Raw genomic sequence first — 58,758 nt, 5'->3', positions numbered from 1 at the left:
GGAGCACTAGGACAGAGCAGCTAGGATTTGCTGGGTACATGTGAATTCAGACTTTTTTCCCCATTCCTATCCCCACAGAAATCGTCAGGCAGGTCACAATACAGGGAACTTTATGTTACGTCAGTGTTTCCTACCCCATCAAAAGAGCTTTTGAAAGTATCGGCTTCATCATCAGCTCCTGCTGTAGGGCCTGTCGTAGCAGCTGATCTCCAGCTGCAGGTACGCCATGAAGACACAGCACTGGTATTCAGCGATTTCAGCACGGTCTGTGACGTCCCCTGGCAGGCACACGGCGCCTGCGGTGTCCCAGGGCACAGCCTCCAGATGTCTTCTCACGGCAGGTATCAGGCAAACACAAATCTGGCTGATTTCGAGTCCTTACTGCCAGCGGGCTCCACCAGTAAAAGTTGTTTACAAGGAAGTTGCTCGTACAGACCAGATTTATACATGCTCTGTGTTTGTTCACGATACAGGAGAGGAAATGGGTGTGCGAGGCTGTCACGGCGTCATCTCTCTCAAACCCTGGGCGCGGCCGAGGAAACGCTGCAGAGACAGCGCGGTCTGATGATAAAATCGATCACGGCGCTTTTCACTTTAATTGTGATGCGAGCATCAGGCTCGCCCCGCCACGCCATCCTGCGGGCTCTCCTAGGCCAGCGTCGTGCCCCCGGTTGCCGCACAGCAGCAGGAGGATCTAACTGTGCGGGGTGGGAGCGTGGCAGTGCAACAGCAAACGTGTTTGGCACCAGAGTTTTCACACTGCAGAACTCTGTTGGCTGCATTCAGACAAAAAGAGAGATAAAACCTCCCTTTCAGGATGAAAGCAGAGCTGGAAACAGAAACCAGCTCCGCTGATGTCCTGAGCGGTGATGCCCCTGGCAGATCATCCCCTCTGGACAGCGTGGACCTGGAGGAAGCGCTCCCCTCCCCAGAGAACAGCTCGCCCTGGTATATCTTCAAAACCACTACAGAACTTTGTACAAACATACGAGCGTGGAAGGCGGCGGCGGGAAACACGGCAGCCTGCAGAGCTTTTGCCCAGATGCTCTTTTTGTACAGTCTGAACCTTTCAAGTTTCCTTTCTGCTGCGTGGGTTTTGCTTTCCCAAGGTAGGCTGAGACATAATGCCTTGTCCTAGCACTGGGTCTGGATTTGGGGCAAGCGCCACATTTTGTCAGCTCGCGGCAAGGCCAGACACGCGGTGTCGCTGGAAGCCGGGGACACAGCCCCAGGGAGCGCAGCGGGCTGCGGGACTGCCCGCTCCCCTCCTCGCCACGACACGTCCTCCAGCCCTCGCCGTCTGCCTTGCAACGGGCAGAGATCAACGACACCGCGGGTGCTGGGTGGCTGGAAAGTGGGGAGCTGGAGTGAGCTTCCAGGGACGCGTGGATGCTCCCTTCTGCAGCTCTGCTCTCCGCACGCGCCTCTGGAAGCAGCCCTGTCTCTCACCCAGCAGCAGCAGTGGGATTGGGCCAGTCTGGCTGCGCTGTAAGCAAACGGGAGAAGACAAAAATCTGAAGTATGTTGTTCTGTGCCATTCTCTGAGGAGGCCCAGAGAGTTTTTTTTAAAACAGCGAGTGAAACTTGTTGTCTAAAAGTGACTACTTGAAGAGCAAGACCCAACTCCATGTGAAAGGGGACTTCTCCTGTCCACCTCAGATGGCTGTTCAGGTTGCGTCGTGCCCAGAAACGCTTGGAAGTTGGATGTTTTATTTCAGACAGTGGTGATTTTGCTCTCAGCATCCAATGGTGCAGCTGAACTGGATGCCTGCAAGGGGCAGGCTGGCGTGTTCTCCAGGCTCTGCTACGGCGTACCCTTCAAAAACACGCACCGGGCCCTGAGACGTTTACACAGCACGTCTGCCCGGAGGGCTCCTGGCCAGGGCATCCCCCAGGCAGCCCCACCGCCGGCCTCAGCTCCCCTCTGCCCTGTCCCCGGGGGAAGGCACCAACCCAGGGCTGCAGAGTGGCTGTAGCTGCTCTATGAGCCACCCCACCGGGACACCGGGACGCAGAAAGTCTTGCACCGGTCGCATGGGCTAAGCCCACGAGCGGACACTCGGGCCAAAATCCACAGAGGATTTGGACCTGAAATAGCATTGCGGCTCTGGCTCCTCTTCCTCTCCATTCCCCAGAGAACAGCTATTTTCTCTCCCCAGCTCACTGCATCGCCTCTTAACTTAGGAGGCCATCTAGGGCTGTTCCTGGGCTCAGCAATGAGCTTTTCCCAGCCTCATCCCTGCCTGCGCCATGAGCACACCCCGGCCACGGCCCTGGCTGGTTTTCCACCCCTGTGCCAGGGTCGCTTTGCTTTGCTGGCCACGTTAACGCCGTCGTAGCTCGGGGATCACACCAGAGTGTGTGCTGCGTGGCTCCGGTTCACCCCGCCGGGGTGAGAAATCGCAGAGCCAGGCGCCATTCGTGCTCAGTTAGTCCGGTTCGTGTCTGAGGTGGAGCACTACGCAGCCGCCTCTCCTGCTCCCCAAAACCAGGGGGGCTCTGGAGAGCTGGCTGCTGGCACGGCCTCCCGCCCGGCGATGCCCCGTCCTGCTGCTCTTTATAAACCAGCCGTGCCGTAGCTGGTGCCAGAGGGATGAGTAAGGCATGGGAACGCTGCAGGGTGGGGTGGAGGGGATGGAACGTGGGTGATGCCGAGCCTTGCTTCCCCTCGGTGGAGAGGAGTTTCTTTTCTGGGAGGCTTTCCTGTTTTTCATTAGGCAGCCGTGTGACGGGCTCTGGGCAAGGAGTCCCTGGCCCTCACGCCGCCAAGAAAAATACTGCAAGTTCTTGGCCTCTGAATGCCCGCGTTGTGAGTAAGCTGGCAGGGATTAGATGTCCAGCGCTGCTTGTGCGTGCGCGGGCGGGAACGAAGCGGAAAGCGTGTAGTCCAACCGAGCAGATGGTTTAAGGGAAAGAATCAACCTCACTGAAAAATGCCGGGGGGCTTGAGGTCATCTTGGCACCGTTGCTTCCCCAGCGCAAATCAAAGAGTGGGGAGAAAGTGGGACGTTGGAGAGACGTGATGTTAGCAGGCTTCTCTCCTTTAAGCTTTCTTCCCCGCTGGCCCCAGCCTCTCCTTCTGCACGTGACCCCCCAGAGCAACACGCACAAAGTGACTCCTCGCTTCCACACGGACCGGCTGTAGGCAGTACCAAGGCACTCTTCAAGACGCCTTCACCAAAATCTGTACCGTCTTCCTCATAAAAACCTGCTTTCTTTTGCTCTAATTGCGTTTAATGAGAGCTTGGACTTTCTCCAGAGTAAGAACAGTTGTTGTTGCTTAAATATTTTGCAAACTCGCATTTTTCCAGCCAGAACACAGACTCTCAGAAGTCAATGGCAAGGAGTCATCACACACCAACACTTTCATTTGTGATTTTTGAGCACAAGATGTCTCTGGGTATTACCCTCACTTTGCTTCACTGGGGTCATTTTTACCTTCTCCCTGCCAGCGTCATTACAGCTTTCCCTTTCGGTCATGTAACAGGGGTAGGTTTCAGAACAGCTTTGAGATACCTAACTAAATTCAAGGGCTAAATTAACAGTTAGGCTGCTAAGACTGTTTTCTAAGTTAGACCTAGAAAAGACTATGTAGCCATTTCTTGCTTCATGTAAGCCACAGGATTTAACCCAGTTGTTCAATTTGTAGCCGGCATTTATGGCCACTTACACTTTTCTTCTGGGAAGATATTCTGTTGTTCAAAAGTTTTGGGGCAGGAGATGCTGTCGCTCCCGTCTCCAAGCCCTTGCAGCGGTGCCGGCAGCAGGAATCCCCCCCAGCCGTGGGGTGCTCAGCGGGGCTGCGGCCAACGCTTGTAACCCACCAACGGCTCCGGCAAAGTACGGTGCTAGTGGATGCCACGTTATTTCTGCCCAGGACAGAATCACAGAATAACAGAATGGTAGGGATTGGAAGGGACCTCTGTGGTGGTGGACGGTGGTGTCCCAGTGAGGATGACCCAGAAACACCCAGAAGTCGAGTGTAGCTCAGCCACGCTGCCTGCAGCAAGAACCATCTTTAGGGCTACCCACCTTACAGCCTTTACACTCCCCTAGCTGATTTGAGAGGGTGTAAATAAAATAAACCAGGGACATTTTCACAAAACAATTTCCATTAAAATTTGCCAATATGATAAAGTCCTGCGAGAAACCAGGTGGGCTTCTGCCTGGAAATGTGCTCATCGACGGGGCGCTCGTGCCTGATGCACTGCAGATGCTTTTTTAATTTGGGCTGCAGGGAAAGCGGTGGGAGCAGAGCATGTCTCGGACCTGCAGCTAGGCAGGCTGCAGAAACTTGCATTTATCATTGCTTTACAGAGTGAAGCCTCCTGCGTGAGGGGGGACGGGCAGAGCGCCCCGAAGCCTGCAAAGCCTTCCTGACTTCACCTTTCTAGGAGAATCTTACAAGAAGGAGATTCTCCTTTCTAGGAGAACCTTATTCCGGGGAACAGGTATTATATCTGCTGTTCGCAGTTTAAATACTGGCTTCAAATGTCTTTTTCACTGGGCTCCACGGGGTGCTGCTAGCTACAAGATTGCAGGTTGAGGGGATCATTGGCTTCCCAGTAGCTGCAGAAGTTTGTTAGAGCTCTACTGGCATACCTGCTGCTGTTCTCACGCTCAGAAGGACCCCAAGGACAAACACTAAATGTAGCGGCCACCTTAAAGAAACCAAGAAGTTGCCCCTGAGACGAGAGGAAAGAATTTCACTAAGGCACAGCAGTGCAAACGCTGCATTGCATGCAAATACATGTAGCAGCAAAGGAGGAAATTGCAGCAGCTTCAGTAGATTTTCTGATAAATGATATGAACAAATTGCAGGCTTCTGAATGAAACGTGTTTTCCCCCGTGCAATTTCAATGTCTGTTTTCAGGGAAACCAAGCTGGAAGGCAGCTCTCTGGAGCTGGCTGGGAAACGCTGCTAACTGCGCTTGGAAAAGCCGGGCTGTGCCGCTGCCAGACCGCGGGGACATCTGGAAAAGGAGCCGTGTTTGCACAGCACAGGGAGCTGCGTCCCAGCCGTGGCTGGTGGCACCGCGGCCCTGACCGGGCCACAGCCAAAATGGCGCGCGGGATCCGCGGAGGACAGACGAGGGGAGGCTGGGACGGCCTCCCCGCGCCTCGCAGCGCTGATGACCCGGTGGGGCTGCGGCCGAGCGGTGATGCCGCGGCATCCCGGCCGTCGCCGTTTCCCAGCAAGCAGGCTGGGGGTGGGCGAGGGGTCGGGAGGGGACGCAGCCGGGACAGCTGACCCCAGGGGTGCCCCGTACCATATGGCGTGGTGCTCCGCTGTGGAACTGGGACAGCAGCAGAAGGCGGGCGGTCTGTCTTCCAGGGCGGCTGTTGCTCGGAGATGGGCTGGGCATCGGGCTGCTTGTGGGTGCTGAGTGGCTGCCTTTGTATCGCCTGTTCTTTTCCTCTTTCCTTCCCTTATTAAACTGTCCTTATCCCAACCCACAAATTTTCTTGCTTTTACTCTCGCCTGTCGCACTGGGAGTGCGGGTGCTGTGGGCGTTCAGCTGCTGGCCGGGGTTAACCCAGCACACAGAGAAATAGAGGAGTCAAACCTAGTTTACTAATCCCTTCACATCTTCCTTTTTTTTTTTTGACCAGTATGTGAAATGGGGGCCCTGACGCCTTTCGGTGTTAGTGGTTCAGAGGTGCAGGTGAGAGACACTGCGGGTCAGCTCTGCTTTAAGGTAGATCTTGCTCCTGTAACACACTCGCGATGGCATCGGGGTGTCCTTTGGTCCAGAGGCGCAACGGAGAGGTTACAGCAAGTCTGTGCGGACAGGCCTGCCGTAGCTCACCCGGTGGGAATCACAGAACTTGCTGCTCCACCACCTGCCCACCGCAGGAGCCACAGGACCCCCTCCTCCAGCACGGTACAGGCACGCTCATCGCAGAGCTCACACATTTCTGTTTCTCCCCAAAGCGGCTTCAAGAGAAGTCCAACGAAGCGTCAGGTCTTTCAAACCTTGAGAGACCTAGGGCTTCTGCTATAATGCTCAAATCTCACATTCTTGCTTCTGTTCTCTTGTAAATCACAGGTTCTCGCGCTGCTCAGCATGACAGGCATCTTCTGACACCCACTGCAGGAAGGGAAATATTACATTTCTGTCCCCTCATCTGCTCTCCTGGAGTAGAAAACCTCCTTACCAGCATGTTTTCGCACACCCGTGTGCTGCTGTTTCTCCTTCAGAAGCAGCTGGAAGGGTGGGCCTGGCTCTTGGGCAGGGATTGCAGAAACCCTTTCCTGCTGAAACCCAGCTCACGCCACCCCGACAGCTCTGCCGAGGTGACCTCGGCTGTCACTGCTCCTGGAACCGGCTTCCCACCTAGCAGGGAGGCTCTCTCAAATTTGTTGCAAAACCCTGTCAGCACACCAAATCTCACCCGCTTCAAAGCATTAAACGAAATGACTGCAAACAAAAGATGAGGTCATTTTTCAAGGAACCTCGGTGCAGCTCCGACCAGCTGCGCGATGCTCGTTTGGCAGGGGCCGGGTTGCTTTCAGAGGACCAAAGCATTGCACGAAGCTCTCGGAGCACCACTCCCAGAAAGGCGAACGGCTTGCAGAGCTCTGCGCACACACAAAAGGAGCCACATTTTGAAGATTTAGGCCATGATAAAAGCACAGCTAAAATAATCCAGAAATAAAGACACTTGTACTTGAGTAGTTTGACTCTCCAGGGAAAACCAGGCATCAGTACTGTTTAGCATTGAAATCTCTAGAAATCACAGCAAGTGCCTTGACTGACCCATTATTAAGGTCCTTGGGCAAGGAATCCATCACATTTCACCTCAGGAGCTTGGTGCCTCTTGCCTCCCTTTGCTCAGGTGGCTGTTGGGAAGGTCATTATTGCCACGAAACCACTTCGTGACTGCAGGACCAAAAATCCCGTGTTCATCGCCCGAGGGAGTTTCTCATGGTCTCTGCAAAAGGTCAGTCAGAGCTGGAGGCTTGGCCTAGGGCTTGCTTCTCCACCTTGGAGCAGGTGCAGCTACCACACAGCCACCTCTACAGTACCTCCAAAGCTAGTGGCAAAGCTTGTCCCCCCTCCAGCAGCTCCGGTTTCCCCGTGAGAGCCTGCACCAGGCCACACCATGGAGGACAGGCTGGAGCACATACCTTAGCCCTTCACAGAGGGAATGTAAGCTGCTCAGATACCGCAACCATGGACACCTCGACAAACAAGCAGCAGCTTTCTGTTTAGTCTTTCTCAGCCATTCTGAAACCATGCATACGGGAACACACGAGAGAAACTTCCAGCCACAGCTTTTAGGCATCATGACAAAACTCGCTCTCACTTACAGGACAGGAGCCACCTACTAAGCCAGAAGGGTGATTTAATGTCAACTGCAAGGGAAAAGGGAAGTGTGTTGACCCAGTACCAGCAGGAAAGCATTCCAACCTTTTTTTAGGCGTCTTCCAAGCATAACACCTGATGCTGTGCAGTCAGACAGAAGCCACCATGACAATGGCAAGGACTTCACTGTTGCAGGAGACCACTTGCCATCAGTCCTAAGAAGCTTCACTGTGAACAAAGTGACTGTGGATAGGAGAAGCTGTACTGGCCAGGTACACAACTCCTTTCTTGAATCTGAAAACGTGGGTTCAAGTCATGCAAGTGACCAACACATATTGCAAATTTTATTTTTATTTCCTTATTACAGAAACTAAATTAGCATATGCCTACACCTTGATTAAAACAAATTCACCACCGCAGGAAAGAAGCATTCTTTTTATTCTCTAAAGCACACCTGTGGACACAGAACAAAGTCTAATGTCAGTACATAAAAGCTGCTTCTTAGTGCACCTCTTCATTGCAGTTTCTCCATTAGTTCTTAAGAAATCATTACACCTCAGGTATTTATATACGTTTGCATCAAGATTTGCATAACCTACCCATAATGCAATTCACTGCTACAAATCAGTTAAGAAGCTAAATCAGAAAGGCCCCTTAAGTTTGTTTTATTTACAGTTGCAGTGGCTAAACTTTAAATACTTTACAGTCACTCCCAGCACTGGCTCCCATTTCAAAGGATTAGTGCATTTCATGATTTCTTTATAACCATTCTCTAGAGGGGATTAAGTTGTCCATACCTACAGCTATGTAGGTACCTCAGCTATCGACACAAAGTACCTTCCAGGAAATAAACATGCTGACAAAAATATTTGTAGTAACAAATGACAAATGAGAAACTCAACCTTCAGGAAGAAGGGGCAGGTCCTTGGTTTTGTGCTGCGGTCTCTGTCGGCTGTGGGAACAGCAGCAACGTGGGAGAAAGAGCAGTTAGGGAGTGCTGTAGTCCAGAGTGGGTCTCTCTGGTTCCTTTGTAAAGAGAGCTTCACGCTCAGCTCTCATCTCCTCCTCCCTTTCACCACGCCTCCCCAGGGACTGCTTTTTTGTTAAATCATCGGGCATATTTCTGAACTGCAGTAGCGTACAAATTTACTTCAGAGGGGAAAAAAAAAAAACCCCAACGATGCACTTGCAGACAGGCAGACTTGTGTTATCTGAAGAAAGACAGATCTGCTCCTCCGAGCTCTACGGTTTATGAGTGGATGCAGGTCTTGTGGCAACTGAGAAACTGCTGTAAAGATTAACAACTGGGATGCACATGCATTTATCTGTTCTTAGATACTTTCAGAACCCAAATGGAAGGAAGAAGTATCTGTGATTCAGGTAGGTCCAGAAGATTTTTTTTTTTTTTTTTTTTTTTCTTTCTTACACGATAAGGTAGATTACTTAGCACATTCCAGGTTAAAAAAATTACAGTAAACATTCAGTAACTGGAATGCATATAATATACAAGTACCGTTACATTTACAAAGCTGTTCAGGACGACCTTTTTTCCTAGAATAAGCATAAAAAAGTTACAAGCTAATTCACAATACCTTTAGATACAATGTTATTAAAATACATTGATGTTAATCATAAAAATATTTTACTATTTACATGTACATTGTATAAACCTTAACAATAAGAATATGCCCATTTTAGGATGCCTTAAACAAGTATTTAGGCAGATTGGCCCATTTTATAGTGCAGTATCCCTGTTTTGGTCTTCACACCATGAAGCTGTACCAGATTCACAGTATCTTTGCTAGTGCTTTGCTAAAAGGCTTAAACTTTCTATTACTTAAGAATCATTCATTCATACAAAGAGCCAGTTTTGTTTCCATTTTGTTTCTTATTAAACCCTACCCCCAGCAGCTCAGGACACTCTGCCTGGCCTTGTGCGATTTGGTTGCATTTCCAGATAAGGCTATAATTCATTTCATCAGTTATCACGCTGTCTTGCTTGTAGTCTGGATGCTGCGCGATAAATTCCCTCATCCATCGAGCAACTGTCATTAGTTCTCCTGTGGGCAAGGGGAAGTCAAATTTCACAGTTTATACATCTAATTTAGCAGTACGACACCTAGAGTTCTATGCATTACATACACAATTAACGAACAGTCCGTGCTTTCATGAGAAACGCACTCCTACACATACTTGTATTTTTTTAAAATATGGCTAAACTGCAAGCATAAATAATCAAGCTGACATATGGCTGATAGTCTAAAACCCACTCGTCTGGTGCGACCTTCAAGCTTTCAAATGTTGTAACGAGACAGTGCAGAGAGAAGTTCTCCCTCTGGCAGCTCCCCTAGCAAAAAATAGGCAGATTCCCGAAAATACCTCACTCCTGGTTTGTACCCACTGCCTCTGCTTCGCTACGCAGCCTGCGGGGCAGCCGGGAGGTGCCTAAGGGTCCCCGACACTTCTGTACAGGGTTCAGCAAACGGCACCCACCACTCACCGGAGACCCGCGTCCCTGTGCAGCAGCAGCTGGGGGCCAGCCAGACACCAGTGTTCAGGCTGCTGAATCTTGCTCCTGAATGCAGCATATGCAAGCAAACCTTAACTCGTGTAAGTCTGAGGTAACTCTGACAGTAAGACATTAAGGTAGGCTGATGGGATGCTCAAAGAGCCTAGCAAAACTTTCAGTGCTAGCCACCGGAACCTCAGCTTCCTCCCTTCCTTAGAGTGGAAAGAGTCCAGGGCTTCCATGACAGAAATCTTTGGGTTAAGAATATTATAAAAAACAAGAGGAATCAAGTTAGGGAAAGCAGCGAGGAACACACAAATAAAAAGTAAAAAGCACCCGAGACTGTTTAAAGATATCCTGTCAGTGGTTTTGAACAGAGGTACACATACATGAATCGGAAAAACTGTGGAAAGTATAGGAAAGAAAAGCAGAATAAAAAAGGTTATTAGAAATAAAAGTGTCCCTCAAAAAACAGAAGTTATATTTTAAAGAAATGAGGCCAGAGTTTACACTTCTATATAAAAAGAGGGCAGGAAAAAAATACCCAAGAAGCATTATCTGTTGAAGGCACTAAAAACTCACATGAAAACTTCCTCAAACCAAGGCGAAGCAGGGGGCCTGCAAGAAAACCGGTGGGGCCAGGAGATGAGCGGAGCATAACCAGAGCCAGAGTTTTGGGCTAAAAGCCACTGCAGGCCGCCAGTGCGGGCAGAGACGGGAGAGCAGCCCAGCTTGCACCAACACAGACATCTAGTGGTCAGGCAGCCCAGCCACTCCCCATCCTTCACACCGGTGTACACCCAGCACCTTCACCGCGAGCACGGCGTGCAGCTCCCGGAGAACACACAGGTATCGGGAAAAGGAAAGGCACCACAGACTGACAAGAGGTGCAAGATGACTTCCGAGCGAGGAGAGACAAGACAAAGGGAACTGCAAGTTCGGAAGCAACAACAATGCTTGAGAAGTTTGCGAAGTCCTGAATGTTGATTAGAAGTGAGTAGAGAAACATTATCCTACAATGCAGGGTCTGGAAGGCCTAACATGAAATAACTGGGAAGAGCATTTAAACAGGCAGGAATTGCATTTTTCAAAGAGCATGTAATAAAGTTGTGACATTTCTTATTGTACAACTTTATGGGGAGCGAAAGCGTAATGGCCTCTAGAAGGGTAAGGCAGCAACCATGGAAACCACATTCATGAACGGTCATTAAGCACCGTGATTACTGGATCACCTTCGGCCACGGAAGCTCCTACACGTGAGAACGCGCACCAGGACAAGGACCACTGGGTACTGCTACCTTAACGCTGCTTTCATCAATACCTGGTGGAGGTCAGCAGCTGCTGCCTGCCTAGCAAACCTGTGGCAGTCACACACCAGCTAGCCGGAGAGCAGGAGGGCAACACCTCGCTGTGCTACAAGAACAGACGCAGCCGAAACACAGCGGAACTATGTCAGGGCAAGGCTAAAGCCACAGCAGCTAAGGTGCCAGTGTTTAACTTGCACGAGTGCCCTGTGTTCACCATTCGAGGAGAGAAATTTGAAGCAGGGCCGCTCTTTGTGGACATGGCTCATGCTAGACAGGCTGCAGTTCAGGAAGATTTGGTTTAAGATTGAGAGTAAACTGGAATAATCCAAAACTCACAACTGAGAAACACCATGGCACAGTAACACAACACCTAATGCTTTTTACTCTGTGAATGCTGGTTTTTAAGAAGCATCATTTAAAAATCATTTCAGTTCGTCAGAGTTAAGATATAAACCCTAGACTATCTCCCTCACTCTCACACCTTTTAGGTCTGTGTAAACACACGAGCTTCCTTTGCAATGCCTGCAACTTCACACCAGGTAGCAAAGTTGTTCTTTGGGACACCTGCCACAGAGGGTCCAGCCTAGGTCATTAGATCTTGAGGAAGAAACCTCTATAAGAATTATTATGCCTTCCTTGTTTCTTCAACAGCATTTTTCTGAAGGCAAAAAAACCCCGAAACAAACAAAGGAATATTTTGAAAGCATTGCTATTTTGAGGGCTGAAGTGCCTCAGATATTTTCTTCCTGCCAGTTTCTCTTCCCTCCCTCAGTTAATCCAAGCAGCAAATCCCTGTCTATATTAACTGAGAGACAGACGCCTCCTACAAACCAGCAGCCTTTGGAAAGAACATCTACAGTGAAAACTGTAATTAATTAAAACCTATTAGCATTTCAAAATACTGCTGAGGTACTGAATTACCAGGCAAAAGTCCCAATTTCCACCTCAGCTTTAAAAAGGTGTTTACCTAGAAGCTTCTACAGCAATTCTCAAGAATTAAAAAGGAATGCAAACTTTTGTTCAAAATTGGGGAGAAAAAAAACCCCAAAGATGCCTTGACTTACGAGACTAAAATTAAGTGCCTACCTAAATTTACAGCAAGGCAGGCATACAAGGGATTTGCACATAGAAAGGTATACAGCTGCTGCAGACTGTGCTACATACCCAGCTCTGAATTAAAATTTAGCCTGCATCTTTTGCTCATTATACTGCTGCATTTGAAAAAGGAGCACAAAAAGTCATCGTAACACCTGTCTTCAAAAACTCTCCAACATGGGGAAGACAGGGGAAAAGCCTGGTTTGCTCTGCCTTGATGGAGTTTTGCTACTTACAGAAGGGCTTTCTTATCAGGGAGCTAAAGACTAGGTCCCATGCTCTAGCACAACACAATTTAGACTCATGGATGCTTTGCAGCAACAGGCTTTGGAGTCCTACCACAAATCCAGGCTATCAGGCTGAGCCTCACATATTTTTACAACACTTCAGTGGCAGGCAAAAGCAATTAGTGCAAACTACTACAAAGTGGACAACACACTGGCAAAAGCAGCAGTAAGTGGTGCTGAAAAGAGAAATCTTGTATTGGAGATACAATACCCTCTAAGCTGTAATTGTAACTGTATCAATTACTCCTAATTCAAGTTTTAAAATAGATCATGAAACTTTTATAATCAGAATTAGATAGGACCAGATTTAAGCCAGAGAACACAGCCCAGCCCTTTGCTCCTATGATTCAACACTAACCAGACAGCTACAGCTGCCACTGGTTTTCCCCGGCTGAAAAGCAGAGAACAGCCCAATCACTGTCTAAGTAGAACACTGGCAGGAAAATCAATGTCCAAAAGTGTCAAACGTACCAGATGCTCTCTTTTTTATTAGCTTCAGGTAGTTCAGGATGGTGCACCTTGTGTCCACATCCACTTCCATGTTTTCAAGATAGGAATTCAAAACTGGGATCAAACCAGGAAAGACTCCTTCCTGTGTAAGAGAAAAGAGTCAGCATAAAGCACGCTCGATCTGGATTCTGGGAGGGCGGAACGGAGGGGAAAGCTGTGTGTTCCAGGCAGTAGAGGCTATGACCTTCCCATTGATAATTGTGTCAATGCTCATCAAGGTGTACTCTTCTGCGTCGGTGCCTGTCCCATTCTGTGCAGAGCCGCATCCATCCACAACAGCATTCCCACCTTCACGGGTGACAAAGGGAAAGGAAGAAACGGTTAGGAGGCAAGAGATGCACTAAACGTCCACAACAGTGTTAACCAGATTGCTTGTTGCGATACCTTTGCAAATATCTTTTCTGAAGTAAAACATTCCCTGCCGGACAGCATCTCTTCTCTGGGCCATCTTCATGTTTTCATCCACCTGGCAAAAGCAGTATTTGAGAGATTTGTGAGATTTCAGAAAAACAGAATTCTCCCAAACCCACACATTTCGGTCTCTTTAGTAGAAAGATCTACTATGTTTCTTACTATTTTGACACACAAGGCCAAGCTGTGGAGACAAAATTTATTTCATTCTTCAGTGGTCCTGGGCAAAACCACAAAGAGATGATGGTCTATGAAATGAGGTCTCCAGAAGAAAAGGTAATGGTATTATGTTAGAACATGCTAGGGTAATCTTTTTAAGTTTGGATGAAAACACAGGAACAGCTGTGATTAACAGGTTGCATCCCATCTGGCAGACTTCTTTGCCTATTTAGATGCAATTTAAATGAGCACAGAAGAAAATTGCCATTTCCCTAGCCACAGTTTGCTGCTTTTCTTAACAAAATCACTGAAGTCTTTAGAAGAGTTATCACTGTATTAAACAAACTTTCATAAACAGAATTCCAGTAGCTTTGTACAGGGATCTGTTAGATAAACTTCGAGTGCTAGTAAAGAAGTTCTAAATTGCAGGCTTCTCAAAAAGCCTACAAACCACACAGCACTGCTCATACGCTCTGCAAACGACATAGGCATTGCTCTGTCTTTCTGGACGGAAGATTTTGCCCAAGTCCTTTGCTCGGTATGTTCTCAGGGAATTAACATCGCACAGCTTTCAGGCATTGGCTCCACTGCACTGCCTTCAGAAGAAGGGACGAGATTTGCCAAATTCTTTGTCTGACCTTTAATTAAGGGCAATGCAAAAATCTTCACTCACTTCTTACCTTTCCAAGCTTTGTTTTCAAAAGTCTGTTTTTTTTCTCATTTTCTATTATGAAACCTATTTACACAACAGGCTGTTTTGAAAGTTTGAAAGCACTCCAGTCCTAGCTGACAGGAGTACAACCGCACTCGGACAAAGATTACTGAGAGATTAGCCCCATAAACCCGTATTATTTTACTTGAAAGAGGCAGGCTTACCAATGGTTGAGCAATTCTGTGTTGCGTTACCTGCCAAATTGCTTGGCAAGCTCAAGCAGTTTTATGCCCCTCCAGCCCCCCGACTCTGTCCAGGTTTTTTCAGCATCCGATCTCTTTTTCGGTCTGAACTGGTATTCATTAGTTGAAAATTTTGCGCTTTTGAGACATTCCAAATAACGATGCAATTACACGCTGGAAGTGCTCAATTGCTGCATTGTTTATGAAGTCTGAACTCCCTGACACCAGCAAGAAAATTTCTCCTTTTAGAAATCATACCAACTGCATGGTATGATTACTGTTAATTTACGACTTCAGTATTTTTCTCCATTTTAATTAAAACCACTGAGAAAAGCCGCAGGATACTACTGCTGTGCTGTAGCCAGCGCTGCCAGTATTTTCTTGCATACAGCCTGTCAAAAGCCTTCTGTGCTGCAAGTCCTTTTTTAAAGTTACCTATAACACTGCAGGACTATCCATTTACAAAGACTTTTTCCGGTCAGGTGCCTCAGAAAGAAGGTGTGCCAGGACAGTTTCACCCAAAACAGTTCAATGACTGTGAGGACAAGATTAAGGAAAAAGCACATTCTACATTGCTGGGCTGTCCAAACACAAATCACAGCTGCGACCAGGATCAGCAGTATTTGTTTTCACTGAAATACTCTGCAACACTAAGCATGCTGAACAACTCCTTTTCCTCTCCACCAGATACAAACAAAACAGAGAAGAACAGGAGACACAGGCAACACACATGTTAAAATAAGTATCTCAAGTTTTTATTTTGACCTCCACCGGGTATTTTCCCCACATGTAAAATGGTGGAAATGCGCCCTTTCCCAGTCCCAAAACAGTCTTGTGACGATGGTACTTCTCAACATTTCTGCAGTAGTCAGACACTGTTAGGCACCACAAATTCCCACAGTATTTGTCTATCAGCTTAATTCCATGAGGCAGCAGTAAAACATTTGTTTAATACTGCAGTGTTGAAATGGATTCAAAGTACTGGTACAGATGAAAGCTGACCGAAGATAAAAATGACCATTCTCTATGTGCACAAATGTTAGTTCCTAGCTTGCAGAGGATAAAAATCAGACTCGACGCAAAAACGCTGCATTTAGCTCTAACAGATCTGATCATTCACACCTACCTTGGACAAAGGAATGAGAAAATCCAGTTTATATGACAGAATCACTCTGGTTAGCAGTACCACGAACACAACATATGCAGAGTTTTCAAAGTCTGTTAACTGGACCTAGACACGAAAGGATTAGAGATTAACTTACTTTAGTGGCAACACACTCATGGAAGTAGATAAATATCTAGGAGAGTTTAAAACAGTTTGACTCAAACATTCATGTTGGTACTTGTATTTACACGTGCTCTACTAGCAGAGATGGGTGATGCTCGAGCTGGAATCATCAGCAGTGACTTCAAATGCACAATGCATGCACACACTTCAGACTCAGCCCTTTAATCCAACGCCAAAACACACCTGTGTTTCAAAAGACTAATAACCTGCACCTTCAGGCTCTCGTGTAATTACAATGTATAATAGCTTTTAAACTTCCACTTAAAAGGGCTTAAATTCAGAGAGCTCAGAAACAGACAGCTATAAAATAAAAGTACTTGTGAAAAACAAAAGAATGACAGTGGGATTGTTCAGTACCAGGAAACATCCTGGAGAAACACAGTTCCTAGAAGCTAAATGGGGCTTTGTTTACTGTTGCTTTAATACGAGCCTAATTCCTTTCCCCATCACCCCAAATCCATTAGCCTGCTTTACTGTGCTGCAGTGGATTCTCCTGTCAGTTACATTCCCACAGCCCTTGTCTGATTAAACGCTGCTGTCCACTTCACTTGCGTCTAGCGATTCAGAGGGGAGAAAACAGCACGAGTACGCAGGGTTTGATACAGGATGGCAGAATGCCTGGTACTTTTCCACTTAAAAGGAAATGTGCTTTTGTGCACGCTGGTGCCTTCCTTACCTCCATAGGTCTGAATTCCACCCTCCATCCAATATCCGAATTTGGCGGAGGTGGCTTAAACCTCATCGTCTGCCAGTTTGTAGACTGAATATTCTGCAGAGCACATGGAATAATCCGTCACAGTCCAGATATGCCTCATTCTATAATATAACTGAAATAACCAGATAACTAGAGTCCTAATGTTTCCTCTAGAATAGCCCATCAGGTTAGAGAAATGCTTCCAAACTAAGTGGCACGATTTCCTAAAAAACATAGTACAATTACCCATCCTAAGAGCAAATATATCACACTTTCTCATGCTATTTTGATTGAGGATTACATATAAGATACTGGTCGGCTGAGATTTAACTGACTGAATTTTTTTATGAGGGGCTAATGCATCACAAACTAAAATTACCTAATATTACCACAGCTATTATTTCATAAAGCTGTATAGGAGAGACATTTATACGTAAATGTCATGCAACACAGTTTTTAGAAAGCCATAAAAATATACAGTCCCCCACAACATTTAAATAGAAAGCTACAGTTTGGGCTTTTTATATTTTATTGGGTTTCAAGCACCCACCACTTTCTAAATAAATGATAAAACAGAGAAATAAATGTGCTTACAACTGCCAAGTCATATGCTAAAGAACTTGTCAACATGAAAAAAAATCAGGAAAAGAAGATTCTTAGCCAATATAGCCATCCTCCAGTTAAGAAGTACTATAAAGAATCAGCAATTTTATGTATATACTTATGAATTTCCTCTAAATCAGACACAACCTCAAAATGGTCGGATTCATTGGCATCATCTAGATGTATTTTCTCCTCAAACAAAGTCAATGGGTCTCGAATGAACAAGTGTGCAATATGCTGTGCCAAAAGGTGGTCAATACCTACAAAATGAGAATTCAAACAAACAATTCACACATAGCAAAGCAGGCTCTAGGAAACGATTTGTTTTACAAGACTGAAAACATCCAACTCTGCAATGCTACCTCAACCCACCACATCCTGTTAGAGCTTAAACGATGACTTCGGGAAGGAAGGAAATGATTAAAGACAGAAAAAAAGAAAAAAAGAACAGGTTCTTGTTTGGAAATGGCAGCTGAATATTGGCGTGGCTGCCATTCTTCCTGTTTTCTCATACACCTCTGTGACATGTTTCCTACAGCAGTTCTGCCCTCTCCACAAAGAAAAAAAAACATTAATGTGTCAAACACTGAGCTTCTCAAGCTGGAATTAGGGACAGTTTCCATTACAAATGAATACTTCTTAAGAACTCTCCAGATCACGCTACAGAGATACTTCCTGAGTAGGACTCACTCTGAGGGGTGCACCGTGATTGAAACAAACAAGAACGAAAATGTAAAATATCCCCACACACTGCAAGCATAATTCTTAACCTGCTCATAATGAAGCAAACACTTACCTTCCTTTATTAGGTGCTCGTAGATATCTTTGTCTATTGTCAAATCAATGTCATTGTATTTCTCACCACATTCAGATAGATAACTGTCTATGGAATCATATCTGGATTTACTGATTCTATAATGGTTGTTCTTCAGTGGCTATATAATTTAAGAATACAATATTTTAACAGCTTGTTAACAATGTTACCTAAGTTTTGCTTACTAATGATACTTATGTGAGAATTATCATCCTGTTTAAAAAACCCTACAGCCTCAATTAAAGTTATTCAAAGTATGAATCTTAAATAGGCTTAATAGAAAGCGATCCTGGAATTATGACTATTTCATCTGTAGATGTATGTATCTGAGCGAAAAAACAGTTATCACACATTGACTAGAATTCTCTAAAGGTGGAAACGTTTTCCTGATGTAATATACCATTACCCCAAGTACCTGGAAAGCATTATTATACCTATCGCAACACATACCAACACAGTCTCACTCTGCACACATTGTTAAGAGATGCTTTTAAAATGGGTAGTTCAAGAAATATTTCAGGAACTTTTTTTTTAAATTATTTTTTTACTTTCTGTAATTTTGTAAGTGCCTTGAATGCCAATTCTTGCTTAAAGAAACTCCTTAAGTTCAAGCAACTGGCCCTTTTCACATAGTTCTAGTTTATACTACTGGATTACTCAGCAGCACCTACTATTTAATCCAAAGCAACTTTTGCTGTTTGGGCTCAAGCACCGGCTGGGAAGTTTCATCACAGTGGGACCTTTTCAGCAAGCTGTGGAGGAGTGACTGGAGTTCTACCAGGATTCCATACTTTACTAAAAATATATATATGGACTGTACAACCAAGGCAAATGTTTACACCACCTCTCCTATATTTACCACAAAGACTGCCACGTTCTCTTGTTAAGAATTCTGATGAGCACGAGCAGAATTTGATACTAAAGGAGATTTAACTTTTTTGCCTGGAAAAAATCAGACACCTACTACCTAACATTACTTACCTCTAGCCCCCTCTCTTCTCGCGTTCGATCATCTACAGATGCAGAGATTACTCCCCAGCGACAGTCAATATCCGACACGTAGCCTCTGTAGAATGGAGACGCAGCACTCAACGCCATCTAAAATAAAACAGCCTGAAATGAAAACAAAGGACAAGGCAAGGGACCAAAAGCAGAAATACAACCCCACTGGACAGGGAAACTTGCTGGTCCAGAAGTAACTGAAGCATACACTTCAGTCTGACATACAGCCAAAGCCCATACAGCCACAAATCTCTCAGCTGCTGTCTCCAGAAAATGCCTAGATGAACGGTTAGCCTTACTCAAGTGGCATCTGCCACTCTCCAAATTTATTATTATTCTGCAGATCGACATTTAAGGAACACAAAGATGATACAGGCAGAAGCACTTCCGTAAAAGATCAGTTAGTATGCTGCCTGCTGTCGTGGTTCAACCCCGCAGCTGACAACAAAGCACCAGACAGCCGCTCGCTCACCACTCCTCTTACCCCCGCATCGGGGGTGTATCTTTGAGATAAAGACAGCTTAATAAGACAACACAGGAAATAATAATTACTAATAACAGTAATGAATATGCAAGCCAAGTGATACACAATACAATTTTTTCTTACCGCCCAACAATCAACTGCACAGTCAGTCCCCAAGCAACGATTGCAGAACTTGCAGATTTTGTGGAGTTCACCAAACTTGCGGAAAAATTTTTCCTACCCCTCCGGCCAACCCCCATTTATAAACTGAGCATGATATCTGTGGTGTGGAATATTTCCACTGGCCAGCCTGGGCTGGCTGCCTGGCTGTGCTCCCTCCCAGCTCCTGCACACCTGCTCTTTAGCCAAACATGGGAAACTGAAAAAAGGTCCTTGATTTCTTAGCCACAGCTAAAGCCATCAGTGTATTACCAACATTCTTCTCATACTAAACCCAAAACACATCAGCCACTGGGAAGAAAATTAACTCTATCCCAGCCGAAATGAGGACACAAACACACTTCCAAACTCCAAAAGGTCACCAGGCAATCGTTTTATTTTGTTTATTTTAATTTGGCCAAGCACCATAGCAACACAGCTGGAACACACCTCACTCGGAGCAGAATCTGCTCACCACCTAGACTAGACCAGACCAATAACTTTTTTGTAACACCTGTTACAAACACCTGCTTACGACCACATGCTTACAAAAGGGACAGATATAAACAACTGAAGCTGAAATCCTCTCAACACCAGATCAGAGTCAAAAAATTAAAAATCGTTTTAAGGAATGAGCTTGTCTTGTTTTCACTAAAAACTGCCCCAAATGTCTTTCTAGAACTGTTCAACATGAGTCTTGTGCAAGTGGGAAGGAGGGCAGAGGAGTAGAAACCAATATCATCTGTTTTGTGGTGTCATTTGGACATTAAATAAGTCATACTGCTCATCTGACAACCTAGCAAGAGACCAACATTTCTCCCAGAGTATCAGATCTGTGAGTAGCTTTCAAGCTTTTTTTAATTTAGATTTTAATTTTTTTTTTTTTTTTTTTTTTTTTACACATAGTGGCTTTCGCACAACAAAGAGCTGATGTGATAGAAGTCCATTACTTACCACAATGGGACAGATTGTGGCTAGCTGATCATAGAGATACCTGGCTTCAGAAATGCTGCAAGCCTGGAATGTTACCTGTTGGAAGAAGTATAATTGCTATCACAATTTCTATAATCATAGTGCAAACATAGTCTTCCTAGATTTAGAATCAATGATGTAATAAAACAATGTAAATACTAAGAATTTTATGGGGTTTTTTGTTTGGTTGGTTTTGGGTGTGGTTTTTTGTGTAGTTTCCCCCCCTACCCCTTGGACAAACTTTTGCCCTATCTGTCAGCAGCATTTATATCAAAAGCTTCTTTCCACACCATTTCCATGTTGATTAAGAGATTTCAAGACCACAACGCTTCGGGCTGTGAGGCTAAATATACAAATGCTTGCCAAAACCAAAGCAAACTGAGTTAACACCTACAGTACACATGGGCTGGCAATGCACTTTCAGGAACTAAGCCAGGAACCTACCTACTTAGAACAACAGTCAGAAACTACTGTAGATGTAACATTTGTTTTATGTGACAGCTAATCCTGTTTTAAGGAACATTTCAAGATGCCTGTGTTTGATCCTGCGAAACTGTGAAAAATAAATATCTTCCTGTCTACTGTAACTTTTATTAAAAAAAAAAAAAAAAGAGTCCAGTTTTGCCGGTATTGGAGGCAAGGACACAGCAAAAGATGCAGAAGAAACGTTCTTTGCCAAAGCCATTAATGATGTGGAAGCCCTACCACGCACACGCCACTGGAAAATACAACTTCTTTGCAACTTTTAGTGAAATTTGCTCAGAACAGCATCAAAAACAAGATGCATTTCTGATAGCAGACTTCACACTCCAAACTTCCCAAAATGACACTTAATGTATTTTAAAAATGCAGAAGGGGATCGAGCACCTCAAAACTGTTAAAAGACACTAAACGGACTAAAAGCTTCTCTCTCCTTCTTTGCACTTTAGGTATTTGTAGATCAGAGGATGACTTAGATGGGAGTGTACCCCCGTACCACTATCACAACATTGTACAACAGGCTTCAGCTCTAAACCACCATCGCTGTTTGCTGTCCTGAAGAATGCCAGCCAAACACAGATCTTCCTCTTCCACAGATTACAATTAGAGACTCCCACAAAACACACAGGTTCTTCTCAGTCTGCCACTGGAGCCCAATCTAACCCCAAATAAGCCTTAAAAAAAACTCAACCAACCAACACCTCCAAAACTCCTGAGTTCACTGGTGGGCTCAGTGGTGGCTTTTTTTTTGGGGGGGGGTGGGGGGGTGGGGGGACAGGGATAGGAGGAATATAGCATTTGTTTGTGTTTGTCTTTTTAAATCTCCAGCCAACATTCATTAAAACATCCCAAGTTACAAAAAGGGTGTGTGGTAGAGAAAAATCTTTCTTCTGTGCCTATCCGTCAAGTGGCTACCAGAAAACAAAACGCACTTTGAAAAGACAAGACTATTTAACTCTCTTGCAAAGAAGCAGCTAAGTATGATTTCTCATCACTAATTCTGGACTTCCAGCGCTAGGGAGCCTGCCTTGGGGTGAGGGAGACAACAGACCACTCTTTCCCCTGACACAGTGATATCCGTCTCCCCTTCCCTTTCATGTTTATTCCAAATCATGTTATATCTGGGGTTTGACCTGGTTTCTAGTCAAACACCCCACTGCAGAGGAAAAGGGCACGGCGGCCTTCTCCAGAGGAGGGCTGCAGGCGCTGCAAGCACTGTGGAGAGCAGCAGCCATGAGCGCAAGGCTCAGCAGAAACAGGGATGCGAAGCCTCAGAAGGGGCAGGAGCACAACAGTTTGCCTTGCTGTGTCGCTGCGGGCTGTCTCACTCATCAGAACACGGTTTGATACCTTTCCAAGGTTAAAAATAAAGTTGTAGCTCCATACATAGTGAGGAAAAAAACAACGAAAGGCAGTAGGCATACTGCAAACTACCTTACAGAAAACGGCTGGAAAATACATGTTTCCTTCTCGTCGGTTATGAGGAATTATCAGTTGATACACAAGCAGCTACTTATAGCACCTGCCAGCCTTGTTTTCATTCTCCCTTTGATGGTAACAAGTCTACAAGAATGGGGAACAGTAAAATGGTATTCCATAAAAAGGAATTCAATGTATTTTTAAACAAGTTTATGCAATGATTGGATGGTAAAGGCTGTATTTATTTTACTGGTCTGATATAAGAAAGAGACTATACAATGTAGACCCTATCAAACTTTACACCTTGCAAAAACACACAGCATTATATACACTTTAGTACTTCATCAGATTCTCCCTAGTTTACCCTTAGTGACAAGAAATCATACTTAGCTGTTGTTAGGAACTTTTATTTATTCAGCTTTTGTAGTTTCTCAAAGGGAAATGCTTTGAATTGGGTTATTTCTGCCAGCACTGTGAAACAAGAATTTCCTTTAATCCCCTAGAGACTTAACACTAGCCTATTCCTCGCTCTGCTTCCAAGACGGCAGTGGCAACAGGCAGATTTGATCAACAGTCAAACACATTGCTACTACCCAAGCCATCAGCCCCTAGCATCAGGTTACTATGACAGAGAAACATTCAAAACAAACAAATATTGAAAGAATTAAAGCACTCCCAAGATACAGCACCTGGATTTAAACAGAGGATACTGTAAAATAGTAGTAACTCGGGCAAGTGAATGAAAACCGTAAAAAGTGGGCAGGCATTAATGCTAGAACCAGAACGAAAAACATCTCCCAGCACGCAGTAACAGAAGACAGCTACCCATGTGGATATGGTAGGTTCATGGGACAAGCAGGAAGAAGACTACTTCTTAGCAGATTGCTAAAAATATTTACGAACAAGAAATTTTATGAAGGAGTTCATGCTGTTTGTAAATAAAAAATAAAATTACACAGAAGGAGAAAGCTACTTAGTGTAAAGACATTCCAATGACTTCTTGTCACTCCTTGCTTTTGCTGTTCTAAGAACGGGGAAGAGGGAAAAAGTCCAAAATGAATAACCAAAAAACCCCACACATTTCTACAAGACAGTTTCCATTCCCACAGTGTCCTTTGGTCATGTCTGAAAGAAGACCACAGTGGAAGATGATCTTTCACACTTGAAAAGTGCTGGAGTTCCAGGAGAAGATGCTTGATCAAATGGAGTTTGACCAGTTCAAGTAACCCCTTCAGCAAGGCATCCAATTACTTTTGAGTATTAGCAGAAAATAAACATAATACAAGCAAACAAACCTGGATTTTAAGACTACGCTACCATGTATAAGATTAAATTTGTTGTTTTATTCCCCCTTCTGCTGTTCTGAAAGTGTGCCAGTTTATTTAAGGTAGAGAAATTCGACATAAGGCGAGTCTGAAGAAGGGAACCGTTTATGGAAGACAACATTCAGTAGCATCTTGAAAGCAGATCCATTTTACCTGAAGACAGCAGTTTCCCATTCCAAAACCCATAGCATCCATGTATATATAGTCTGGCTTCGCTGCTTTTGCTGCTTCTCCATCATCATTAGGAAACGTTTCGATAAATGGTGATGGCGTGTTCTTATCTTTAAATACTGTGTGGAAAACACAGCCACTCAGTAACCCAGAGCATTAGCTTAAACAACTATTTCGACAAAGAAAAAAGATAATTGAATTTACTCACTTGGTACATTTATCACAACCTTTTCTCCTCTTCGGTGCCGAATGTTTCTGGTCAGTGTACTACAACAAAAAAAAAAAGTTTGCTGAAATATCTGAAAGTTTCTCTTTATGCAAATGTTTTTGCAGTTAGTTTCTCAGCAATTCTCAGGGTTTCAGAATGTCAACTTTCTATTTATTTTGAGCATCTTCATTCCGGATACTTCTTTTCCTAGTTTAAGATAGACTAATGCAACACCAAATTTTTCTCCTGTAAAATCAGTCTTATTTTGATGGACTTCACAGCACTATGCTGATTGAATTGGCAGAAGTAAAAGCCTACTGACCTGAAGAATACAAGGGCAAGTGAAAAGGCATGCTTAGTCCGTAAATAGAATGATTTTCATTCTTCTAAGTCTCACCTTACAATGAAAACCCCTCTCAGACTGTACAAGCAGTCCTGACACCATGCTCCATTTCAGAGTAACTAGGGCAAGTTACTGAGTACATTGAGAAGTTGCCGTGACGTACCTGAGCTGGATTAACTGTGATGAAGTGGTTAGCCATCAGATTTCAAATTTGAAACCATTTTGCAGCAGCATAATCGACACCTTTTGCCCCACAGTGGTGTGAACTACTGTATAAAGTTACTTGAACTTAACAGTTTAAGTCACTTTGACCCATAAAATAACGTTGTCACCGCCATCTCTGTCCAAGCCCTTGTGCTATCTGCAGCAACTGGCCACATAGCTCTCTGTTCCAGCAATGTAAAGAAGTTGCAGGTATGCCTATATTTAGCCACAGAAAAATATTCAGTTTCTCATTCACATGCTCCAAATACTCTTACCTAAATCTAGGATGTTTATTGATGGCTTCATCTGGAAAAAAGAGGGATTTTGAAGCTCCTCCTTCTACTGGCGTTGGCTCATATTCCGGCAGCGTAAACCCAGGACACCCTAACCTGTGTAATACAACAATGAGATCTGAGCTGTAATGAAAACAGGCTGTGATTTTAAAATGGTCAGATGATCAGAGATTAGGATTCTAGCAGACAAAAGGAATAAAAAGAGATTTTTTTAAAAAAAAACACCTTGCATGTACAATAAGTATTTCTGAAGCCCTTTTCAAGACTGCTGCCTACGAAATGCCAGAAGGAGGTCTTAAAACAGTTGCTGTTAACAAGTCAGCGTTTGCCAACAACCAGCTTCTGTGGTGGTTAAAACAGACCCTGCCTTTTTTTTTTTTAAATAAAAAATACAAACAACAAACCCACCACTACTGTATCACTGGACAGTAAACATGGGCCTTTTCAGTGGCTGAAGCAGGAAGCTTCACAGTATTATGCAGAGCAAACATACATTTTAGTGTGTTAGCACCTGCTATTAATATGCATACAGCTGCATTCTGTGCCTTAAGCAGTTTCTCTAGAGGGTACAGGTTAACGCTGATTGCTGAAGTAATTTATCCAGCTCTGCTCCCAACAATCTATCACTGTTACAAAGATGTACCTAACCAACTCTGAAAGAATTAGAGGTAGTTTTAAGGGATACACACATCCCAAGTCTCACAGCGGTTTGTGATTTTGGACCTCTGAAAATCCCCATAAATGAGAAAAATGTAACAGGCAAAGAAAAATTACAGCTATTAGGTATAAAATGCTGCGAGACACGCAAGTAAATGCAACCCTCCCCTTTGGAAACTCCATTGTAAGTTTGAGAGTCATCTGAAACAAGAATAAGTAGGTTTTCAGTACAAGTGAGACAAAAGAGCATTTGAGAAGTTGGAGGTAAAGTTGCAGAAGATTAACTTCGCCATGCTGCAGAGTATGAAGGACAAATATTGTGCTTTCTTGAGAGGCTATAGTATTTGGAAAGGGTTAGCTGATAAAACTACAAGCAAACTCTTCAAAATACCAGGAAACGCATCTCTGGAAATAGTACCTATGCTCAATATGTATTTCACCATTGGTTTCTTCTTCCTGATTTAAAGTATACAAGTTGTCCTACAACATCTAAGCCCAACTTCATCACTTGCATAAGTGCAACGTCGTAAATAGCATCACTCCAGTCCTCAAGCAAGAAAACAGCTTTCTAGTCCAGTAGCAAGGGTTTACAAATTTAAGAACTATGGATACTCCTTTAGCTTCTAAGCTAGTATTTTTTAATATTTAAGCATTTTCAGGTTTGTTCATTTTTAACCGAGTAATTTTAATTTGAATAAGCCTAGTTCTTCTCTTCTGTCAGCACTCTAAAAGTTTTTTTGTCTCTTTAGATGCACAGATTTTTTTTTTTATTATACACATAGATGCACTCAGGTATATGTACATGTTACTGTAGAGAGAATGTAGCAAAAAACCTCGGAAATATATGTTAGCAAGAGTCCAGTTAAACCAAGAGGGACTTGAATGGCAAGGCAACAAAGGACAGAAATAAGACACTAAATAGCCTAGGGAGAGCACCCTCTGAAGGATGAAATTATGTTTGAATGATCCATAAGTAATAAAAAAGTGACATTTTATTATCTACTGGCTTTTCACTGAAATCCAATGTACTGCTCCTATGGTGATGTAAAAGGTATTAATCTATATCCACAAAGTGACGAAGATCTCCTCTCTCTTTATTCCTTGCAAGACTGGGTTTGAAGTGTTTGTATACAAAATTTATTAAATGACGTAATTATTTGTAAGGTTGCAGGGAAAAAAATCCCCTCAATTTTGTAACACACTGAGAACTACTTAACCACTGGACTTCAAATAAGCTCTTACTACTTTAAAGATATCTAGTATAGCTCCGATGAAGAGGAAGCATATTTTGTCAACACAGCGTTCTTAAAATAGCCTTCAAGAGGCCTAACATGGGCATTTTGGTACCTGAGCTTCACTGCTAAGTCACATTTCACACCGTTCCTGCTCTCAGCAAGAATTTAGGGCCACTGCATTCTGTACTATAGAAGAAACTAGCCAGTAAGGCCAGCTGCTTCTCTCCTGCTGCAGAGCAATTATTTCACTCTTAAGCATAACTATTTTCATTCATTTGCCTGACCAGGCTAACTAGAATGAATGTAACAAATCCCTGCCTATAATTATGTTTGAAAGGAAGGTCACAATGTACAGTTTCTCCTAGGGAATGAAGTTCACTTCATCTTGATTTCATTTCTTCAGGAGTCTCTTTACAACAACAAAACGGAGGAAATCTACCCTTCGTAAGGGTGTTACAAACACAGGAGAGGTGCAGTCCTTTCTAGATTCAGTAAGTCAAGCATTATAGAAGTTTTAGGTCTTCATTTTGTAAGGATAATCACGTTCCTGTTCTACTGTGTGCTCCAAGCCACCGAAAGAAGTTTGCATGTGCTTTAGCAGAAAAAGCAATGTTAAAATATAGATCAGGTTAGCCATGTTTACAAAACTGCTATTCATAAAGATCAAAGCTAGCAAAATAGGAAAAAATAAACCTTTTATGTATGATTTGCCAGATCAGTTCAAGATTGCAGACTACTCTACATACAATACTTTGTTATGAATGTTCAGGTATTCTCTTCTAACACAAAATCATCGCAGCTTAGAAGTGACCTAAGAATACAAAAGATGCTTCTTCGTTTGTCTCACCGCAATAAAAATTTTAGTAAACACAACCAGAACGTTCAAAGTACTCCGATTTAATCATACTTTGCTCTGTTTCTTTGTACAGTTTAGCTATACGCAATCAGGAAAAAGTCGTGTGAGGAGAACAGGAAACACAGCATCACACCTCAACAACCATCTCACCTTGGAAACGACGTCACAGTGCAAACAGCCTCGTTTTCTTTGAGCACAGAAGCTGCCTCTTGCCGTCTTTTCCTCATGTTGTCTTGCACAGTGTTGAATTCGGACATGGTTCCCCCATACGGCTGCCCAGGTGTCCCTTCAATCATATAGCTTCCATATTCTGGTCGCCAGAGTGTTGGGTGGCTATAAAAAAATAACAGCCTCGTTTAAATAGTTCTACAACTTAAAAAGAGAGATGGATTATTTGTGAGAATTTCAGTAATGAACACAACCTGCAAGAAAAATCTCCTAAAGCTGATCATTCGACAGAGTAGCACAATGTACCTCCCAACGTACCTCACTGCCAGGAGGCAGCGAAAAGAAATTAAGGCACAGTTTGGCAGTAGGAAGCGTTGCCTTACAGTGCAATAAGTAGGAATTGCCGATGTCCGACTGCGATCACCTTTAGTATCTGTCTCAAGCTTTGTTTCTTGGGGTTTTAACTGAAACTGCAATATATTGAAGATTCAACTGCTTCCACAGTGCAAGGCAAGGCAAGTTATGCTCGTTTTCTTCTATTTACTGCCTGTAAATACCTGGTCCAGTTTCATAAATGTGTTAGGTTAAGAAGTGAAATGAAGTCTGAGTGCACCTAGTCACCCTGAAACGCAACACCTTCCCCCCCCTCATGAAGCCATGCCATCTCTATGGAGCATGCACCACCAGAGGCAGAGCCACACCTCCACCACCATTCTTCCGCCAGAAGCAGTTTTGAGTCTAAAAGCAAAGGGGTTCCTTCTCAAAGGCTTTCAACAGCCCCCCTACTGAGGAAGACAGACAGAGAAGATGAGGTTAAGGTACTTGGAATGAAGCACAGGCCCAGGGCACAAAAGCCTGTCATCGCTACAGCAGAGTTTCTCTACCCTCCTGTAAGCTGTGACCTGCTTTTGGCTCTCTTCAGCCAAAACACTTTGCCGTCTCTGGTCTCGTTTCTCTGCTGCCATCAGTTAAAGAGGTAATTCACAGTTCTCTGGCTAGCTGAAATAGGGGTATAATCTAATTATTCCTGAAAACTCCATGGGAGAGTATGGGGAAGAACTGCCCTGCCGTCCTTACATCTACCTTCCTCATTTTGCCAAAAACGGGAGCGTGCGCCTACAGACAACAGGCTTCCCCACACAGCCCTCACTGCCTCCTGTAGCCAGGGGGGCAAGGGCGAGTGCACGCACCCACGCCTTACGGGGCAGGGAAGGTCTAGTATGTGATTACTGTGTACACACAGACACAAAATCAGAGCAAGACAAAACAAATACCCACACTGCAGCTCCTGCGGGCTCACTGTTACATCCTCCTTTTTCACAAGGTGTGATGCAGAAGGTGCACGACCGCCTGCAAGCATGCTCAAAATCTTTCACTTCCTGCACCCCAGCTTTATCTGAAAACATCAGTATCTGTGGCTTACAGTTCTACCAACAGCACACTTGAAAGTTAAGCCAGGTCTACAAAATTCTGTACAGTATCATAACAGGAGCAAAAAAGGAAAAAAAAAAAAAAGGAAACAGGAAACAGATACTCACTTGGGGTTTACCTTCTCCCCCTTGTCTTGCAGCGTTTGAAGAACTTCTTCCCCGCAGAGCACCAAGCGCACTTTCTTGTTCTCATGGTCAAATTTTACCAACATATATTCCACCTTGTAAATAATAAAAACAAAATAAACAATTAAAAGGTAAGATTTTGTTCACACAAAAACACATTGGCACACAATTTTAAGCACCAAGTAGGGGGTGGGGTGGAGGAGAAGGATGTCAGACTGAGCTTTATCTTTACAGAAGCTTAAAAACCATCACTATGAATATGATAAACAATACCAGAGAAGATGACTGCATGCTTATTTAATCTTGAATAAAGAACTGAAATTCCTTGAAATCGACCTTGACATTTTTTTCCCTCCATTTCTAATTGTGGATATTTTGCAAAATAATTCCTGAATCTGTATTTGCCTCTACATTATTTTTCAGACCAAAAAACCCACCCCACGCAAGCTATGGTCCACAAACATGCCTCTGTCATCCCATGAGTTACAGTCTCTGCTGCTGACAAAAACAACACAAACAAAAAGTCATTCTACAGTCAGGACATCCATTCACACCCATCGCTTGTTGGAGCTACCTAAGACTAGCACGACAGAGCCTCATCTACGCCACGGAAAGCCCACGGTTGTTTCGGGCAGCATCGGTCCTGCTGTTAATGCCCTCCAGCTCTTGGCAGTGCGTGGGAACAGTGGGGGTTTCCACCTCCTCTTGATTCAGCTTTGCTGACACCTTTTCTTCCCCTCCTGCCCAGCGGTGTACCTTGCCCCAGTACCTCTTCTGTCTCCTCACCCCAGGACCTCCTCCTTGCCCCTGTCCCAGGCCGCGAGCCACAGCCGCTGCTGGTGACACGCCAGTGGAGCACTCAGTCCAAGGAGCCATTAATGACAGCAGTGCCAACACTGTGTCCCAGCACTGAAGAATATTGTTTCCCTAAGAGTTTATCTGCAAGCAGCCAAACCTGCAACACCCTCATGTCAAACGTTCTGATCTCCACACACGCTTGCTATCAAAGCTCCTGTGAAGACTCTCAGAGTGCTGCCCAGCACAGCGACCTGGACCTTGCAGCCCTTCCACGCTTACTGATACAATCTATTCCCCGACACCTACGGGGCAGGGGATGCTTTGTGCTGTTCTGGCAAGCACGGAAGACAAAACAGCCCCCCGTGTGTGGTGTGTTACGTACCATCTAAAAGCAGAAGTCGTACATGGAAATGCATGACAAGGGTGGCGGCTCTGAAAACCCCCGGCCAGACCAGCGGCGATATGCAGTGCCTTCTGCCGGAGGCCCTCAAACCGCCGCCTCCAACTTTCACAACTCGTCTGATACAGACACCAACCCACAGTTAAAAATTCAGGCTGCGGTTCCACAGCTAGAACTCGGAGGTTTTGCACCTCGCTCCTCAGTTCTGTTTTCTGACACTGCCTAAAACGGCTCCCGCTGTACGTACCAAGCACCACTGCTCCAGCCCCAGGAGCTCAGAGTCACACACGACACTGACGTTAAGGGCACAGCATACCAACTCACAGCAACTTCCAATTCACGCAGAAGTCCGATGCACATAGGAAAACAGCTTGCCAAAACACCGGGAACTTGGGCAGTGTTTCTCAGCACACTGTAAGTGGATTTGTGGGCTTCATGTTCTTTCCTTGGTTCAGTACCCATGGAAGAGTTATTGCTACCTACTGTGACAACAAATATAATCCTCTGCTGGGATTTGCAATTAAATCACAAGCAGCATTATCCAAGAGTGTCTGTAATTCTGCAGAATCTGATCAGACACAAACTCTGGAGGGACTCCTTCAGCAATTATACGTTCTCTGTGTTTTTCAAGATCACATTTTAATCCCCCAAAGAAAAATAATGATTTCTAGTTTCTGTGCAAGACAGCATTTCTTTCTGTGGAGTATTTTGTGATTTGTGTGTATTATGCCACAACAATCTACTTGAGACAACTACAGACTACAGTCAACCAGAACGCACTCCACCACTGATTTCGTTATTTCCTAGTATCAGTCTCTCCAGTGACACCTGACCCATGATTACTGGCAATAACAAGGGACTTCTCTCATACCTTCCAGTTTTCTACCACGATCAACACCACATCCTCCTGCTTTGGAAAAGCATCATCCTCACTTGGACCCAGCCTAAACTAGAGGAGGTACGCAAGCGCCCAGTTCTCTGAGTCATGCAGATGGATGCGTGGACGGGCGTCAAGCCCACCGCACGCCTGGCCTCCCACCGCACTGCCTGCATGGGCTGGTAGCAGGAGGGAGGGCAAAGGAACTGTGGCTGCCTTCGAGAGACCCCAAAGCTGAACATTTGTCCACTGTTACATAAACATGTCACTGCAATAAGCCTTCTGCCTCAAAAATGCCTCTCCAAATGTAAACGCAATGAGCTGCTGGTGTGAACGGTGTACTCCTCTATAAACCGTATGACAAGTTTCACAACAGAAAATAAGCCAAAAGTGTAAAGAAACATTAAGCCAAGAAGGCAAACCCAAAGAAATCAAAATGTTTCATAACCCAAGTGCAGTAGTGAATTTATTGCGTTTATGCATCTAGCTTTAGAAACAACTACTACTCTTGCCTCCAGAAACACTGACTAAATCTTCAAAGCTGTCTTAACACACAGAAGATCTGCCATTAATTTTAATGAGAAAAGAAAAAAAAACTTCAGACAGCTGCCAACAATTCCAAGTAACCCACAGAGTATCTTGCCAACCAAGGGACCGACTGAATGGACATCCTTAAAGAGTTTAATTTAAGCTCATCAAAAGATTTAGCCTACAGCTAGAAAGAGAGAAACAAATTCAGAGTTCACACATTTTCACATTGAAGTTCAGCTCGCTGTTCACAGAATTCTCACATGTTTTCTATCCACAACAAAGTTCAGAGAACTGTAGCCAAGCTGAAATCATCAGCACACCTGGCAGAGCTTCCAGAGCCTGAAAGTCAAATATGCAGGGTTTCACCCAACATTCATAATTCATCATTTTGCCTTGCTCTTTAGAGGTCACTTTTCTCCCTAACTGTAACTAGTCTCCCTAGCAAGCAGCGAAATGCACGTCAGGTCAAATTACCCACGCCGGTGGCTGACAAGCAGCCCTGCGAAGAGCCAGCTAGGAACGAGCACCCTGCTACAGCAAGGAAGGCGGCCACTTGGGACCCACGCGCCCAGCTGGTGCTCTCACCCCACAGCAAACCCTGCACATCTCTACCTATATATTCCACGATTCTATGATTTTGTCCCCTGGCCAGCATGTGCTGCAAGGCTGATGGGCACGAAAGGCAGCCAGCCAGCTTCTCCCTCCAGACAGGCACACGCAGCACTGCCTCAGCAGACGAACCTCTCCGACCAGCCCAGGTCTGCACGGCTTGCAGAAGTGCCGTGGCACCTCACCACGGGAAGGAACAACGGCTGGGCCAGCAAGGTTGCAAAGCTGTAAATACACACATAGAGCAAGCCTAAAAAAAAACAAAACACCAAAGTTAAACACATTAAGAAAGCAAATAAATTCTCAGTTAAAGCAAATAAGCTGAGTATAACAGATCTACCCATGAGCCAGCACAAAGAAAAACTATTCTTTACAGGCTTCCTTCCTCTCAGCTACCGACTTGCAATGCACTGCATCTACGGGGTACTTCCACGCCAGCTCTGCTCCACCGCCGTCTCTTCTAGGGGTAGGCATGCACCATGAGCTTGCCAGCAGGACAGCACCCAAAACAGCGTCACTTCACTTGTGATGATTATTTCTCACCGTCAGCTACCAAGGAGATTTCAGGCTTTTGAAAATTCGTTGACGATGCCTCTGTAAATGCAACCGTAACTGAGACCTTGAAGCCCCCTCAGTTGGGGAGGAGCCAAACCACTCTCCATGCATCAAGCCAAAGAGTTGTGCTGGACTTGCCTGCTGGCAAAGCAAAAGATGATTGCTAGCTGGGTAAGCACATCTGAAACTGTATTTGAATGCCCGAGTTATTTGACCATAATTACATCTATTTTTTCTGCATAAAGCACACTTCTTATAAACAAATATCAGTCAAGTGATTCTTCAGTACCAATTCTGATGAACAAGGAGAACTGAAGCTGACACACGTCCCACAGATGATCACCATCCAAATACTTGTCTCAGCTGTGGCCTGCTGTCCAGTATCAAACCCAGTCCTCGCACACTCAGTTTAACACCATCATGCTAAGTACACGGGGAACAGAACCTGTCTAACATTTGAGCATAAAGCCTCTACTCCAGAGTTAATGTTAAAATCCTCTTAACATTCGAAGTACTTGCCACAAGGTCTTTCTGCATGTGAAAACACAGGTAAGCATACAGTCTGGACTCTGGCAAGCTCAGAGGTAAGGTGCTGAGAAGATGATACGACAGAGCAAAATAGCTTAAGAATTATTATCTGAAGATAAGCTTTTTTGAGAGAAAAGCAATGCAAGTCTGTACACTCTCTACCTGTGAAAAACAGTTCCCTACGTTCGCCTTTTACCACACTCCTGTTCATCCATTTCAGCTGTGGCTGCTGCCTCCCTGGCAGTGCTCCAGGCCAGGCTGGATGGGGCTTTGAACAACCTGGTCTGGTGGAAGGTGTCCCTGCCCATGGCAGGGGGGTTGGAACCAGACGGTCTTTAAGGTCTCTTCCAACCCAAACCATTCTGTGATTCTAAAAAAACCTGATCACAGGTGACCTCTGCTGTTCCTCAAGGACAACCTTATTGATGGTTTCTTTCTCCCTCCACTTGCCACGTGTACTTGGAGCCACTGTTAGTGGTCTCCTCATATGTACCTTTTCTCAGGCCTGGAGCTTTAAGAGAAATTGGAATTTTTTCCTAAACGCCCAGTGAGGTCTCTTGGCTTTTTTTTACTATTACCAAAAGCCATTACAACACTTAATATAAACATTTTCATGCAGTATGCCTCATACACTTATGTATGCAGTAGAAAATAAGAGGTAAACTTTCTTCTCAAGAGCATCAAAGAAACAAACCCCACTTCACTAGTTAATTAAGCTCCATTACAGAAAAAAAAAAAAGAAAAAAAGAATAGTTCCCCCATACATGTATTGGTCAGTTAATGCATCATTAAATTACCACACATGAGTTAAACGACAGTCTACAGGAGAACAAAGTTTTAATAATCTTAACTGTTCATTAAAGAACCTCTGACACAAGTTTTCAATACTAAGATGGAAAAAGCAGATTTTCCTGTAGGTACACATACTTCTGATGGATGTAGACCATAATACTGAAGAAATTTTTTTAATGCAGTTATTTTCTCACCACTGCTGTGATAAAACATGGAGCCACAGTAATAACCAGCTGGTAACGCACCTTTAATGAAAGGTTTACTGGCCCACACAGGCAAGTCTAAGCCCTGAGGTAGCAGATTTCAGAGGAAAGCAAGTCTGGAAGGGCCACAGAGGCTGGCTACTCTGTTTCTAGACAGCAAGCCCCCAGACAGCACACTGGCACCAGGCAGAGCATTCGTGAGATTACCACGGGTGTTCTCTGCCACAGAAACAATTTCAAAAATATGCCATGAACAGCAAAATCAAGATAAAAATGTATTTCCCAAAATGCTTAATTCTGATCAAGCAGATTGGAAGTGGTGAATCCAACGAATAAAGCACTGTCTTCAGCTCTATACAAAACCGACTCACAGAAATCATTCTCTAAAACCAAAACACAACTGATGTTTTATATTGTATTGCCAATAAGCAAAAAAAGAACTGCTATGCCACATTAAAGATGACCATAGACAAAGAAAATGAAGAGGATGCAGGGGCACCCACCTCAACCAACACAGCCAGCCCCAGCTAAGTGCTCCTGCCTGTTCCCCCTCCCACTTGCTGACACCAGGGCTGCACATTTTCTTGTTCTGCACGTGACATGACGTGACTAGAGGATGTCCTGTGCTGCACATATCACAAACCAGGAAGCTGGGTTATTGAAAACTGAAATCTAGAGGTTATAAACATTCGCATGCTTCTGAAGAACAAGATGTGGCGCATTAGAGAACAAAGTTATCTCTCTGACTGCTGTATTATGTAACACCTGAAGTAATATAATAAAAAGACGACTAGGATAATGTTAATTTTAGATTTCTGTAGCAAAGGTGACTTTAAGACACTTTTTTCTGAATTCTTAGATTTAAAGCAGAAAAGAACAAGTGGTTTTGGCTCAACTATATTTTCTATTCCCCATAGGCAAGGATGTTTTTATGGACCATTTATTCAACTGTGAAACAAGATTCTGCAAGCTTCTAAGTTGCCTCTTGCATCAAAAAGCAAGAAGGGGAAAAAAGAAACAAAAAGCAAAAAAACCCATGAAGAGACATCAACAACAATATGTTTCCTGTAGACATCCTTCGTACTCACCCTTTCTCATGTTGTGAAGTAAAATAACACGTCTGCACTGCTAGGAGAGGAGGAAGTCCCATAGCAAAAGAGGAATTACGTTCAAGCAATAGACAACAATCCCATGACAAGACCGTAGCCCCTCCACACTGGTTTCCACGAACTGCAAACTTAGCTTTTGCAAAAGCATCTTACTATAACTACAGCGAGTCCTGCAATGCTACACACACAGCACATCCAGCGGCAAAGCCCACAGGCAGGTCAGGGGTGCTGCACTACAACCCACGGGTACCGCACCACCCAGCCACGGAAGAACTAAGGGGAGGAAGGCAAAGCAAAACAATCAGTTGTTGGGGAGGTTAACATATTCTGCACATTCTGAGAGCTAGAGTGTTTAGATGTAATTCAGTTTAGGCTTTCCCTGACACAAGGATTAAAGTACAGTGGAAAAAGTAGTTTCATGGCGGTCAGCAAAAGCATCCAGGATAGGAATAAACACGGAGACTCATCAAGAGCACCTGTCTTGTCCAAGTCAAGATTTAAGGAGTTGTATTTGAATGTATTAGCGTACTCATTTAAGAGGTGGCATATATACGCTCAAGGCTGTCAAGCAGCATGAGCTGATGCATTAACATCATACCTTCAGACCCTGCCCCAGAAACGCCACTGTGATAAATAGCAGGTGCAGCTACAAAACACATCAAAGCAGCACTAAATCTTTTTATAAACAAGTAAGACCATTGTCCCTTTATTTAGCCAAATAAAGCTCAGAGAGAAGGGATGAACGAGCAGACACGTGACAGATAACCAAATCATTCACGAGTGCTGCTTCCCCCCACGCTGGAAGCGGGCGAGTACATCAATTAAGACAGCTCCCATTCAGACGCATCCACACATGCTGTGTTTGGCAGGGGGCCATCGTGAGGAATTTCTGCATGAAAGAAATTCAAAACCACATTCTGCCCAGGGAATTTTGCTGGGGGAGGGGGAGGCTAAAAGCAATTGCCTTAAAATGGCAAGGGCTCAAATGTAAAAACAATTTTGTAAGACTTCAGGCTATGTTATCTTTCTTGTCAGCTAAGATTCCCAGGAAAAGCTTTAAAACAAAGCAATTTCTGCACACCAGTACATTGCAGCAGTTTGTACAAAGTGAGAATGTGAGATCATCATAATATTGATGGTGAGTCTGGATAATGACTTAGCTGAAGTTTTTTTAAGGAAAATCTATTATTGGCAGCCAGGAAGATACAACTATTTTTTATGATTCTGTTTTTTTAATAACATACACAGTAAAAAGCTAGCTTGAAAGTTTCAGATGAACATTAAAGAAACCCCATGAGTCACTCAACAACTAAGCTGTTTGGATAGAGGGACATGCATCTTGCAGAATGTGGAGTTAAAAGAAACCATAATAAACTGTCTATTCTTCTCATCCACATAAGTGTCAAAGCCATCGTGTGGCATCTTTTTCCATAGGACATCTAGGCTTTGTAAAGTAATTAATTATCTTAAAAGGATATCTGCTGCTTTTCTGTTCCATTAGGTTAGCCAAATTTTTTTTCTGAGAAAAGACCACCACCTTTCCCGTGCACCGCGATGCTCTCTGAACCTACCGCTTCTTTTATCAGTCACAGTTCTTTCTTATCTCTACTCGAACATTTCTGCGCACATGCCTGTGTCTCTCTCACAAAGACTCACCGCTGTCTTTTAGAGAACAGATGACCAAAACTTCATCTGTGTATTTTAAAGATAGAAGATGTACATCTTTCATGCAGCTGGTGAGCTAGATTCACTGTTGTTAAAAAAATGCCCCAGGCTTTGTTCGTGGTTTTAAATGAGCGACATTTAAAATGCTGATAGGACCCTCAAACTGTGCACCTGAACCCAAATCCATTTCCTTAAGGTGCAGCAATTATTTTACCAGTCTGAAGTTCTGCAGACCTTAATGCAATGTCACTGATCATATTTACATATTGCTGCTGCCCTGAAAAAAAAAAAACCAAAAACGTACGGGCTGTAAACTGCAGCAAGACATTAATGCAATAGCTAGGTCCCTGGGAAGAATCATTCAAAAGCAAAAGAAGCTCTTTTCACAGCCCAGCCTTTCATTAGGAAAAAGGAGAAAGCTTTAGAGTTATGCACCTTCTAATGAGAAGCAACACCTTTGGGACGTTCTGGTAAGAAACCTCTGGCCTCTCTTCTCGCAGCATCTGAGAAGGGCCGCTTCACTTCTTGCACCAGGAACCACTGAGCAGCAAATGTTCATTTTAGTTCTCATTTAGCTTCTTTAAGAGGTATAATTAAAAAACCTAATGGATAAGGAGAGGAATGAATCAAAAGTACAGAAGACAGACCAAAAGAAGGTTAAAAAAGACTGAGAAAGAAATAACATGCTGGAAAAAAAAATAAACCAGACCAAAACAACAACAAAAACAACAGAATTAAATCAGGAAGACCAGCTTGGAAGCAGTGTGGTGGCACATTTTTCGTGCTGTCTCATACAATTCACTACCAAACCTTTTTAAAGGCCTCCAAATTTCACTTCAAGTCTCCATGAAGAAAACAGCTTTCTAAAAGCTGAAGATGCATATTGTGTGCTATGTCCCAACACTGACAGGAACAAGACTCACATGCAACAAAAAGGTCATTATGTCCAATTTCACTAAACAAGGCTGGTCAAGTCCAATTGCCATTTCATTCACTTTTAATTGAAAATATATCTGTTATGTTTTGTCCATGCTTGCTTTCTACAGCCCTCCGTCTGAGTGGATCTCCCTCCAGCATGTCTTTCTCAATATTTTCATATTCTGAAGCAGCTCCTCCTTACTCACTACTGTTCCTCTGTCACAATCAATTTTCCTTTTCCAACTCTTCTTGCTTCTTATTTCTTCCCAGTCCAGATAGGTGTTCAGCCTGAAGAACCACCAACCTGTCCCATTCAGCAGCAAAACAGACCACAGAAAAACCTGACCAAGTATTACATGTAAGTATGCATGTATGAATACACGTGTATATGTAGTTACGCGCAAAGTGCCGCGATTCGTACACTGGCATGCACGCTCAGTGCAAAGCAACGGCAGCGAGCCTAGCCAAGGGCCAGCCATTCCACTTGTCTGATCCGAGCGTCTGCATCGAGCTGCAAAGTGAAATTTAAGCAACATCTGCCAGCTAGAGGAATGCAATCAGCAGACGAGAGCCACTGAACAGCACAGGAGATTGGTAATGCGCTGGCACAGAAGAGAGCTTTTGGGGACAAAAGCTGGGACGCAGCAGAATAGGCTTTGCCTGACTCTCAAAACCCCTTTAAACTCTTTTGGTACCGCTAACATCTGCCAAGCTGCACAAACAAATTGTCTCACATAGTACCTACTAACTCCACTGGAATTTTAAAACACAGTACTGAAAAGTTGCAGATTTTTGTATCTGCTGCACACACAAAAAAGCCCCAAAACAACTTAATGACGACTACTCTGCAAACCCAGAGATAAGCACGCGTTGTTGGATGGGAGAGGAAGATGAAAACACAAGGCGACCACGGGACTGTACCAGTCAGCATGATGGGGTCTCCTCAGCAGATCTAATTGTCACCCAATGTTTGTGGACATTAAGGCAAGGATAATGAGGAGGGGTTTGATGAGGGATAATGAGATAGTTCAGTGTTTCGTATTTTCCATGGTCAGGAGAAGCCAAGCATGAACAGGGAGGCAAACTGTCAGTTTTAAATGAGGCAGAAAGATGATGAAGAGGCAGAGGACCTCTACCTGCAGATGTTGATTCAAAGAGACCGTTAGATTTTTTTTTTTTTAGCAAGTCTTATTCTCTGTTACACTTTGATTTTTAGGCTTTGAGATTTTTTTTTTTTTTTTTTTTACCATTGCAAAGACTTCATGGTTGTGGAAAACAGAAGAAAAAAGAACTGTCCCCAAAAGAGACAACAGATGTTTTGGTAAACCCCTTGGTTCTACTAACCCTGCAGGCAAGCAAAAAGATAGCTGACTTTTCAGGAGGTAGAAGAACCAGTGTTCTGACCTTTCCAGCTCCTTCCTCAGGAGAGGATGGGAGCACCAGGGAAGGTGCTACCCTGCAATGCAAGTTGTGATGCTTCCTTCAAAACAAATGTCACCACCCTGCTCTGTCAGCACTCAGCCTCTACACTACTGTCTGGCACCCAAGAAACAGGGAGCATATGATGACTGCCCACAGCTTCGCTCCCTGGGACGACAGGGAATGGAGCCCCTGTGAGGTTACAAGCATGCCAAAGGACCACCACAGCATAACGAGTCTTACAACACACTCTGTGAAGTGGAATCCTGTTGAAAACAGAACCAAAGCAAAGGCTGGTTTTCACAAGCAAACACAGGATTTCATTTTCACACTGGCATCAGCTAGAGCGGGACAATCTTCAAAGTATTCACATCTGCTCTGAAAGACAAGCTTGGTATGTCCTAAGAAATGTTTTTTCCTCATAAGCATTCCTTAAAAATAAAGTAAAAAAAAAAAAAAAATCATTCTCCAAACAATCTCAGAAACATCTCTCGAACACAAAGGCAATTTTGTTTATTCTGATTTAATCTCTACCGTTATGTGAGGGCTGTCATCTTCATTCTTGATTTCTATCTTCAAGAGGGTTTTAAGACAATAAAACATCCTCAGGCTATGACTTTATACTTGAAGGTCAAAGTGCACAAAAGGCTTTTTATTAAAATTGCCCAGCTAGTCAGTTGATTCATCTAACCTGCGTGCAAATGTGGCGCCACTTTCTAATAACTAGGTATTTGAGAGGAAAAATGGAAAAGAAATTCATTGCCTTTCCCACCAGCCTACCCACAGCACAGCTGAAGCAAGTTATGGAGACAGGTGTGTTCTTGTGTTTGCACAAGAGCAGACTGGCAACAAGTAGCTGGTGCATTAACATGCTCCTAAACACGGAGTTACATAAAAACAAAATATTGCATAATACAGTAGAATAAAGATCAGTTGCCACACCTGAGTTTATTACCATTTGCTAAAATCAGAGGCAGATGATGAACCTGGTTACCTGACCTCTGAATGTTCACAGGCATTTCAAATGCAACTCTTGCTCCCTGTCAGAAACATGGCAGTAATCAGACTGCTCTTGAAATTCCGCCTTTTGCCACACTGGGCATGATAAAAGAAAACTGTGAATGTCCTTTAACATAATGCACTACCCTTTACCAAGCATAAATACTTTCTTTCGGACGGTCCCCGTGCCAAAGGAAGAACAAGGCTCCCAGGGTGCAGCCTCAGCGTACAGCTCAGCTGAGCAAGTGACCAGCTGCGGGTGCCGCAGGGGCCAGTTCTGCTCGCCCCTCTCCTCTGCACGTGCCCGCTACTTTCCTCGCACTAAGGAGAACTTGTTGGATCTCGCCATGAAAACAGCAGGAGCTCCGCTGAGAAAACAAACCACCCTAGAACACTGAATGGGAGAAGTGGTTTCTGATGATTTTACTTCTTGAACTCGCGTAGCCAGTAACAACGCAAGGAACGCAGAAGAAACACAAGCCTGGAGCGAGGGGAGGGAAGCTGAACCAGCTCGCTAGCAGGTCAACTTTAGCTATCTTGTGAAGTCTCACCCCGAGAAAGCAAGGTTAACTAAAATGTAACACCCATCGAAAAATGAGCACCCCACCTTAAAGATTAACAAGAAAGCCCTCAAGCTATGTCTCAGAGCAACATGGAGACTCTGCTCTGCCTATATTGCTGAACCTATGGCTGTTTGTGAAGCTCTTCTGTCAGCATCACTGCAGTCATACAAGAGATGTAGGACACAGGGACGTCTGACAGAGATAGATATGAGTATATTTAAATTTCCTGAGTCCACACCACTCTGGCTGCAAAACCCTGTGGTGCAGACTAGACATGCTGGCAGCATCGTTCCCTTCACTGGACAGATTTTAGCAGCCAAGCCCCCACTCCCTCCTCTTGAAAGCAGCTCCCATGCTCCAAAAGCCTGCCTTGCTCAGTTAACGTGAAGTAGGACAGCAATTCCTTGAAAGAAGAAGAGACTTTAAGAGACAAGGTCTCTCAAGGGGAACAGCTACTGTTACCACCTGGACAAAGTTTTCTCACAAGTACCTCAGAAAGGAAACGAAGCAGGAGACGGAGATGCGACAGCCGAGCCCCCACATCGCTCACTTCCTACTCCGCTCTTCCACTTCCTGGCAGTCACATCAGACACCTCCAAGGGACGAATGCTGCACCACACCAACGCTGCGGTCAAGGACGGATTCCAGCGCAGCAGACGCAAAGCTGTTCCCGGTCTCCAGGGAAAGCCGGGACCCTGAGGACATCCTACCGATCAATGCAGGAGAGAGGCACTGCTCCTCGCAGAGCGCTGTCAGGCTGGGACGCAATTCAGCACGGGTTTGCACGGCAACACACCTACAACCTGCGGATAAAGTCACGGTCCTCGGGCACAAAGTACAGAATGGTAGGGGTTGGAAGGGACCTCTGTGGGTCATCCAGTCCAACCCCCCTGCCGAATCAGGGTCACCTACAGCAGGCTGCACAGGACCTCGTCCAGGCGGGTTTTGAGCATCTCCAGGGAAGGAGAATCCACAACCTCCCTGGGCAGCCTGTTCCAGTGCTCTTCGGTGGTACAGTCACAAAGCACCCATGGCAAAGTCCAAGCGACGACGCAAGCGACCATCGTTGCCCTTGCTCATTGGAACGGCTGGCTCGTGGCAGACCCCGCGGGTGGGGGAAGCAAGGCTCGGCGAGCCCCTTTCCCCCGACAAGCCAGGGCCACGGAGGGACCCGGTGCGCGGGTGACAGGGCCACCGCTGCGAGCCCACCCGCTCCCCCCCCAGGGAGCAGCCGGCTCCAGCTCGGGGCTGGGACGCGCACACGCTTTCACCAGACCTCACCGCAGAGGAAAACAAACCAGCTCCCGGCAACGCGCCTCCCGAGGGGCCGCTCCGGCCGCTCCGCAGCCGGAATAAAGTTGGTTCGGCGTTTAAAAATCACACGGCAACGCACCGGGGCAACCGCGCTGCGCAACCGGAGGCGGTGAGGGAGGACGGGGAGGGGGGGGAGAAGGGAACAAAGCCCCGCCAGGCAGCCTGAACCTTCCCCCCTCGTCGAGCAACCGCGGCCGGCCGGGCCCAGGCCTCAGCGGAGCGGCCCAGCGCCCACCCCGCCGCCGCCGCACCTGCGCCCGGGCCGCGGAGGAGGCCGCGGCGGGGCCGGGCCGGGCCGGCGGGGGTATGGGGGGTGGGTGTGGGGGTATGGGGGGGGTCCCTCACCTCGTCGCCCCACTTGAGGACGTCCTTGTGGCGGTCGCGCAGGGCGCGGTAGATGTGGAGGAACTGGAGGATGCCGTGCCGCCGCACGTGCTCGGCGTGCCGCCGCGTCTCCTCCCAGCTCAGCGGCGAGCCCTGCGACAGCAGCCCCATGCCGGAGCCCGGCCGGGAAACCGGGGAGGGCAGCGGAGCGGGGCCTGCGCGGGCTGCGGGGTGCGCTCTGCGCCGCGGCGGCGGCGGCGGCGGGAGCCGAGCCCGGCGCCGCGCGTGACGGCGGCGTGGCGTCAGGCCGTGACTCAGCACTTTCCGCCCGTAGGCCCCGCCCCGCCGGGGGTGGCTGCGGCGGGATGAGGCGCTGCCTGGCGGCGGGCGGCCCCGGCGGGCGGCGGCTGCCCTCGCACCCCCCCCTTTCCCTCAGCGCTCGGCGGCCGCCCCGCGCCCCGGGAGCGGCTCTGGGAGAGCAAACGCCGGAGGAGCCGCTTCCCGCGTCCCCTTCCCGCGGGAGGGCTGATGAAATGGCGGCGGGCAAGCGTCCTCCTCGGTGCCGGGGTGTGGGAGCAGAGAATCATGGAATCATAGGTTGGAAAAGACCTCTGAGATCAAGTCCAACCATCCACCCAACGCCACCATGCCTGCTAAACCATGTCCTGAAGTGCCACATCTACATGTTTTTTGAACACCTCCAGGGATGGGGACTCCACACCTCCCTGGGCAGCCAGTTCCAATGTCTGACCACCCTTTAAGTAAAGAAATTTTTTGCAATATCCAATCTAAACCTCCCCTGGAGCAACTTGAGGCCATTGCCTCTTGTCCTTTCACTGGTTACTTGGGAGCAGAGACCAACACCCGCCTCACTACAACCTCCTTTCAGGTAGCTGTAGAGAGCAATAAGGTCTCCCCTCAGCCTCCTCCAGACTGAACAGCCCCAGTTCTCTCAGCCGGCCTGGCCAGGCCAGCGCTCCCGGTGAAAAGGGACCCTGGTGGGACAGGGTGTGAGGATGAGGGTCTGAACGAGGACCCTGATGGAGGGGTTCTGAAACGCAGACAGTGGGCTAAAAGCTGTCGTGTGTGCATACCAACTGTATGAGGTTCATCAAGGCCAAACACCAGGTCCTGCACTTGGGTCACAACAACCCCATGCAATGCTACAGGCTTGGCGAGGAGTGGCTGGCGAGCTGCCCAGAGGAAAAGGACGTGGGGGTGTTGGTCGACAGCCGGCTGCACATGAGCCAGCAGTGTGCCCAGGTGGCCAAGAAGGCCAACGGCATCCTGGCTTGGATCAGGAATAGTGTGGGCAGCAGGAGTAGGGAGGTGATCGTGCCCCTGTACTCGGCACTGGTGAGGCTGCACCTGGAGTACTGTGTTCAGTTTTGGGCCCCTCACTCCAAGAAGGACATAGAGGAGCTGGAGAGTGTCCAGAGAAGGGCAACAAGGCTGGTGAGGGGTCTGGAGAACAAGTCTTCTGAGGAGCGTCTGAGGGAGCTGGGGCGGTTTAGTCTGGAGGAGTCTGAGTGGGGACCTTATCACTCTCTACAGCTACCTGAAAGGAGGTTGTAGTGAGGTGGGTGTTGGTCTCTGCTCCCAAGTAACAAGTGATAGGATGAGAGGCAATGGCCTCAAGTTGCATCAGGGGAGGTTTAGATTGGATATTAGGAAAAATTTCTTTACTGAAAGAGTGGTCAGACATTGGCCCAGCCTGGACAGGCTGCCCAGGGAGGTGGTTGAGTCCCCATCCCTGGAGGTGTTTAAAAAACGTGTAGATGTGGCACTTCAGGACATGGTTTAGCAGGCATGGTGGTGTTGGGTGGATGGTTGGACTTGATGATCTTAGAGGTCCTTTCCAACCTATTATGCTATGATTGATTCTATGATTCTGTGTGTTTTATCATAGACCAGAGCACGCGTCTCAAAAAAATGAGGTGCCCGGGGTTGGTGTAGGGGGGGGCAGCGGGACTCCAGAGACCGCCATGTCTCCCTGAGTCACATCCGTGTGGGCTGCGGAGTCTGCACGCTGCTGTGCCAGGACAAGGCCCTGCTAATGGAGATGTAAAAAATGAGCGCGTTCCCTGGGAATTGCCCTGGAGGGAGTTGGAACAGCATTCGTCTGCGGAAGGAGGAAGCAGGGACATGTCATGGCGTGTATGTTGTATTTGACGTAAAATAGAAGAAATTCCTGACAGTGCTACTTAAAGTGTTTTCTGAGGAGAAAAATAAGGAACTGAACATTAATGTGAGGGGAAAGGCTCTGACTTCTGAGAAGACTGTCCTTTAAGTATACCTTTATGTACCATTGGTATATACCCTGATGTACCAAGGGATATAAGCAACTTTGCAAAGCTGACAACAAGGGCTCGGAAGCTAAAATTGCTGATGCCAGAACCCTCGCTTTCACCACATTCACAGAGCTCTTTCTTCATAGGCCTCGGGGACAGGCACAGCTGGCATGCGGTAGGATTGTGTAGCTGAGGGCTTGAGAATTAGCAGGGTATTTAAATTGTGGTATAGCCCACTAATGGGTGAGCTGTATTATTAGATATTTCATTAACTGAATGACTATACTGACAAGAACTGCCTAATTGTCCTTCTCCCAGGATATGAGGTGCCTCAAGGACAGGACAAGCTCCCGCGCATTAGAATAATAAATCTAAAATGCATTAGTCATTAGTGGAAAATATCAAATATGAAAGTAAAACCACTCAAAAGTAAAAAGTTTTATATCTTGGTTATTTTTTTAATGATTGAAGTTTGTACACAAAGGGCAGCACTGACAGAATGAGAACAAGCTGTGACCGTGAAAATTAAAATTACAAATATTTCATTTATAATGTGCTCTTTTTAGGGGCTCGTGACTTTTTTACAACTCATGTTCTTGGCTGAAATTGTAATGGCTGATCTAACGGAAAGCCATGCTGTTGTTGGTGCTGTTGTAGACACAGAATCATAGAATCACAGAATCACAGAATGGTAGGGGTTGGAAGGGACCTCTGTGGGTCATCCAGTCCAACCCCCCTGCCGAAGCAGGGTCACCTACAGCAGGCTGCACAGGACCTTGTCCAGGCGGGTCTTGAACATCTCCAGAGAAGGAGAATCCACAGCCTCCCTGGGCAGCCTGTTCCAGTGCTCCGTCACCCTCAGAGGGAAGAAGTTCTTCCTCATGTTCAGATGGAACTTCCTGTGCTTCAGTTTGTGCCCATTGCCCCTTGTGCTGTCGCTGGGCACCACTGAAAAGAGTCTGGCCACATCCTCCTGACACCCACCCTTGAGATATTTATAAACATTTATAAGGTTCCCTCGCAGCCTTCTCTTCTTCAGGCTGAACGAGCCCAGCTCCCTCAGCCTCTCCTCGTAGGGGAGATGCTCCAGTCCCCTCATCACCCTCGTAGACGCCCACTGGACTCTCTCCAGTAGCTCCTCATCTTTCTTGAAGTGGGGGGACCACAACTGGACACAGTACTCCAGATGGGGCCTCACTAGGGCAGAGTAGAGGGGAAGGAGAACCTCCCTTGACCTGCTGGGCACACCTGTAGAAGTCCTGTTGGGTTAGTTTGAGGGAGAAGAAAACAATCTTCTCTTTTAGTTAAAAAAATCCCATAACCTTTTTCGTTTTTGGAAAATCAGGTGGTCAAAAGATCTTGCTTGTCGACAGGAATCTGATGAGGTGTATCCCTCACCAGTTGTTTCAGATCTGAGAGGACAAAGAGATTTCGTGCACCGGCCTGCATATCTGGGGACAGTTGCACCAAAAGATCAAGATTCAGCTTGGTGCCACCACGCTGCCACCCAGCCTCAGGTTTTACACAGCTTTAAGTTTGAGCTGGAGCACCTGAGGAGCCCAAGCAGTGCTCAGTGTGGCCAAGTAGCGCCTAATGGCTTTTCTGCCATCTGCGTTGGCCCCTTTCCTTCCCGTGGGGCAGTCGAGCCTGGTTTTGGAGCAAACGTTATCAGAGCAAATTTAACATTGTCATCTTACAAACCCGGGCAAACCTGTCCGAGTTATTTAGGATCTGTGCTCCCAGTTCACTTGGCTGATAGAGCACTGTGTTGCTGAGAGACATTTTTGAAAGAATTAGATGTGAGACCCCCGCTGTTTTGAGGGTGCTGCTGTGTATAACAGACTGTAAACATTTCCAGCAACATACACAAAATTTCCAAACTGAGATCAGCGTTATTATAATGCAGGCTGCTACTCCACAGCCCGTACTCTGCATCTGAGCACTAACGCTACTCTTTGACCTGAAATTCAAGAGCACATTTTCACTGTCTGTCTTTCTCCACGTTTAAACACAGCTCATTTTTGTGTTATTTCAGTACCATTATCTGCTCTGTTTCCAGTCCTGTGTGCTTAGTCTTATCAACTATAGCGCTAGTACATTGTTTGTAACAGAAATCCAAGATATTTTCCTTCTGCACCAGTCAAGCTGATAAAAATGTAAACCCTGTTTTCTCACGTCGTAATCTTTAGCATAACAGCGTGACAAGTCAGCTCTGTTTACGAGGTGTTTACTGTCTTCAGCTGAAGCCTTTTCCCCTTCAGTTCTGATGTATGTGTTCTGGCAGTGCAGGGCTATCTGTAGTCTTTTTCCTTCGCAGGGGACTGTGGCATGGAGGAGGAATGTAAGCTGTGCTGAGGCTGGCAGCATCACATGCAGAAGCATTCATTTGCGCATCACATAGAATATGACTTCAAGACAAACCACCATTGTGTAATATCTGCCTACATGCATAATGTTGTATAATTATTTCCAGTACACTTAATATCACATGTAATTACCTCCAGCGCACTTAATGTGAAAGAAAGCTCCTCTAAACATACAGGCAGTACTTTGGATGATGTTATTAGCTTAGCTCTGTACCCATATCTCCAGCACCAAGACTTGACTAGTTTCTCTGGGCAGTCCAAAAGAAAATCTTCTGGATTGAACTTAGGAAAAAAAAAGTGTTTGCTAGAAAAGCATTTTGTGGAGAAGAAATATCTCCTCCTTGAAAACATCCTTTGCCTAAACTTAGGAACATGGAACTTTTGCAAGAGTAGACTCAGCCCAAATTCCCCTTAAACGCTCGCTTGGCTCCAGCGAGATCTGTTTTATAACTAGGCCACTTGATTTCCTTATCTCTTGAGTGGCCGCTTTTCAGTCCCGGGTAGGGACTACTCCCCATTCCTGAAGCAGTATCCACTGATCACAGGGCAGATTACCATTTACTTGGGAAATGTGACCAGTGACTTTAGTACATTTTTCAATCTATTTTTTTTTGTTTGTTTTGTGTTCAGTTGAATCAATTAGAGTAATTGCTCTAATTAAATTGTATGTCCAGTTACCCAAATACCAGCTTTTCTTTTCTGTTCTCCTCACTGCTCTGTTTTAGAACACAAACTTAACAGAGAAGCCTTGCCTTGTGTGAAAAGGAACACAAATTCTCTGCATCAAGTTGTAGAAAAGAAACAACATTTATTTTTTCCAGAGATGGAAAAATCGTTTCCAGGTGAGATTCAACTGTTTGTTTATGGTAGTGTTGATGCAGCATGTCAACACCCAGAAATGTCTCTGCTGGGAAACAAAAATATTTTAAGAAACAAAGATGTACTGAAGTTACAAAATCATAGGAGATCCCACTCATCCTTGCCTTGAAAACCATTAGAAAACCATCAGCTGTTGGAATTTAGATGAAGATCAGTAGAGATCTGGAAATGCTTTACAGTTGGAATAGTCGAGGGAAAAGACCCATATACTTCTAAGTTGGAGACAGTATGCTGGTGGGAGGAGAATACATGACATGGTACCTGCAACCGTGAGGAGCTGCCCTTAAGGTTCACATGTTCCTATCTTCCTAGAAATTCCAGAGGACAATCCACTTTGTCTTTTGTGTATCTGCAAAGTTGTTCAAATCAGCTGCCACTAAATCTAAATAGAGTAGCTTGGCACTTCGAGAACATGCCTGCTGGGAGAGATGAAAGATGTGTAGACTCTTGGGTGAGACCACTCCTACAGAATCCTTTCTTTCACTGGCTGTCATTAGAAGTAATAAGTAAAAAGTGGATGTCTTGTGATGAGGCTGTGATTACAGGGAAGAAAGAAAGGTTTGTTTTTCTTTATGAATCATCTGCAAAAATTTTTAAAGCAGCATTGTTCGAGGTGATTGTCAAGTTGACATTGCTGAATATTGTATTATTCTCTGAATAAAATGAAAAGACTTCAGATGGAACAATCTACTTTCAAAGTTTTGGAATGGTATGTTTGGTAGGAAAAAAGATCATTGTCCTTTTTTTGATCAAATTTTTGTGCTTCCAGGTCAGTAATTTATGATGTGTGCCTGTGTCCAGTATAATTGACTCGGGTGAGCAGCAGATGTGTAACTTCCTCCCTTTGAGCGAGGAGGCCTCTAGGCATTTCCTCAGGCACTGGAGAGATCTGTGCTCAGGCAATGATTTCTTGATGCAGAAAGTCTTGCCAACTAGTAACTTGGATTTAATAATCTATTTGGGGGGAGAAGGGAGTCACAGAACTGAAAAGATTCAAGTGAAGGATCGTCTGAAGGATCTTCAAGTGAAGGTCCTCCTGCTCTGCAGCGAGGAAGATGACTAACAGACTTACTCCAGTCAAAGTTATAATGCTGATTCCTCTCCAAGGTAACTTCTCAATTAGTGTATGAAAGACGCTGTTGTGACTTCTCAGTGTTGCTTTAAAGCTTCTTTTTCTCGCTCTCACCTGATGCGTGGAAACAACTGCAGTAGGACTGAATTCTGTCACGAGACTGAGTGGTGAGCTTCTAGGGTTTTTCGTGGGATTTCTCATTCATACAATTGGTTTTGAGGGTTTGAGTTTTTTGTTTCAAGATTGAATTGTGCATTTCAGTCTATAAAGTTTCATACGTTTATGTCAGAAGTGAAAATCACATTTTTTCATCACTTTGGTCTGTATCAGCATATTCCTTTTGCAAAGAACCTGAGTTATTCTGTGTGCAAAATGCTGAGCTGCTGCCTCTCAGAGCAGCCAAGCGTGGTGACTGACACCCATTGCATCTTCACCTTTTCCCTTGGAGTTGCCCTCTCCTACCACCTCCTCACCTAGCTGTCTCGGTGTCCTAATCTCTTGAAGGAGGCTCTTCTTTTGTGGTGCCTGCAAGATATAAAGCACCTTTAAAGAAAGTAAGAGCTTCCAAATTATTTCCCAGTTTATCTTCTTTCCAGCATCTTCTAAGCTGGAGAGTCTATACTGGAGAACTGTCTTCATACTGTTTTCCACAGGCTGACCTCATTGTTTTTTTCTTAGTAAATAATAACTGTGTAAGATAAAAGAATGCCAGCTGCTCAATAACAAAGCAGAAGACTGACTATCTTCTCATCCTCTCTGCATGCCAAGTTGTTTTCTTTAACATGTTGTTTAATTCATCATCAATATCATAAACAGCAAAATTTCTTTTTAGGCGTAATATAGGAGAAACAATAGAGGCACGACCTGAAACAGGGGCTGTGTGCAACCTCCTTCCAAAGGCTTTGTTGACAACTAAGCTTTACAAAAGGCTGAATTTGGTCATGTGTCAGTGTATCAGAGACTGAATTCCTGGATTATCTGGATTCCCACCCCAGGCAGGAGTGTAGGTCTGTGCACTTTTTTTACATGGAAAGAGGATACACCAAGAAGTCCTAACTTCATGATTAACTTCTCCTGAAAACAGTGCACAAACCCCCGAATATTAGTTGAATATTAGTTGGAATATTCACAAGTTAGTTGAAAAGTAGAATAAATACATCATATTTTTCTCTCTAGCAATGGCCTTGTCTTTCCTGCCGTACTCACACTGTAGCATATTTATTTTATACAGAGAAGTTTAGCAGCTAAGACTAAAATACTGATCCGTAGTGTAAAAAAGCAGAATTCCTAAGTAAGATGCATTAGTAGCAGCATTTACCTTGGTTTTAATACCGGTTTTCATCCTTAAGTGTTTTCCAGGCTGGGAAATAAAAGCAGAGCCTGTGAACTCCCGTGCCAGGTACACCCAGGCCACCGAGGGGCAAAGTGGCAAAGTGGCCGTAGCACCGTGCTGCTCTCCTGCCTTGGGCTGGGCCATGGCAGAACACCTGGGCAGAATGGTCCCCCCTGGAGGCACGTTCCTCTGCCAGGCAGCAACCTGGAGCCACAGGCTTTTCCCATCCTGGGAGCAGTTTGATGTGTCCTCACGTAGTGAAGCCTCCCTGCCAGAGACAGTAGACATCTGGTATGTATGTGAATGCCTAACACAGATCTCCGGTTCTTCTGCACCCACATGCATTCAGCTCAGGTCCAGCTCAGGTACTGAACCACCACAGTATTCGATCTGCAAAGCTGGAAATACCACAGATTTCCCAAGACAGAATCTGTTTTTTCTGCCCTTTGTGTATTTTTTCGTTGCCTGGCAGCTTTTTGTGTGTTGCAGTTCTGTCTCCTTTCATCATTCAGTATTGTTATTGTGGTGTAAGTTATGGTGGATTGATTCCTGGTGGGAGTCGTCGGTATTTACAAGATCGCTCATGCTGTAGGCTTTTGGTCATGTAACAATGAACCAAATGGGAATAATCCTCTTGCATTTTAAATGGCCGTACATACAGGTGTTCATACCTTAGATAAAGACAGGAACAGGAAACAACCTAACCTTCAAGAAGAAAATGAGATAGCAGTGTAGGATTTGACAAGACAAGAATTTTTTGAAAACTATAGTGAAAGCTTTCCAAGCCCCTAAGTAAGTCCACAGTCTCAAGAAATTATCTGATTTGAACACTTAATCTGTTTGTCAATTTGAAGCAGGGCTGGTCACAAAAAGATTACACATAAATTTTCTTCTATTGATTTTTGTCCAAAGTGCTAAGAACTGCATCTAGTTAGAAAGACTGAGGCAGTCAGCAAATATCCTTTGGTATTTTTCTAATAACTAGGACATCGATTGCCTTGAAGACTAACCCACTCTTCACATGGCAAGAAAAATAATAGCTTACAGGCTTTTACATAATAGTGCTACTTAGCTATGGCCATTAGAAAACTCTGGAAAAGTTTCTAAACTCTCAAATTTCTGTTGAGTGCCATACCTTAGTTCCTCTGGCTGTTGATAGCTAGTGGGGACTGATCTATTTTCAGATATAATATTATACCTAAGTTGGTTATTTTTCTCAGGAATATAGTGGAAAAACAGGATACGTTAAGTAGCAGGAGTGGAGAAAATAGCCCACTAGTAATCACACACTGAATAGTGTCCAGAGATCAATTACACCCTCCTCAGTTGCCAGTTTATCTCCAAATCTTTAATTACAAAGTATTTTCATCTCATCTACTTCATATTGTGTATTGTGTCTAATCTACTTTGTATGGAGTATAAAGTTCTACTGAAAAGCTAAAAATATTGGAAATGCATTCTCCATGTCTCTTTGATGAGATTTGTTGTTTAGTGATTTTCTAAGGGTTTTAGACAGAGATCAGTGCAAAATCAAAACAGCAAGAAGAAACCTTGAAAAAGGGGAACACTGAGAGAGAAACTCAGTATTTGTTATAGCACAGTCTTTGTAGGTAACTTGTCACCATTCATCCTTCCAGGGTGTTTCCACCGGACAAGTACCTCTCGGCATCTCTCTTCCAGAGGGACGTTAGTTTTGAAGACCCCATTTCAAAGAGCAGTTGAACAGAAGATACTGAAAATGCCTTTTGTGAAATTTCTCCAAGGGGACTAATTGATACAATTTTAAAAGCTGGCCTAGTGCTTAGAGTTATGGCACTTCCTAATGCGTTGGTGTTATTTGTAGCACCTCTGAGGAACTGGCAAGTGGTCTAGCGTACAGATAGACAAGCTGAGGAGCGGGGACGGCGAGCCGCTTTGGGTGGGATCCAGGGTGCTTAATTTAAGTACTTAGTGTAATTATTGCTTACCTTAACTGTAGGTCCCCATCTCCAGGGGTCGATCCAGCTGTCTCGGAGTAAGAGACTCAGTTTTTCGCAAAATTACTGTGCAGCAGAGAGCAGCAACAGCGCGCAGCAGCCGCTGGCGTCGGCGGGTGACAAGCCTGCCGGCGAGGAGAGGCTGCCCACGGGACGCAGGGCTCTCGGAGGCAGGGCACGCCGCTTCCCTCCCTGCTGGGACACCCTTCCAGCAGGGACCCCCCGGCAGTGAACTGGGTGGCGGTTCGGCAGACGTGGTTCCTCGTCCTGTCCCCTCTGCTTGCATCGGCATAGCTAGCAGGAGCCAGGAGCTGGTTAGTGACATCCCTGCCCTATGCCAGCCTTGAAGCGCTCATGAAACTGTGTCCTTGGTGGGCTGTAACTGAGAAAGGAGTTTAAGACAGACACACCAGTGACTGGGAAGTGCAGAGGAGAGCACTGGGTCAAAGAGGACTGTTGAAAAGGTCCAGGCTACCGAGGGACCCATTGCTCAAAGCTGTGCATTCGCTGGCAAACCCCTGACGTGGGACTCGGAGAGGGCTGGTGACCTACTGATCTCTCTGTGCAGAAGGTTGGAGGAGCGCGTAGATGAAGCATGTACTGTGTGCTCGCCCCTCCTCAGACTGGTTGCCTTGGCAAGGCTGACAAACCGTATTCTTCTGGCCACTGAACAGCTAAAACTAAGGCCATGATCATAAAATAATGAAGATATGCAAAAAGCTTTTAAAACAGTCCCACACCTTTATATAATCTGTGTTTATAACCTTGCGTTGGGCAAGGTACACATTTCAGTTTTTTATATGCCCCGTTTCAGCTCAGGCTCTGTAATACGTAAATGGATTTTGTGTGGCGTTCAGCAAGATATTTACCTCAAGTCTGAAGAAATAGTTAAAGCTGAGCAGGTGAGGTAACAGTTGGAACTCAAACCGTGCTTTGCATTACTAAATCCCCCAAGGCTCCACGGTTCCAGTGTTTGAGGTTTATAGAAAATATCTGCCTGGTTTCTCTCCTATGCCTGTAAATTATTATATGCCTTGCCTCACATTTCTAACCCTTGCTAATGCTGCCAGTAACAGTAATACAGCCTCCATGTGGCAACCCTGTTGTTCACATCCGTATCTTCTTTAATCTTTGTCCAAATCCCCATTTCTGCCAAAGAATGCACCAGGCACCAAGATAAGACTAGGGGAAATGTAACCCTTGCCCCAGATAACCTGTAAAGTACTGTAATGTTTTATCACAAGAACTGTACTTTGCACCGTTGTTTAAATAAGCAACTGTCCACCTGCCAGACCCGCAGCGCTCCCACGCTCCGCGGTGCTGACACCAGGATTCCCGGGTTTTGCCCGTGGGATTAGCTGCTGCCAGCCAGTTCTTTTCAAAGCTAGGACGGTAGAGTAGCAGTGCCAAGGCAGCATTGCTGGCGGGGTTCGTGCCCCACACGGGTCCATGCGCGGAGCAAAGGGGCAGAGAGAGAGGGTTGGCTCAGCACAGGCTGTTCCAGACGTGTAGCAGCAGAGCTAGAAGGAAGAACAGCAGATACAGCCAAAAAGACCCCATGCTCAAAATAATTCAGTCTAATACTAGCTATTTCCTTCTTGGGCTTTGGTATGGGAGTTAAGGTACCTTACAGCCTCTTAGCGTGTGCAGGTTTTGGTCATATGGATCATCCCGTGAGAACCTTTGTTCTTCTCAAATTTCTCATGACTCCAGTTCTACCAGTCTGCTCTAATCTTCCTTTTCATAAGAGCTCTATAATTTTGTGGCACTCCACCAAGGAAAAGGCTTTAACTAAATCCTGAAATAGTTGTTCAAAATCCCAAGTAGAAACCTGTTTATTACTGTATGTAACAGAAGATTAAATTTGTTAATAAGCCTAAGCATGTTCCAGGCATCTCAACAGCAGAACATGCTCTTAGCTAGCTCAGCAAATACGAATGAAGCCGAAATGCCTATTTGCAAATAGAGCAACTAGATCAAAAAAAGGAAACGTTGGCCTTCCATTGAGTGGTTCAGGTATTCAAATAATTTTAGGTCCTGCTTGTATCTTTCTTTGGCAGCTTGTATTCCTGGATAGATCCTCAGGTCCTGAAAAATGGGTGGCATAAGGGGTCAATAGCTCTGCTTTCTCCCTGTGAGAAACCATGTTGTATGAGGGAACAGCTCTGCTGGCTGCTGTCTCATTACCGCTCCCACACACTCTAAACACCACTGTTAGAAGAAGTAGCCACTGGACCATGGGCTGCAGGGTGTTTGGTGTTGTTACCATACGTGTTTCTCAGAATATGTTGTAGAAAGGAAGACATGGTCCTAAATGGCCAAGGAGGTTGTGTGAAGGTGAGGGCCAGGTCCTCGAAGACAAAGACGCTGCAACTAGAAAGACGTGCACAGCTCTCAAGGAATAGCTAAATGCTTTGGAAACACCTCAGTAGATGCTACTCTATGTTTTAGGCCTCTAAACACATTTAATATCTGGTCTCCAAGACAGTTTTCTCTTGGAGTTCTTTATGTTTACCCTATATCACATTATTGCTCAATCATTTGAGCCACGGTATATAATTACTGACAGGCTGCAGATGGCTGTTAAGACAAGTCTACAGGGCACATAACAAAGAATTAAAGTGTCTGCAGCAAAGCTGCCACGAGTGAAATTACACGTTTGGGCTTGAGATGGTCTAACAGCCCATTTCCACGTAAAGGAAGATGCTCTGTGCCCTTTTCCCTGCTCTCCTCCTGCCTTGGCCCTCCTCCCCTCACATGCACTGGCTTGTGTTTTCTGACCCTGCACTGAGCCAATTCACTTTACTGAAATCAACAAGAATATTAAACCAGGAAAAAAAGTGAATCGTTTTGTGGTGGCATATGCAGTTGACTCAAACTGTGAACAAGACTGAAGTGCACCAAAGCTGATGCAAAGGATGGGATAGGTTTTTGTGACTGGGTGTGGGTCTAGGGAAAGGAAGAGGATGAAAAGGAAACAAGATCTTCAAAGTACTGTCAGGCTGGTAAATCTACTGTGTGGTAATGTGCCACTATCTCTGAATAACAAAAAATCAAGTTCTGTTCATGCACAGTCCACCTTCAGCACCATCCTGCATATACATGTTATTTTTATTTGCCATTATGGATTTGTCTTTCACAGAGTAAGTATATGTGGATAAAGCTGATGGTGACAGATTATCCACAGAGACAGCAGCAACAAGGCTTTGCTCTAAGGGAAGATGGTCAGCAAGATCTGCATATTTTGTAAGCTCATTTTAGTAGGCATGGTGGTGATGGGTTGATGGTTGGACTTGATGATCTTAGAGGTCTTTTCCAACCTTAATGATTCTATCCTTCTATGATTCTCATTTCTCATCTCCCTCCAATTTCTCTTGCCTTCTCCGTAGGACATAAGTAGGCTTTCTTTCTCCATTTTTTGTTTGTTTGTTTGTTTAGCAGTTTTTTTTTCTGTCATAGATTCTGGAAACAGATCAACTTTTCGTCTTTCTTTCAAAAATCTGTAGAGAAACTACAATGCTGGACAGCAAATAAATAAATGATAATGAAATGTCCTGCCCATTGTCCTGGTTTTGGGTAGGATAGAGTTAATTTTCTTTCTGGTAGCTGGTGTAGTGCTGTGTTTTGGATTTGGGATGAAAATAATGTTGATAATATACTCATGTTTTTAGTGTTGCTAGGCAGTGAAGGATTTTTCAGCTTCTCACACTGGCCTGGCCTGCAAGGTGCACAGGAAGCTGGAAGGGGACGCAGCTGGGACAGCTGACCCAAACTGGCCAAAGGGATATTCCATACCATATGATACCATATACCATATGCTCAGTATATCAGCTGGGGGAGTTGGCTGGGCGGCAGCGCTCGGTCCTCAGGGAGGGACTGGGTATCGGTCATCAGGTGGTGAGCAACTGCATTTGTGCGTGACTTGTTTGGTATATATATTATTGTTGCTATTATTGTTATCACTTCCTTTGCTTTCCTGTTAAACTGCCTTTATCTCAACCCACGAGTTTTTACTTTTTCCCATTCTTCTCCCCATCCCATGTTGGGAGAGTGGGGGAGTGAGTGAGCAGCTGTCTGGTGCTTAGTTGCTGGTTGGGGTTAAACCATGACACCCATGAAAGATTGGACATGATTGAATTGGAGCAAAAGGAGGAAAGCTTGGAGCAGCTAGTAATCACTCCAGCGTTCAAAGTTTTTGCAGATTAACTTAGACATTTTCTGTTTCTGTTGAAGTCAAAGACAATATTTCCATTGGCTGCAGTTGGAGCAGTTTTAATCTTGTAAGTTTTGAACAGTCCTGTTTTTCAATCTAAAAGAATAACATACGATATTATTTCAAAACTGGATCAGTTATCTGATGTGTGGATTCATCATTCATTTTAACACTTACCTGACTGTTTCCTCATTCTTCTGCTGAGGTTAGTTTAAAAGAAAAGGCACCTCCCAAGCTGTCTTCCCTTGCAAGGTAATCTAAGGCTTTCTTTTTCACTTTCTAAGCTCTGTGGGAAGTATCACTTCAGCCCCATCAAAACAAAACACAGCAAGAACAACCTGTGTTCCTCACGCAACAGCGTCTTGGGGTAAACACGGTAATGAGTCACTGTTGCCTTTGGCACCCTGCTTTGGACAGGCAGGTGCAGTTGGCAGGTATGTGGGAGCATCGGGTGTATGGCAGCGCATGGGCTACGCGTGCCAAAACACTGACAACCTCAGTGAAATGTTTGATGGGGTGCAAGGCAGATGCCTGGGCATAAGCTACTAAGGGTAGCCAAGACATCCACACAGTGCTGCGGATGCAACATAGGACCTATTGGACGCCCCTGCCCTCTGCATTGGTGGCCGGAGGCTGGGTGGGATATCCTAGAGAACTGAGGAGGGCATCTACAAATGGAAACCTTCACCCTTCTTGAAGATCCCCTAGAGCTGGTATGTTAAGAAGTCATGGATGAAAGACTACCCCACACAGAGAGCACACTTGCTGGTTTTCCTGGACAGATTCTGCTCTGAACCCTTTAAATGGGTTGCGGGTTTCCACTTAAGCCCCTTTTCAGAAACAGGGTATCTGTGTTGCTTTGTACTTTGCCGTAGTGTATTGGACCTCTCAGCAGTCTGAAGAAGGAGGCTTCCATATTGCAGCTGCCACTGCCTTACAGGCAGCTCTCAGCCTAGCGCTCCTGGTGCCACAACTGCAGCCCTCACACTGTCTCCTGGGAAGCAGGAGGAATGGATGCTTTGCCTTATGCTGTGAGTTCTGGTCAGTCGGTCCACCTTCAGGATCCTTCCAAGAGAGGAGGCCATTCTTCTGTGTGCATGCATGTAGGCATTGGATATGGTGGTCAATTCTGGGACAGAACAGAGGGAATTTCAGGTTTTCAACTTTACATTTCCCTGTGACACCTTCAGGTATTTTTCTGTACTGTGCAAACATGTCCTACAGTCAGTGAGTCAGAAAAGCGGCAGCCTGAGCACACTGGTATAACTGTGCCCAGCGAGAGGAAAAGATGGATGTTTTCTGGGGTTGGGCTGAAACGTGCTGTTCCCCAAAAAGATCTCTGCTGTGTTTGCTGCAGAACGTGGAAGGCTTTTAGGGCCTTTGAGTGGGGAACTTGAAAGGAGAGCAGGACCAGCGAATGCAGCTGGACATGGCTGTGTCACACAGCCCGGGGGAGGCAAGACCTGATCTCGCAGCTTCCTTAGTCTTCATTTTTTAGTTTCCTATCTGGGACTACTGAGCTTAGCACTCAGCTGAAGCGGAGCTGAACTTTCAGAATAATGACATAAATACTACATTTTTAGTATTTTATTCAGAGCTGTAGTGGGAATGAGTTCAGTAAATAAAACGGGG

At 45.2% G+C, this 58,758-nt stretch overlaps 1 protein-coding gene across 3 annotated transcripts; it reads right to left on the bottom strand.

Annotated features, from left to right (window-relative positions):
- Window positions 1-7,639: 7,639 nt before the first annotated feature.
- On the bottom strand, window positions 7,640-43,251 carry GCLC (glutamate-cysteine ligase catalytic subunit). 3 transcript variants are annotated; one of them, XM_075414665.1, is made up of 16 exons: window positions 43,018-43,251; window positions 29,375-29,487; window positions 27,819-28,001; window positions 24,903-25,016; window positions 24,081-24,139; window positions 23,855-23,991; window positions 20,460-20,534; window positions 18,863-18,979; window positions 17,864-18,002; window positions 17,215-17,327; window positions 16,447-16,539; window positions 15,609-15,713; window positions 13,403-13,484; window positions 13,203-13,306; window positions 12,980-13,100; window positions 7,640-9,370 (listed from the first exon to the last, which is right to left on the bottom strand). In XM_075414665.1, exons 1-16 carry the CDS (start codon window positions 43,165-43,167, stop codon window positions 9,159-9,161), a joined length of 1,917 nt encoding a protein of 638 aa, XP_075270780.1. In that variant the 5' UTR covers window positions 43,168-43,251; the 3' UTR covers window positions 7,640-9,158. The 3 variants fall into 3 exon arrangements, with proteins under 3 accessions (XP_075270780.1, XP_075270781.1, XP_075270782.1); XM_075414666.1 differs by lacking the exon at window positions 43,018-43,251 and adding an exon at window positions 41,849-42,076; XM_075414667.1 differs by lacking the exon at window positions 43,018-43,251 and adding an exon at window positions 37,895-38,033.
- Window positions 43,252-58,758: the final 15,507 nt, after the last annotated feature.

This window comes from Opisthocomus hoazin, chromosome 2 (genome assembly GCF_030867145.1).
Source record: "Opisthocomus hoazin isolate bOpiHoa1 chromosome 2, bOpiHoa1.hap1, whole genome shotgun sequence".
NCBI lineage: Eukaryota > Metazoa > Chordata > Aves > Opisthocomiformes > Opisthocomidae > Opisthocomus > Opisthocomus hoazin.
The sequence above is the reverse complement of the archived record's forward strand: the minus strand, read 5'-3'. Positions and strand labels throughout refer to the sequence as shown.

What these genes read in the sequence shown, in the direction of transcription:
- GCLC (XM_075414665.1), bottom strand. Translation starts at nt 43,167, where the DNA reads ATGGGGCTGCTGTCGCAGGGCTCGCCGCTGAGCTGGGAGGAGACGCGG. An exon ending in AATAAACATCCTAGATTTAG is followed by an intron (nt 24,140 to 24,902) that starts GTAAGAGTATTT and finishes TTTTTGTTGTAG; the next exon opens with TACACTGACCAGAAACATTC. An exon ending in GAGAAGAGAGGGGGCTAGAG is followed by an intron (nt 18,003 to 18,862) that starts GTAAGTAATGTT and finishes TAAATTATATAG; the next exon opens with CCACTGAAGAACAACCATTA.